Genomic DNA, 69,067 nt, shown 5'->3' on the forward strand with positions numbered 1-69,067 from the left:
TGGGTATTACGAAGAACTCTCTTTAAACTATTATTCTATCAAAGTCTGTCAGGGAAAGATAGCATATCTGAGATGTTGGCATTCTGAAGACACTATGCCTTACCTCTTGGGCTTTTACCACCAGTCATTGCACTTCGAATCAAGTTGGTCACAGATTCTCTCCCCACTATCATGAGCACCAATGCACCTCTCGGCTATCAAATCCATTTCTTCTGTTCTAATCTGAAAAGATAATCAAATAAAAAGGTCTCAAAGGAAAATTTTGGGATGAAATTCATCTTGACCAGCTATGGCTCTATATCAATTCATTGAATAACATGGAAAATGCAAACATAAAATCCAAAAAGAACAAAATATATACCTTGACTTCAAGACTCAAGTCTAAACATGCTCTCGTAGACAACTTAATAGATCAATAAACATGGTCTCTATCAGAAAATCCCTTTCCCCATAGTCATTTCAATATCAGCAGAGTTCTTCTTCATCGCGTGCTCAGGCTTTCCATTTTCAAGCCCAACAGACTCATGCCAGCATCCTCCCTCGAAACTTGCACAAAAACAGAGATAATAGAGCTTGAGCAAATGTAGATATACTGAAAATATTTCAAAATTCAAAATGAGAAACAAAATAAGCAGGTGAAATGTCTGGCCCACACACCACAAATTTATCAAAAACAAGAGCAAAACAAATTTATTTCCAATGGCCAGACACCCCACAAGTTATCTCTGGGATTCACTCGTCCAGACATGTCTGATTGTCTGGGGAAGAATCACTCAACAGAACAGGTGAAAGTAGATCAAAGATAGACAATTAAAGAAGCTGGATGTAGTAATCGCAACAACACGACTACATGTTAATTTATAGGCAACTGAGAGAAGATGAAAACGCGATTCAAAAGGGCAGATATGGCAAGATTTCGAAAATACCAAATCCCACAGCCTGGAAAGTAAAATATGAATCTGGTTTTCTGAGCAAAGATACGAAATCAAGCAACTGAAGTTGGGATATACCACAGCGAAAGAGGAAACCTAGCAGAACAGTTTCTCATACACGGATGAACAGTATCCAGCGAAGAGATTTTCCACAATCTTCGCTTCTGCTCGACGTACTCACCCACACAGAGCATGCTTCCTCCTTCTCCTTCCACGATCTTCGGTTACCCTTCTGCATCCTCGCCTAACCCAGATTAGCTAGTCGGAAAAAAAAAAGGTAGGGAGTAGGGTGATAAAATATTGGGGTGAAACTGGGGAGAAGTGGGCCAATGATTAAAAAAACTAATTTCTCTCTTATGAATTGTGTTTTCCAAACTTCCCATTAAGTAGATGTAGATGTAGATGTAGATGTAGATGTAGATGTAGATGTAGATTATGAGCTTTCCATAACTTTTTTTTGCCTAGTTCACCCAATTGTGTGCCTGGTAAATTTTTGAAAATGGTAGTAATTCGTCTACATGTAATTTCAAAACTGGAAATTATTGTAGTATATACTCTAATAGTTTGATGAAATTCATTTGACATATCTATACAATTGTAGTCATACACATATAGTTATAACTTCAATACCTAAAGTAATTATTGCAAAAGAAAGAAAGAAATTTTCATGGTACTGTAGGGAGGAGAGGAGATCATAAAGGAACGCAGATGGAAAAATCAAACCAAAAAAAGAACACTACGATAAACACTCAACAACCTCAGAGCCGAGAAGTTGGACAAACAATTTGTGCTAAATTTGAGGGAGAGTTTCAAGGAGGATATTGGATCAGCGTTAAGAATGAAGATTCTTCCCGCCCTCCTTTGAGGGGGATACTCTTTAAGGAAGAAGCTTCTAACATGAATAATGAGTCGCCGATATCTGCCAATATGATGGGTATGGCAGCCACTGGTTCACTAGGTAAAGTTGTATTTGTTGAGCTTAAACATGTTAGAAACAAGGTTACTCGTAATTAGAAATTAAAAGTTTGCATGGTTACAAAGACGAAAAGTAATGAGTTATTATGCGTTGAGAAGCTTTATTCTTCTTTAAGGGGTACCGTGTCTTGCTATATAACCACTAAGTATTTATCATTAGCTTTAAATGTTTTTAGTATTTTGATTGAGTAGTTTTGTAACAAAGGAATTCTATGTCTTTTTTTAGTCTTTGGCTTTTATTTTTCTAACAAGACCTTATTTTGTATCGGGTTATGGTAACCCTGGTGCTTCTTTAAGAAGCTTTATTCTTCTTTAAAAGGTATTGTGTCTTACTGTATAACCACTAAGTATTTATCATTAGCTTTATGTTTTTTTTAGTATTTTGATATGTATTGAAATGAGTTATATGTCTTTTTATAGTCTGGCTTTTATTTTTCTAACAAAACCTTATACTATACCAGGTTATGGTAATCCGAGTGCTTCTTCAGGAATGAATAATGTGCCTTATGTGGCCACTACTGCTCAAGGGATGAACCATGCTTCCTTAGAAAAATGGAAAAACATCCATGAAGAAATTAATTTGAAAAGACGATCACCAGGAGCATTGATGACTCCACCTCATCTTGGAAGTGGGACAAGCATAGCTTTTGATTTTGACAAACTCTTTGAAGAAGTTATTGAGAAGATTAAAGTTGGCCCACATTTTGACAAGCTCGTTGATGGAGTTCTTAAGGCGATCAATTTAAAAAGACCATCACCAGGAGCATTGATGACTCCACCTCATCTTGGAAGTGGGACAAACATGGCTTTTGATTTTGACAAACTCTTTGAAGAAGTTATTGAGAAGATCAAGGTTGGCCCACATTTTGACAAGCTCGTTGGTGGAGTTCTTAAGGTGATCAATGCCCATCCAGATTTCGTGGCTGGTCGTGAAACAATGGGGAAGAGTTCCAGCAGTAACAGGCTGAACGAAAATGGGACAAGCATGGCTCCACCTCATCTAGGAAGTGGGACAAGCATAGCTTTTGATTTTGACAAACTATATGAAGAAGTTATTGATAAGATCAAAGTTGGCCCACATTTTGACGAGCTCGTTGATAGAGTTCTTAAGGCGATCAATGCTCGTCCATATTTCGTGGCTAGTCGTGAAACAATGGGGAAGAGTTCCAGCAGTAACGAGCTGAACAAAATTTTTATTGATTTAGAGAAGGTTGAGGGGCACACACCTAAGAAAACCTTACAGTTTTTTCCTCCACGACATTCTGAATCACCTTCCAAAAGGACTAAGATTATTCAGGTAAAACAAAATTTGACTTAAGCTCACTTATTTGTAATTTCTTAATCTGATTGCTTAAGCATACTGCGTTTGAGAAAGTGCGTTTGAGAAAGTTTATTTGAGTTCATTTTATAGTGTAAGCATATAAAAGTGTTTGACTAAATTTATGAAAATTGTTTATGGTATATATGTTTAGAACTCATTTTCATAAGTTGCTCATATTAGCTTATGAATAAACACTTATACTTACTTATGAGCAATCCTGAGTTTATTTTAATAATTTTTTAAATTAACTTATGAATAAACTTGTATGTGATAAACGCTTAATTAGTCTGTTTACCCAACCCCACAAATAGTCTACTTAATTTGTATACAAACTACGTGTACTTAATTGGGCTGCTATTTGAACTTTAATTCCTTAAATACCGTTGTTTTTGCTTATCAAAAGAAATATTGTAATTATTAAAAAGTAAGAGTGAGGCTATTTTGGAGTATTAGTATAAGTATATATGCCATGAATGATATGTTTTTGTGCCTAAATTGTGGCACATGTGATGATATATGTGTGGTAATGCATTGAGGTTTTGCAGGATCAAACCAATGAGGAACTGGAAAAGCAAGACAAATGAGATGAGAACTAAGCTTTATGATGGAGGAAAATATTTAATATGCCATTGCATGATTATTAAATTTGATTATGAGTTGTTGTTATTGTGCTACTATATTGGTGATGGTGTTGGTACATGTAAAGTGTGTTGGGTAATTTCAAGGACCCTAGTTGGATCACAAAGCTAGTAAAATTTTGCATTCCTTATCATGTATGGGAGAAAAACTAGATAGCTCTTGACATTTTATTTTAGACCTAAGAGATAACAACTTCAGGTTGGACTTTTAAATTATTACTTTCTTGAGAAAGTAATTGATATCCAAAATATGTTCATTGTTATTTATGGTGGCCGTATAAATATGGCAATGTGTGCTTTGCTTTGTGTTTGTTCTAATACCAACAAGGTACAACACAATTGGTAGATAGTTGAGTTCTTTAAGCATTTAGTCGATGGTTCGATCCTTATGTTGTGTGTATGAAGAATGAATTGTTATGAGAGTTATCCACTTATTAATCTTAGAGCCTCGAAGGAATTAGTGTTATAGCTTCCGGCTGCAAGATATGAAAATATATCAGTCAGAGAGACAGAAAATTGAGATATTATTGAAAGATAAAAGATATTAGGCTTAATTGCACTTTTGGTCCTCAACTTTGTCCTTCCTGCGAAAATCATCCCTCAACTATGAAATTAGCAAAAACCGTCCTAGAAGTTTACACCTCACCGTTGTCTTCCTGCGAAAATCGTCCCCCAAAAGGACGATTTTTGCTAATTTTGTAGTTGGTGGACGATTTTCACAAGAAAGACAAAGTTGGGGGACCAAAAGTGCAATTAAGTCAAAATATTAATATGATGTTGAGAAATACCTGAACTTAAAGATTTTAAGAAATATTTTCTACTCTTGTTTCAAAAGAAAAAAACAAATATTTTCTATTAATATAGTTCATCAATTACTTACAAAAGTAAGCATTAAATGATTTTTTAATGCAGTTTTTAATTTCATTTTCTTAACTATTTTTTGTAGGGAACTAGCTAGCATTTATTTTTGCATATGCTTTGTCTATATTCTCTCTTTCATAATATATATGGAAATTTTTTAAAAAATATTAAATGTTTCATTGATATTATAAAATTATTTATATTTAGAAAAAAACTCAAAAAATACAAAAAATGAGAGAGGAAGTATTGTGGAATGCAGTACCTTGGCCCGAAACATAAGGTATTTTATGTCATACAACAACACAATTTCCTCTGCTATGGCAAAATTTTGGGCAGCGCCTCCACCCCCTTTTGGGGTCCTCCCCCATTGGTTCCTCCTCCTCTATGGAGGTTTTCCTTTCTTCTTAGTTGATGTTTTCTTCCCACATTAGGTGAGTTTCTACCACATTAGGTAGTTTTTCTACCACAATAGGTGCTTTATTAACCAAATAAGTGGGTTTTTTTTTTGCACTCTCCTGGTTTTGCCTCTACCCAAATAATTGAGATAACACGTGAAAGAGACTAAAGACCATCCTTCAACTAATGCCTCTTGTGTTTTTCGTGTTTTATCTATTGTCTCTCCTTATGTTTTTTCAACTAAAGGGTTCTGTGCAAAAGACTGAGTGTATTGTGACGATGTATAAAAAGTACTAAATCTGGTATTATGAAGACACTAATTTTTTGCTCATTAATGCAAAACCTTTTTTGATCTAACTCTACTTAGATAATTTGAAATAGAAACTTCAGTAATGGTATGATGAATTCATGCCCAGGTTTTAGGAAATGGTCAAGTATACTCCAGGATCCCACATGCAGAAATATAGTAATACATGATTAAAACTTACACTGACATGTTTTTATTATAGTAGATTACAAATTTAAGCCTCTGATCCCATTGCATAAAAAGTAAAAAACTCACCAAAATCAATTCCCCATGGCATTTGAAGGTATTACCCAAGATGTCCTACATAAAAGCAGACGACTTGTATAGAATAATATAATATATATCGTACTATACAATCTTATGACTTCAATTCATTAACCGATCCAAATATCTTTACAGCCTTAAACATCTAATCATTATAAATTAAAAATAAAATAAGATTAAACAAAATAAAGCTTCACATCACTTCATGCCCATTGCACAAATCCATAATCATTTGATAAGTTATGAGACTCGTGACATTTTCCTAATCAATCAACATTTTTTCCCCATTTGTGGTCTGAATGGTGGCCTTGCTACTACTCTGTATGCTTAGCCCTTCACCGTGTTTCTTCATTTCCTGAGACCTGACAAACTCCTCAATTCGTGCTTTTAGTTCAACATCAGGAATCAGCATATCCGCAGTAAGATGAGAACGGTTGAATGGGTCAGACTGCAAACAAACAATTAGACAGAAAAGCATAAACCATGGAACCTCTTAAATGAACATCAGAAATGAGGAAGAAACGGTCAAAGGCATACAGCATCACTAAGAAGATGTCTCTGAATGACAGGACGATCAACCGTGATCCTTGAAGAAGGCAAGATAACTGGATCCTTCATCAAAGTGTACTACAATAGAAGAAGAAAAAAAGGTCATGTATGATTAGCTAATCCTGTATCCAAAACTTCTTATCATGAAAAATGGAGAGCTTAGCAAAAGCACACATGCATCAAGTCATCATCAAAAAAGAATTTTGTAAGTAAAAAATTAATAAGTGTGACTCTCCGACACCCCTCTGGGGATTGCTTTTCCAACAAAAAAATTATATGAAAACTAGAGCAAAATGTAGATCATATATGGGAGACTGGTGACTCTTGTGCAAACATAGACACAGATGGGCATACAAAAAGAAGTATGAAACGCACTTGAATCGGATCAAGGAATTCATCTGGTATTTCTCCCAGAGTAGCTTCGGCATCCATGGCTTCTGAAGCAGCAACTTTTGCTTTAGCACCTAGTTGAATAAACTCCTGTATGACTTTCGGATCCTCACCAATTCTACGTAGGACATCTGCACCAGCACTAAACAACTGCGACAGGTGTATGGTCAGATTGCATTTGCCTGCGGTAACTGGTAATACAGATTAAAAACTTGAGAACAACCTGAAGTATGTCAGAAGTCTCACGAAACTAACCTGGTCATTGTATGATCTACCATCTTTGGAGATTGCAGCTGGGAAGATAGCATTTGTGTCACCTCTAGCCAGGTGAATATATATGTGCACAATCTTCAAATCGATAAATTTTTTAGTAATTTATACAAAAAAAAAACAATTCAAAATAAGTTAGTGTCATGCAACCTGAATACCTTTCCCCTCCAAATCCCTCTTCCAAAACAAATCATCATAAATATTTAATATAAGATACATAATAAATAATAAAGAACAAAAAGGTTTTGGTAATATTTAAGACAAGAGCAAACAGCAATATATCATGAAGCAATTCAGAGTTGCCACCGTTGGTAAGAGTTCTCTGACGAACTAGAAGTTAATGCAGCCAGCATAGGGAAGAAGACCATGGTACACTAGAGATTTGAAGTGGAGCTTCAATAATTTTGGTTACATATATACAGACAAGCAAACAACCCCATCATGAAATGACTCAACCAAATTACTGTCGACAAAAAATTCTTCACTACAAATGAAGCATGCAATGCCACAAAAAAAGTGTAAGAAATTGACATGGCACACACAAAACTATAAAATACATGCGGTGGGGCAGTACTCTTTTAGTATTTTCCTTTAATTGACGGTAAGATAAAATCAAAACCTGTAAACTTGAAATTATGGCTTTAAGTAAAAATTTGTATTACCTATATATATTTCTCAATACTAAGCTTCATTAGTATGAAAATTTTCAATACCCCAAGAATATGACACAAACATAGCGAGAAAGAAAATAGAACAGTTATACGAGTTTTATAATTGATAATAAATTTTGGACTACTAATCGGGTATTAATAAAATAAAATATCTTCCGGATGGAACACAGCTATATGAATTTTATACTAAATAATAATTTTTGGGCTAATAATCGGATATTTATAAAATTAAATATCTTCAGGTTCCTCTGATCGACGATCAGGTATTTATAATAACTTTAGGACCAATCCTAATATAGGCGCAGAAAAGAGCATATTACCTTTCCTCTCATAGTTATTCACCATGAAAAAAATAATTAACTTCAGAAGTTCTGAAATATAGTTGATGCCAACCTGTTTTAGCAAATCCTTTGGACGGAATTCATATTTCTCAGGATCTTTCAGACTAAGCGATTTTCTTTGGGGACCCACCAATTGCAGCAGAAAGTAATTCAGCATACTAGCCACTCTTTCCACCTTGAAAAAGTGGACAAATAAGATTAAACTCAGGGAGAATAAAAAAACTTCAGAGGAACATTTAAGTTAGCCACTATAACTGTTTCATGAGAAGACAGGATGAATGACATGCTACGGTTGGAAGGAGAGAGATATTACCATCTCTGGAAGTAGGAATGGAACAGTAATCTGTTCTGAAGTAAATGCAAGCATACTAACATCTTCATTTGCCAACTTCATATCTATTCGAATAATCTACAAAATTATCATTGTATGTTTTATTAGATAAATGTAAACACAAATGCAGATACATAATTACATGAGACCAAAATGTCAGACAGACATTTTCTTGAGAATGGAATAACCGGGTCCTCTCCTGCCTCTCCTGAACTGGCCGTCTTTCCCACTCAGCTGTATTTGACATCTCAGCTTCCAATTCTTTTAGCTCAAGAATTTTGTTCAGACTTTCATCAAGAAGATATATACTATCATTAATCAGAAAGTTCAAGAAATTCAAATAGACACCCTTTTCCTCCTCTTTAGCGATCTGGGAAAAAATCAAGTTTAGCATAATTTAGATAAAGTTAAATATGGTGTGAGATATAAAAAAATAATAATAATTGAGTTCTTTTGATAAATTACCTGTCTCCAAGCATTACGATGACTAGGGACCTTCCATAGGTATTCAAGGAGTTCAGCAATATTATGACGGATGTTAAATTTGTCATAGAACTGTAATGAACAAGTGATCGAAAAGAAAATTAGTTAGGGGTTCCTGTAGTCAACAATGCAGAAAGAATAGTTATTTCAAAAGCACATGGAATGTAAAATGCATATCAATGTGTCTTTAGATAGAAAACATAATTGGGGCATTATACTGTGAGCTATAAAAATATTTAGGTGAAACAGTTTGAAATAAAATTCACCAGTTCTCCTGACATTGCTAATTGATAACATGTTTAGGGTCATAACAAAACAAAATTTAGCCATATTATGTTAGACGTTTAGCAAACAGTACCACTAACATGACTGACATAGACCATTAATCAAAAAGAGATATGATTTCAAACAAATCAAATATATTTCATATATTAACTAGAACTGTAGTCTTAAAAAAATAGCTGGTCATGCTCATGCCTCCAAGATAGTCCTTAAATGTAGACTAACCTGTGTGTGAGAACCGGTAAACTCAATGTCAACATAAAGTTTCAGAAGATTCCTCACAAGATACTCAAGAGACAGTTGGTGTCCTTCAAATAGAGTAGCTGTAGCAGATGAGCCACTGCAACAGGGAACAGGGGAGGAGGGTTACCAAAGTATGCTTAAAGACTTCAAAACAATATTTAGCGACTTAAAATTAACAATAACAAAACAGTCCAATTACCTTGTACGGGGCATCCAGCAATTCAAGACTTCAACCATCTTTGCTCTCAGATATGGGTTTTTGATAAAATCAGGGCTGGCCATGAACATAATTATAAAGTTCATAAACTCATCCTGCAGAACAATGATATTAGTGCATTTATCTTGCATCAGAAGAATTTGGAAGAGAAAGGATAGATCCACAAAAAAAGGGGAGAAAAAACTGAGGTTAAGTCTACCAGTACGACTCCCTCTAAGGCCCTAGGAATCCGGGAAGCAAATATTAAAAGTTCCATGGCATCTTCTACAAAATGCTCAGGCATGGTAGCAAATTCCATTGGGCATGTCTGTGGTAGAGGCATCTTGAATCCACCAACCAAGCCAACCAACCAAACGATCATCAAGCGGTAGAACGTAAGAGCATTCTGAATAAGCGTGTTATCCTACGAAAAAATAATATGACTCCAATAATGTAAATAATGAGAATAATGAAACTTTGAGTTAGCCAAAAAACTTAAACTAACTAGAACTATATAATTGATGAATATAAACATCGAACTTTAGTAAACATTTGACTCAGAGAACATATCAAAAATCGGAGGGGATGTGATTAAAATTATAAATAGGAAGATGTGAGATTAGAGAGGCATCTATTCACTTTGAAGATTTGGGGAACAGAGCAGTGGCTCAGTTGTAAGGGGAAACCCTACGAGGAGATTCAATAACAATAGATTCTGTCAGCTCCGATTTTTGGGTTCCTGAGAGATACCATGAAACCTTTTAGTGTAGAAGTCTGTAGTACAAGAGTACAGATGTGGTACACTCAGATCTGGAGTACATTGCATATATGATAGGATGTAAGGCTACTATTTCTACTGACACTATAAAGCTAATGAAGTTTATTCATTCCATAACCCTACAGTCCACCCTCCCCCCCACAAAAAAAGCATACAGGTATCACATAAAAACTAGGAAACACAGTAGCAACGTATTTCATTTTAATGCAGATTCCATAGAGAGGGTACCCTCAATATCTGAGCTTCATAACAAAGCTTTTCCTGCGAGTACAACTCCAGTTCCTTCTCAAGTCGAGATATATCCAATTCCAACTGAGGAGAGGGTGAGTGCCCCTGCATGCCTTTAAGTGTGGAAAGAGCATCTTCACTTCTAGAAATATCCTGAATATAAGAAACAGATAAATAAGACAACATTAAAAGTTAGGCCCCATAAATAAAAATAATAATATTAACAACCAGTAATTCTACCCAAACATACAGATGATTACCTGAACTAAGTGTTTGAAGTCAGAAAATGCTTTTAAAAGGCCTAGGTTGAGCACTCTTGCCGTCATAAAGAAGCATTCGCAAATAAATGAATATTTCGACTTTTGACCACGTGCAGAATTTTCTTTTGAAAGCCCACCAGCATTATTACTACCAGAACTACTGGCCTCTTGAGATTGTTGCAAGCGTTTTTTATCATCATTACATTGATCGATTCCCCCAGCCTTAGATGGGTTTTTACTATTAAGCCATTCAGTAATTTCTTCTGATGATGCATGAAGAGCAGTCAACCCACTAAAACAGGACCATAAGCAAAAGTTAACAATCAAGACATACATTAAACTTCCATGAGAAATTTAATATTTTCTATACAAAAAGCTCACCTTAGCTTTAAACGATTTGAGTAGTGTACATAATTCGGATCTATTTTATCCCTTTTTGTTAAATTAGCATCTAAAAAAGGTTCACAGAGACGAAGCATGACAGCACTGAGATTTACAAACATGCCAGAACTTGCACAAGTAATAGGGTCAACCTGTTCAAAAAAACCACCCGTTGTCTCATAAAACATAAAACTAGGAACAGGTAAAACTTAAAAAAAAATTGACGTGAATATAACTGAGTGATGAAAACATTTGAATATATAAAGTAAAATAAAAATCTATTGAATACAATTTATCTTATTTCACCATATGCTTCGAAAATTTTATTTAATGCAGATAAGAACGAAACTTACCTGTATATGAGCCCTGGATGCATTTATATTGATCACCTCTGCAAGATACTCAAGTACATTTTCTCGAGTATCTGAACTTTTGAGGAGGACGAGAAGTACTTCAGATAGGCCACCATACAAGTTATTCATGACATTTTTGATAGTGGAAAACGAGGATACTAAATCAGCTTGTCGCCGAGTTGATGAATCAGAAAAACACTGCTGTCTGGATTTAAAGGAGAGAAAAATAAAACATGTTGAAAAGGAACCCAATCAACATTAAACAATAAGAAAACCCATCTAAATAAATCCCACAACTATGGTTTTTGAAGTAAGCATATAAAACACAACAGGAAAATGAAAAAATATAGGATTGCAAGTAAAAAAGAAACAAAAATGGGACAAATGGATGCAAGTCTGTAGAACATAAAGCAATGAATAAGACATCCTCTCAGCAACCATCTGAGGTTGAAAAAGTGGAAGCAAGAACATCCTGCCTAACATAAAAGTGGTTGTTATTGCTCACAATGAGAAAGGAGAGGAGGTTAGTTAAGGTGTCGACAAAGCAAGCTGCTAAGCACAAGATAATCAACTAAGGCAGCTCAGAATGTTGATTGAATACAGCCAGTCAAATAGTCAATCTATATACTAAGGTAATTTTATTTTATTTTCAATACCATTTCTAGTTTTTTTCTTATTGCAGGAGTAGGGTAGTAGTAGTGCTTAACGTCAATCAGGTCCTAGACTCCTAGTCCAAGCTAAACATAATAAAAAGACAAAAGAGAACCCTGATCACATCTAAACATATATCTAATAAATTAGGCAGGTCCAAAGATAGAAATATCCTTGAGGTTCATTTCATTCCCATCAACAAAAAAAATATGCAGAAAGACCAACACTGAGACCAAAACCCATTTGTTTCATAGAACCAACAAAAGTTTGACATCGTTTCTCGAAACCAATCAAGTTCACTTAACTAATAATTAAATAGCTGAATCAAGTGTCACACTCCATACCATTATCTTCAGTTCCTCACCAATCCAGACAATGAGAAAAGCAAGAACAAAACATCACCATCAATTAAATTCCACACAAAATACATACACAAACATTAAAAATTGTGAAAATTTTTAAGCTCACCCAACATCAGGCAGGCTCCTGAAAAAGGTTTGATCAGGGAGAGCACTGACATGGAAGAATGGCCCCAAAATGCTGGTCATTTCGATGGCGCGACCATTCATGTAAACCCCTTTGGGAATCCACCATTGATGGCTCACAAGAGACTTTGCACCAGCAGGGAACCTGACTAAAAACAACAAAGCCCTCAGAGAATCCTGAAAGTTTCCAAGAGCAGAAACCTTCATCACACTCCCCCTCAACTCTTCATACAACCCTTTCAATATTCTGTCCAAACTATCAAAATCAGCATCCCTAAACAGCTCCTCCAAAAACCCCGGTGGGCTCTTCACTCCACCACCACCTCCGCCAAACCCTCCGATTCCCCCACCACCAACCTCCGCGAGGACCAGCGGCAGCAGCGGCGAGTGTCCAGCGTCGTTAGCAGTGCTCCGGCTCGGGAAGAGCTCAGGGTTCGCGAGATGAATCCTGCAGTAGGAGACAGAGAGCTTCTTCGCCTGCCTGACAACAACCTCCATTTCCGCCCTGAGTTCCTTGTCCTTCATGCCGGCGATCTTCTTAGCCTCGTCGTAGGCGCGCTGGTAGCAGCCGAAGAGGTAGTGGAACGGCGATTCGTCGGCGTCGCCGGAGAGGCGATCGATGAGGATCCTCTCCATGGTGTCGCGCGAGAGGCGAAGGTCCTTCCCCTCGCTGAGAAACTCCGCCGCGGTTTGCTCCATGTAGACGATTCTGGAGTCGGTGGTGGCGGTGGCGTCGGGTTCGGTGATGGTGACGAGGAAGATTTTGCGGATGATGATGTCCTCCACTTCCTGTGGGGTGCGTTGGGGTTTTGCTGCAGCCATGGGAGGGTGATTGGATTGACGATGAAGATGGAGATGAGATGAGTTTTCGTGTTTTGTGGAGTTTGAATTTTCCCGAGAAACAAACGGAAAATGGATCGTGTTGTTAAATGAGGGTGAAAGAGATGAAGGATTGGGTGTTGAACATGGCTTCTTCTGTGGGAAACCAAACTCTCTCTCAGTTTCAATTGGATTCGGAGGAAGGGATTAGAGCTCAATTTAATACGACTTATGGAAAGTTCAAAACGACTTAGCTTTAGTGTTGGCTAAGGTATCACATACTAGTATCTAAGCCCGTGCTTTGCACGGTAAATGTTTTATTAAAAAAATTAATAATATATTTATAAATTAATATATATTATTGTATGATTTTGAAATATAAATATAAATTAAATAATTATCATCTGAATTAAAGAAATCTTATCTACTGTAAAAAAAAATATATATATATCTACAAATTTTGTGAATATAAACAATGAAATATATCAATTAAGAAGATAGCGTATCAAGTGAGAACAATGTTTATTGTGACGGGTGAGAGCATCAAATCGTGAGTGTACAATTATAAATGGATAGTTGAGATTTAATGTCATTTAATGATCATGTGTTTTTTTTAAAAAATTATGTGACTTTATGTTTTAATCTTCATCATTCATGCTAGATTTAATGGTCACGATTTAATACTCTTATTTCTCAAAATAAACATTGCTCTTACTTGATACGCTCCTTATCAATTATATTGATTTTTTTTTGTTCGAAAATATACATTGCACTCTCTAAGAATTGATCTCTGGACCCCCACGCCAAACTCATATGTTTCATAGCTCTTACCACTTGTGCTATCTTTTGGGGACTATCAATCATAGTGATTAATATAAATATTAATGTGTTAAATCACTCTACAGCATATTTTCACTATTAAATTTCATGTAAAATGTTTCTCCCCGTAAGAGTTTTTACTTTTTAATAAATAAATGTGTATGTATGTTAATTTATTTCAATCCCCATGACACAAATTTTAGTATCAAAGTTTCATATTTTTATATGAGTTTAATAGATATGCACTGACAGTGTAAAATAGTTTTACACAGACATCCAATTGAATTTCGCCAAATCAGAAAATATCTTATTTTTTTAATTAAAATTAAAGTCAAATCTAATTATCTCTCCTATGTGGCATGCTTTGATTGGATGACTGTGTAAAACTATTTTACACTGTCAGTGCATATCCATTAAACTCTTTTTATATAGGCTAAAAAGCATTTTTGGCCCCTGATGTTTCAAGTTTGTGCAAATTCTGCCCCTATCTATTTTTGTCGATGTTTCTACCCCTCATGTTTTCAAACAGTGCACCGTCTACCCCTCGTCAGGGGTAGACGGTGCACTGTTTGAAACATGAGGGGTAGACGATGCATTGTTTGAAAACATGAGGGGTAGAAACATCGACAAAAATATAGTAGGGGCAGAATTTGCACAAACTTGAAACATCAGGGGCCAAAAGTGCTTTTTAACCTTTTATATATATTTACTTCTAAACTTACGAAAAAAAACTAAAATTATATTTGTTATTTTTAACTTGAAAATATTTTAATGTGAATGTTCTTCCTTATGAGAGCCATATTTTCACAATCAAGTTGTAATGCTTGTGCATATCTACTCTTAAAATTATTTAAAAAGTCCGAAAAAAGTACAAATATTATATTAAAACATATTTTCTATTAGTTTCAACTTAAAAGTATTTTTATATAATATATTCCTCCCTGTAGAACCTTTTTACTATGTAATAAATAAAAATAGACAAAATATGTTGACTTATTCAAATGCTTGTGTAACAAATTTTTAATATCAAAATTTCACATATATATATATATAGAAATTCTAAAATTATATAGAAATTTATTTTTTGTTATTCTTAACTTGAAAATATTATAATGTAAATATTCTTCCCCGTGAGAGCCCTAATAAAACATATTTTCTATTAGTTCAAGTTGAACGCCCTTTCATGAAAAAAAGAATTCCTATCAAAAGTCAAAACAATTGGGAATTGGGGAGAACATAAATTAGTACATTGAACTAATGGAATGGTGCACAACCTAGCGCTTGCCATGTACCTACCGCATACCATTTTATTGACTCACTTAGCCAGCCATATACCATTTTTTACATATTTCAAGTCCTAACAAAAGAAAAGAAAAACAGCAGAAATATACAGCTTTATTATTGCTAAGATCCGATGGTGTAATTAAACATGAACATTGAAAATAAAGTTTGAGGTGTTCAAGTCATTATTTAAATCCAAGCTGGCACAGCGTAGCGCTTTTTCTTTTCTGTGCTTTAACATTTTATTCAATCATGAACAAAATTAAAAGGTACATCATTCAAAAGAATATCATCCGCCATAGGGCATCCTTCTAACCAAACTTTATCTACAAATTGAAAAATAATTTTAGACAACAGTGGTATTGCATTGTCTCTTGACATGCACTAATTGACACCAATGAAGGGATTGAGCAAAGTGTTTGCAATCTTTTAGAACCATATTAAGATAAGAACTGATGTCTTTATCATTCTTCAAAGAATTATAGAATATGATTTTGGAAGGCTTTCTTACTCTTCTCAACCAAGTGGCCAAGGAAATTGCAGCAATTTGTTAAACAGGCAATTTATCAGAATGGGATAGTAGCTGTGTGACCCAATCAAAGAAAGAAACTGTTAGGGAAATGATCAAGACTGAGAAAGGAGAAGCAAACCAGATTGGATAAACCAGAGAGCGTCAATTGAACATGATAAACCATTCAATTGGTCCAGCAGAATACATGTGTGCAACAAATAAATGGAAACTATTTATAAAACCTAGTATTTTATCTGGAAAATACCCTAGAAAACCACAAGATTATTTCATCGTTCTAAACATCACATTTAATATTCCTCTTAATAATGTTCATCAAGTAAACCATCTAAACATATAAGATGTATTATTTCTCCAGCTTAATTTAGTTATGGAAAATATAGAAAATTAAGATGAACACATAATTCTGGATCCAAGGAAGGCAAATCATTCAAAAAGTTGTTCCTGAAATAAGTGGAAAAAAGGGTGTAAGAAGGCAGTAAGTGTATCTTCCTCTTGTAGCTTCAACATAAAAGATGAAAAAAGGGAAGTTATTAAAAAAAATTGAAAAGCAATTAGCATGTTTATTGACTGATTAAAAACAGGATAGATAGCTCTCATCCATGGGGCTTCAATAATGGACTTCTCCTTTCACACATTTTAAAAATCAGAGAGAATGACTCTCCATCCTAATTTTCTCTATTTAGCTACAACTAACTAATCTCTTCTAAAACTAACTAACCCACCTTGCTAATTCCAACTACCTACCTCAACTCATCTTCATTATCCTAACAGTATCGGCCAACACACATGAATCTCTTCTTACAAATGCATGGTAACTCAGGATTTGAGCATTTAACAGCCTAAATTTCCATATGAACATCATAAAACAGCACCTGCAAATTCAGATAAAGATTCCCACCTGCATACTGCAAAGGACATTTCCAATCTGATTTCGAAAAATTGTACTTTCAGGTTCAGCAGTTGGCTGGATGATTATTTGATTCTTGCTTCTTCACTATTTAGTTTCTACAAAGGCAAGATGTTTTGGCATTAGAATAGAATCCAAAGAAAGAATATATGATCAGATAAAATTGCACATTTGTGAATAAAATTGCATAGCTTACTCATCGAATAAACTATTTTTAAAATTTTGATCCTGAACCATGTTGCGGTGCCTATGAAAAGCCATGCCACGACCCAGAAGCTTCTTGCTACTGAAGTTAAAGTGTCTGGTTAAAACCTCAGACATAAAATGCCTTCTAGGGGCTGCCTCAGAATCCATGTTACTATCTAATGTTAAAAAAACATACATGAGTATCATTTTTAATACTCATCATCAGAACAGATAGTGGTCTAGTGTTGAATTCTTCTTCTTCATTCTTAGCCATCTGTGCCAATAAAATAAAGTGTTAATTGGGTAAAATATTAAATCATAGTATAAACACATCTAAATACTAAGGAAAACCAATTCCATATGCAGAATGAGAAAAGATGGATAATACTAAAATTCCACCAAGAAAGGAAATGTTCAATGATCACATTCCCAGAAATCCAATTGGTATTTTTTTTTTCCCAAAATTTGAAATCCAATCGAGGTAAAAAGACATTGAAGAGGATAGGGACCCTACTAGGGGAATAGCGAGAGATTTTAGGAAATGACAGTGCAGAGAAAACAAACAATTTTCAGCAAATCCAAAATAAAGGCAGCCAGGGTGGAGAAGATGGCATTAGAATTTGTCCATAGCAGATAATCAAACAACAGACATACCATAAGCCAAATCAGTAAGCCACTTCCTTGCTAGAATTCATCTTTCACAATCTCCCTTTCTTTTCGATCATTTGAACAATAGTCTCATCGTAAAAGCACAATTGAGTGTGAAGGTCTCTGGTGAAAAAAAATGAACCGTGGACTGGCCGGATTTTCTTCGGAAGAGGCTTCAACCAAGAGACCGTTCAATTTGGAGTCGAGCGAGTTGAGGATGAGCTTTCCTCTCTTCAGGTTTTTTCTCCTCCTTTAGACATATCATCTTTGATCTCTCAGTCTTGAGATATACAGATCTTCAGGCTGCCCAAGCGAAGGCAAGATGATTAGCATTAGACAAAGCTAACTATAGTTATGAGTTACAGCAAGGGAATTTAGCTGATATGAATATGACCAGACTAAATAAAACTATGCTCAAGACCAGAAGTCCAAACATCTTGTGTCAGGGAAGGAAATAATAATACGAACCCCTCATTTCAACAAAACCCAGATTTAGGAAGCATGAACCGACCATATATGATGGAGCTCAAAGTTCCATGTTCGTGATCCATGAAAAGGCTAGAGATCCGTCCATATCACATGTAAGAGTTCATCGATCTGCAATGCTCTGTCAAAATGCTTTCAATCTGTGCATTTCGATCCGATGGAAAAGCCCTGCAAAATTTACAGGAAAAAAAAACCAAGGTTTTACTAAGAATGCCAAATTACATAATAAAGCATGACAAAACATCATGGTGAGGAATTAACAGGATCACACAGTCCCAACTTGCAATACCCTCTTCAAGTGAATTCTGGATTCTCCATATGTTAGCATCTTCACCTATCAAGCTCTGCAAACACAACCTTATATATCAGTCAAGTCGGCACTTTTTCCAACATCATGATTCTGAGAGACAAAATACCTCATACCTGGTGTTTTTCCAACATCTTTGTTAACTACCTAAATATAATAAAAATATAGATTTGATAATAAAAACATAACTGTCTTTCGAAGAGGATAAGATAGAAAAATATAGATCCATACCTCCAAACTCCAGGCCCCAGATAGAAATCAAAAGCTCTAAAAAAATTCACAAAGAACCCTGAAAGCTTCTGTCTCAGCACAAGGTGATACCTTTCCTTAATACCAATACCCTGAAAAATGAATGCAGAAACTAAACTCATTCACCATGGTTGCTAAAACCGCTGACAAAATCTGATTAGACATGCATATATAGAAAGACTCTTCACATATTACTTTACATGAAGATAACAGCAAAGACTCCAAAAATTGAAATAGCTAGATTCTTATATATTAAGACAAAACACAATACAAAACCAGAAACTATAATCTAAAATATCATTCCCACTCTCTCTCTCTTGTTCTGATATATGAAACAAAGGAGAAGAAGAAAAACAAAAACGATTGAAAGAAGAAAATGGTCAAAGATAAATGAGCAAAAGGGAGGAGGAGGAGAAGGAGAAGATCTTACCGATGGATTTTTCGGAAGCACCGGGGTTTGAAAGTTGCTGTGTGTGGCTTCGAGGGAGAGGACGCGCGAGATCTGGAGATTTGGGCGCGGTTGAAGATCTGCTGAGGGAGAGAGAGAGAGAGCGAGAGAGCGGCTGGGAGTGAGAGAGGGAGAGGGGGGGCCTAGAGGCGGCGGCTGGGCGTGGGAGGGAGCGGTGGCGGTCCAAGGAAGGTATGCACGGTCGTTGATGATCTAGCGCCACCGTTAGCAGAGAAAGAAGGTGAGATGAGTTTCCGGAGCAGGAAGAGGAAAATAATTTTGAGACAGATCCAGAATTTGAAAACAAATATGGAGAGAGAGATAAAAGTGATTCAATTTGAATTTCAAAAGTTTCCAATTCCCACAATTTGTCGAATTCGTGCTCCTTGACTTTACTGACAAACAGGGAGAAAACGGGGAAGGTTAAAGCAGTTCTGTGGTTCTTGCAAGGAGAAAACGGGGAAGGAAACAGAACACAGTCAAAACATATACATATCCACAGTGGGACAAAACATATAACTCCATTGAAATAAGGAAAACCGAAAGCAGGATGCTAATGTGACGCGTGGCAAATTGCTGTGGTAACGACACGTCGTTATTTTGTCGTTGGAAGAGGCTTGTGTTTTGTATCTAGTATAGACTAGTATAGATAGATTCAGTAGGTGCGGGATTAATTTTTCGTCTTACGATCAGCGCATTAGTAATGAAAGGTGATAAGGTGATCATTAGACTTTTCAAAATCCGCCAGCACTATCCCCATTTGATAGCTCAAGTGATAGGGGCTGAGGGATATATGAGTTGGGTAGGGCGTCCAAGTTTTATACTTAGAGTTAGTTTATCGCAATGTTTATTTTTATGGATTTAAAAAATGTTTTTAGAAACGACTTTTCAATAATTTTTTTATGAGATTTTTTTTATACCAAACATTAAAAATCTGTAATTTGAAAACTATAACAAAAAAGAAAAATATCTTTTAAAACTGTAAATAAGAACTGTGTTCAAAAATAATTTTTAAAAATAAGATGTGACAAACATATTTTTAAATTTTACAGTTTTTAAAAATGTAATCAAACCGACCTTACACTCTACATTTAATGTGACAAACAAGATTTTAAGTTTTTGCAGATTTTACTATGTATTTGAATTCAAATTAAAGTTTACCTATCTAGAGCATGATTCTCTAATACACGTTAAACTCAAACTAATTTTTTTAATCTTATTAAACATTCACTTCAACAAAATAGTACTAATACCACCCGAATGGGACTTTGGCTTTTCCAGACACACACAGAGCCAAACATAGCATGCTCGGAGTGGGGCCATCAGGGAGACCAATACGACATAGTTTAACCTAGGAATTGAATTCAATCTAATTGAATGGTAGCACCATCTCTCTCCTTTCACCACTCCACTCTTCTCGTTCCAGCTTCTCCAATTCTCCATTTTTCGGCGAAATCGGTACTTCCTTCTTCAAATCCAACTTGATTTCTCTCCATTTTCTTTAGGGTTTTTTTTGTAATAGTTTGGGATTACAATTTGCAATTTGCAATTGCTTTTCGTGTTAATTGATTAGTTCAATTTTGACGTTGATGGGTGTTTTTAGTTTGTTTGAAAGAAGCTAACTTTGAAATGCCCATTTGAATTTGTGGGTTCTACTTTGATATGATCTCTGGAAAAGGGAAAATCTGAATTCTGAAATCTGTGTTTTTTGTTTCCTCAAAATTCTGCTTCCTGTTCTTATTTCTCATGGATTTAGATCCTTGAATTGAATGTATTAAAAAAGGTTATATCTTTCTTCCCAATTCATGAACCTCCAAATCCCATGGCTTCTGAAGCAGCAACTTTTGCTTTAGCACCTAGTTGAATAAACTCCTGTATGACTTTCGGATCCACACCAATTCTACGTAGGACATCTGCACCAGCACTAAACAACTGCAACAGGTGTATGGTCAGATTGCATTTGCCTGCGGTAACTGGTAATACAGATTAAAAACTTTGAGAACAACCTGAAGCATGTCAGAAGTCTCACGAAACTAACCTGGTCATTGTATGATCTTCCATCTTTTGAGATTGCAGCTGGGAAGATAGCATTTGTGTCACCTCTGGCCAGGTGAATATATATGTGCACAATCTTCAAATCGATAAATTTAAGTTCAGTAATTTATACAAAAAAAAAAAGCAATTCAAAATATGTCAGTGTCATGCGACATGAATACCTCCCCCCTCCAAATCCCTCTTCCAAAACAAATCATCATAAATATTTAATATAAGATACATAATAAATAATAAAGAACAAAAAGGTTTTGGTAATATTCAAGACAAGAGCAAACAGCAATATATCATGAAGCAATTCAGAGTTGCCACCGTTGGTAAGAGTTTTCTGGCGAACTAGAAGTTAACGCATCCAGCATAGGGAAGAAGAATCTGGTACCCTAGAGATTTGAAGTGGAGCTTCAATAATTTAGGTTACATATATACAGACAAGCAAACAACCCCATCATGAAATGAATCAACCAAATTACTGTGGACAAAAATTTCTTCACTAGAAATGAAGCATGCCATGCCACAAACAAAGTATAAGAAATTGACATGGCACACACAAAACTATAAAATACATGGGGTGTAGCAGTACTTTTTTAGTATTTTCCTTTAATTGACGGTAAGATGAAATCAAAACCTGTAAAGTTAAAATTATGGCTTTAAGTAAAAATTCGTATTACCTATATATATTTCTCATTTCTCAAAACTAATAGCTTCATTAGTATGAGAATTTTCAATACCCCAAGAATATGACAAAAACATAGCAAGAAAGAAAATAGAACACAGTTATACGAGTTTTATAATTGATAATAATTTTTGGACTGCTAATCGGGTATTAATAGAATAAAATGTCTTCAGGATGGAACACAGCTATATGAATTTTATACTAAATAATAATTTTTGGGCTAATAATCAGATATTTATAAAATTAAATATCTTCAGGTTCCTCTGATCGATGATCAGGTATTTATAATAATTTTAGGACCAATCCTAATATAGGCGCAGAAAAGAGCATATTACCTTTCCTCTCATAGTTATAGTTATTCACCATGAAAAAAATAATTAACTTCAGAAGTTCTGAAATTCCTATATGAATTTTATACTAAATAATAATTTTTGGGCTAATAATCAGATATTTATAAAATTAAATATCTTCAGGTTCATCCTAATATAGGCGCAGAAAAGAGCATATTACCTTTCCTCTAATAGTTATTCACCATGAAAAAAATAATTAACTTCAGAAGTTCTGAAATATAGTTGATGCCAACCTGTTTTAGCAAATCCTTTGGACGGAATTCATATTTCTCAGGATCTTTCAGACTAAGCGATTTTCTTTGGGGACCCACCAATTGCAGCAGAAAGTAATTCAGCATACTAGCCACTCTTTCCACCTTGAAAAAGTGGACAAATAAGATTAAACTCATGGAGAATAAAAAAACTACAGAGGAACATTTAAGTTAGCCACTATAACTGTTTCATGTGAAGACAGGATGAATGACATGCTACGGTTGGAAGGAGAGAGATATTACCATCTCAGGAAGTAGGAATGGAACAGTAATCTGTTCTGAAGTAAATGCAAGCATACTAACTTCTTCATTTGCCAACTTCATATCTATTCGAATAATCTACAAAATTATCATTGTATGTTTTATTAGATAAATGTAAACAGAAATGCAGATACATAATTACATGAGACAAAAATGTCAGACAGACAATTTCTTGAGAATGGAATAACCGGGTCCTCTCCTGCCTCTCCTGAACTGGCCGTCTTTCCCACTCAGCTGTATTTGACATCTCAGCTTCCAATTCTTTTAGCTCAAGAATTTTGGTCAGACTTTCATCAAGAAGATATATACTATCATTAATCAGAAAGTTCAAGAAATTCAAATAGACACCCTTTTCCTCCTCTTTAGCGATCTGGAAAAAATCAAGTTTAGCATAATTTAGATAATGTTAAAAATTGTGAGATATAAAAAAATAATAATAATTGAGTGCTTTTGATAAACTACCTGTCTCCAAGCATTACGATGACTAGTTCAAGGAGTTCAGCAATATTATGGCGGAGGTTAAACTTGTCATAGAACTGTAATGAACAAGTGATCGAAAAGAAAATTAGTTAGGGGTTCCTGTAGTCAACAATGCAGAAAGAATAGTTATTTCAAAAGCACATGGAATGTAAAATGCATATCAATGTGTCTTTAGATAGAAAACATAATTGGGGCATTATACTGTGAGCTATAAAAATATTTAGGTGAAACAGTTTGAAATAAAATTCACCAGTTCTCCTGACATTGCTAATTGATAACATGTTTAGGGTCATAACAAAACAAAAATTTAGCCATATTATGTTAGACGTTTAGCAAACAGTACCACTAACATGACTGACATAGACCATTAATCAAGAAGAGATATGATTTCAAACAAATCAAATATATTTCATATATTAACTAGAAGTGTACAGTCTTTAAAAAATAGCTGGTCATGCTCATGCCTCCAAGAAAGTCCTAAAATGTAGACTAACCTGTGTGTGAGAACCGGTAAACTCAATGTCAACATAAAGTTTCAGAAGATTCCTCACAAGATACTCAAGAGACAGTTGGTGTCCTTCAAATAGAGTAGCTGTAGCAGATGTGCCACTGCAACAGGGAACAGGGAGGAGGGTTACCAAAGTATGCTTAAAGACTTCAAAACAATATTTAGCGACTTAAAATTAACAATAACAAAACAGTCCAATTACCTTGTACGGGGCATCCAGCAATTCAAGACTTCAACCATCTTAGCTCTCAGATATGGGTTTTTGATCAAATCAGGGCTGGCCATGAACATAATTATAAAGTTCATAAACTCATCCTGCAGAACAATAATATTAGTGCATTTATCTTGCATCAGAAGAATTTGGAAGAGAAAGGATAGATCCACAAAAAAAGGGCAGAAAAAACTGAGGTTAAGTCTACCAGTACGACTCCCTCCAAGGCCCTTGGAATCCGGGAAGCAAATATTAAAAGTTCCATGGCATCTTCTACAAAATGCTCAGGCATGGTAGCAAATTCCATTGGGCATGTCTGTGGTAGAGGCATCTTGAATCCACCAACCAAGCCAACCAACCAAACGATCATCAAGCGGTAGAACGTAAGTGCATTCTGAATAAGCGTGTTATCCTACGAAAAAATAATATGACTCCAATAATGTAAATAATGAGAATAATGAAACTTTGAGTTAGCCAAAAAACTTAAACTAACTAGAACTATATAATTGATGAATATAAACATCGAACTTTAGTAAACATTTGACTCAGAGAACATATCAAAAATAGGAGGGGATGTGATTAAAATTATAAATAGGAAGATGTGAGATTAGAGAGGCATCTATTCACTTTGAAGATTTGGGGAACAAAGCAGTGGCTCAGTTGTAAGGGGAAACCCTACGCGGAGATTCAATAACAATAGATTCTGTCAGCTCTGATTTTCGGGTTCCTGAGAGATACCATGAAACCTTTTAGTGTAGAAGTCTGTAGTACAAGAGTACATATGTGGTACACTCAGATCTGGAGTACATTGCATATATGATAGGATGTAAATGTAAAGCTACTATTTCTACTGACACTATAAAGCTAATGAAGTTTATTCATTCCATAACCCTACAGTCCACCCTCCCCCCACCCCCCAAAAAAAAAGCATACAGGTATCACATAAAAACTAGGAAACACAGTAGCAACGTATTTCATTTTAATGCAAATTCCATAGAGAGGGTACCCTCAATATCTGAGCTTCATAACAAAGCTTTTCCTGCGAGTACAACTCCAGTTCCTTCTCAAGTCGAGATATATCCAATTCCAACTGAGGAGAGGGTGAGTGCCCCTGCATGCCTTTAAGTGTGGAAAGAGCATCTTCACATCTAGAAATATCCTGGATATAAGAAACAGATAAATAAGACAACATTAAAAGTTAGGCCCCATAAATAAAAATAATAATATTAACAACCAGTAATTCTACCCAAACATACAGATGATTACCTGAACTAAGTGTTTGAAGTCAGAAAATGCTTTTAAAAGGCCTAGGTTGAGCACTCTTGCCGTCATAAAGAAGCATTCACCACATGCAGAATTTTCTTTTGAAAGCCCACCAGCATTATTACTACCAGAACTACTGGCCTCTTGAGATTGTTGCAAGCGTTTTTTATCATCATTACATTGATCGATTCCCCCAGCCTTAGATGGGTTTTTACTATTAAGCCATTCAGTAATTTCTTCTGATGATGCATGAAGAGCAGTCAACCCACTAAAACAGGACCATAAGCAAAAGTTAACAATCAAGACATACATTAAACTTCCATGAGAAATTTAATATTTTCTATACAAAAAGCTCACCTTAGCTTTAAACGATTTGAGTAGTGTACATAATTCGGATCTATTTTATCCCTTTTTGTTAAATTAGCATCTAAAAAAGGTTCACAGAGACGAAGCATGACAGCACTGAGATTTACAAACATGCCAGAACTTGCACAAGTAATAGGGTCAACCTGTTCAAAAAAACCACCCGTTGTCTCATAAAACATAAAACTAGGAACAGGTAAAACTTAAAAAAAAATTGACGTGAATATAACTGAGTGATGAAAACATTTGAATATATAAAGTAAAATAAAAATCTATTGAATACAATTTATCTTATTTCACCATATGCTTCGAAAATTTTATTTAATGCAGATAAGAACGAAACTTACCTGTATATGAGCCCTGGATGCATTTATATTGATCACCTCTGCAAGATACTCAAGTACATTTTCTCGAGTATCTGAACTTTTGAGGAGGACGAGAAGTACTTCAGATAGGCCACCATACAAGTTATTCATGACATTTTTGATAGTGGAAAACGAGGATACTAAATCAGCTTGTCGCCGAGTTGATGAATCAGAAAAACACTGCTGTCTGGATTTAAAGGAGAGAAAAATAAAACATGTTGAAAAGGAACCCAATCAACATTAAACAATAAGAAAACCCATCTAAATAAATCCCACAACTATGGTTTTTGAAGTAAGCATATAAAACACAACAGGAAAATGAAAAAATATAGGATTGCAAGTAAAAAAGAAACAAAAATGGGACAAATGGATGCAAGTCTGTAGAACATAAAGCAATGAATAAGACATCCTCTCAGCAACCATCTGAGGTTGAAAAAGTGGAAGCAAGAACATCCTGCCTAACATAAAAGTGGTTGTTATTGCTCACAATGAGAAAGGAGAGGAGGTTAGTTAAGGTGTCGACAAAGCAAGCTGCTAAGCACAAGATAATCAACTAAGGCAGCTCAGAATGTTGATTGAATACAGCCAGTCAAATAGTCAATCTATATACTAAGGTAATTTTATTTTATTTTCAATACCATTTCTAGTTTTTTTCTTATTGCAGGAGTAGGGTAGTAGTAGTGCTTAACGTCAATCAGGTCCTAGACTCCTAGTCCAAGCTAAACATAATAAAAAGACAAAAGAGAACCCTGATCACATCTAAACATATATCTAATAAATTAGGCAGGTCCAAAGATAGAAATATCCTTGAGGTTCATTTCATTCCCATCAACAAAAAAAATATGCAGAAAGACCAACACTGAGACCAAAACCCATTTGTTTCATAGAACCAACAAAAGTTTGACATCGTTTCTCGAAACCAATCAAGTTCACTTAACTAATAATTAAATAGCTGAATCAAGTGTCACACTCCATACCATTATCTTCAGTTCCTCACCAATCCAGACAATGAGAAAAGCAAGAACAAAACATCACCATCAATTAAATTCCACACAAAATACATACACAAACATTAAAAATTGTGAAAATTTTTAAGCTCACCCAACATCAGGCAGGCTCCTGAAAAAGGTTTGATCAGGGAGAGCACTGACATGGAAGAATGGCCCCAAAATGCTGGTCATTTCGATGGCGCGACCATTCATGTAAACCCCTTTGGGAATCCACCATTGATGGCTCACAAGAGACTTTGCACCAGCAGGGAACCTGACTAAAAACAACAAAGCCCTCAGAGAATCCTGAAAGTTTCCAAGAGCAGAAACCTTCATCACACTCCCCCTCAACTCTTCATACAACCCTTTCAATATTCTGTCCAAACTATCAAAATCAGCATCCCTAAACAGCTCCTCCAAAAACCCCGGTGGGCTCTTCACTCCACCACCACCTCCGCCAAACCCTCCGATTCCCCCACCACCAACCTCCGCGAGGACCAGCGGCAGCAGCGGCGAGTGTCCAGCGTCGTTAGCAGTGCTCCGGCTCGGGAAGAGCTCAGGGTTCGCGAGATGAATCCTGCAGTAGGAGACAGAGAGCTTCTTCGCCTGCCTGACAACAACCTCCATTTCCGCCCTGAGTTCCTTGTCCTTCATGCCGGCGATCTTCTTAGCCTCGTCGTAGGCGCGCTGGTAGCAGCCGAAGAGGTAGTGGAACGGCGATTCGTCGGCGTCGCCGGAGAGGCGATCGATGAGGATCCTCTCCATGGTGTCGCGCGAGAGACGGAGGCCCTTCCCCTCGCTGAGAATCTCCGCCGCGGTTTGCTCCATGTAGACGATTCTGGAGTCGGTGGTGGTGGCGGTGGTGGCGGTGGCATCGGGTTCGGTGATGGTGACGAGGAAGATTTTGCGGATGATGATGTTCTCCACTTCCTGTGGGGTGCGTTGGGGTTTTGCTGCATCCATGGGAGGGTTTCTTTTTTTAAATCGAAGAAAAGTAGAAGCGGTACTTCAATCCAATACAAATGAAAAGATGAGAAAAAAAAACTAAAGTCATAACAATACAAAACACCAACAAAGATCATTTTACTAGTGAGAAGCCCACCACCCACCACCCCAAGGAGACTGATTAAAAAAATCATGTCTCATTAAAACCTTACTAAGAAAAACCCCCTTAAAAAAACTTGGTGAAGGAAAAAGAGTACATGATTTCAATAATGAAAGGGAAGTTTCCAAGGGTACTAAACAAAATAACCGCACAATAATTAGCAAAAAAATCCAGCAAGCCAATCTAGTGTCTTCAAATAGTGCAGCAGGACAGCAAGATAAACCCCATTAAGATAAGCATACTTCCAGCATAGGCTACAGACCCCAACACCCATGTTAACAAAGACATCACGAATGCCATAAAGTTCCAAGAATGCCCTGCAAGTGCCATTCAATCCTAGACTAACAGCAAGTGAATGTCCAAAAGCAACCAATCTGAGGTATCCACAGCAAAATGTTACCACAAGAAATGAAAGTACTACATAAGGCCTATAGTAGGGTCACGAGCCAACCCTCCACGCATATCCCAAAACCCCCAGATATTTAGCAAGCTAATCAAAACAGAAGCTCAAAACCATGACTGGTAGTGTAAACCAAACTCAAAGTGTTCCAGACATAGCAGCCTTGCTGTAGCTTAGTATCCACCAATCTAAATGCTAAGAATACAATTAAGAGGTGAAAGGATCCAAGCAGCAAAAGAGTATGGAAAATCATTAGAATAGGCTTTAATCCACTGCCAAGAACGCCTCTTGATCAACTCCAAAACTTGCTCCACATCTGCATTCCCCTCTCTGAAAATCATCGCATTCCTTACTAGCCTATGGACCAAACTGTCGCCATCCAAATTGCCCGGGCAGCCTTTTTCTGTGAACTACTCCGACCAAGTTGAAATTCAGATAAGTGCTCGCGAACTGAACTAGGAGAAGAAGGAGATAAACATAGCCAAGAGAAGCATCGTTGCCAAACCTGCATTGCAAAAGAACAAGAAAACAGCAAATGGAAACTAGTTTCCACACGACATTGACACAGAATACAGGTTGCAGCATCTACAGAAGGGAGAACATGACGTTTCAATAAGTTTTCCCGGCTAGCAATCTGATCCAAGAGCAATAAATGTAAACGCCTTAATATTGGAAGGAGCAAAAGACCTCCAAATATCAGATATGACAGAATCAGTTACTAGTACTTCGGGTCCCTGCAAAAATAAATAGGCGGAATTAACTGAGTTCACACCATCAGGGGCTGCATCCCACGACCAACAATCCAAAGCATCCTCACACAGCTGAACACCTTCAACATCACGAAGAAGAGTTTGCTGCCAAGCTATTTCACGCCCCACTAATGGCCTTCTCCATTGTAATTTCCAACGCCAAGTTCCTTGGTCCCAATACCCACAATCACAGACCCTTGAGCATCTCAACTTTGAAAGATTGTACAGGGGATAAATTTTTTCCTTAAGACAGCCACCGCCTAGCCAATCCTCAAGCCAGAACTGAGTTGCGTTACCCCCCGAACCGTTTTATGCGATCCATCCTCAAACCAGTTCCAGCCATCCACAAGACACGCACTATGGATATCACGCCACCAAGCTGAGGTTTTAGCACAAGAATTATCATAATATTTAGCTTGAATGACTCTACACCACAACGAGGAGGGTTCCTTACGCCACCGCCACATCCATTTGCCAAGTAATGCTTTATTAAACAAAGCTAAATCCTTCACACCTAACCCCCCAGCATCATTTGGTAAGCAAACTGTCGACCATTTGACCCAAGCAATTTTTCGGTCCTCACCACCACCACCCCACAAAAAACTCCTCATGAGTCCTGTACATATTTTTTCCACACAACCAGGCAGTTTAAAAAACGACAAGAAGAGCAGAGGCAAGGCCGAAAGTACACTATTTATAAGGCACAAACGCCCACCAAAGGATACAGTTTTCTTCCTACAAACCGACAACCTGCTCTTGAACTTTTTAATAACTGGTTCCCAAGTTTCAAGACGATCAGGCCTACCCCAACCAGGATGCCCAAATATACAAAGGGGATCGTCATAGTCCGACAGTTTAAAATTGAGGCGAATCAGAGTACAGTAGAATTATTAAGAGCCACGACTGCAAGTTTACTCTTTAAAAAATTCACCTTGAGGCCCGAAACAAGCTCAAAACAGCGGAGGATAGCCTTAATCACAAGCACATTCTGCATTGACGCTTCCCCCAGAAAAATGGTGTCATCAGCAAACTGTAGAAGGGAAATCTCACACGTATTACCATCACCGACCTTATAACCGTTGAACAGTCCCAACTGAATAGAATTCATGAATAACCTGTTGAGACCCTCAACCACAATCAAGAAAAGAAAGGGTGCTATAGGCTCCTTGTCGCAACCCCTTTTCCATTTGGAATTCACTAGTTGGGCTGCCATTGACCAATACAGAAAGAGTGGCCGATTCCAAACAACTTTTGATCCATAGAACCCAACGAGGATGGAAATTCAACCGGTGCATCATATACAGTAAGAACCCCCAATCCACCGAGTCATACGCCTTCTCATAGTCTACTTTAAAGATGATTGTCGGACGCTTCCTGATTTTAGCCTCATGCACAATTTCATTGACCACAACCATGCTATCCAGCATATACCGACCCCCAATAAACGCAAACTGACGCTGATCAATAAGCTTTCCAATAACTGACTTCAACCGTGTCGCTAACAGCTTTGACATGACCTTATATATACAGCCCATCAAAAATATAGGTCTAAATTCATTAAGAGATTGTGGAGAATTTAGCTTGGGGATTAGAGTTATGAATGATGCGTTACAGCCCTTAGGCCACACCCCACGACGCCAGAACTCCTCCACCATACGAATAAAATCCAACTTGATAACACTCCAGAACTTCTGAATAAACTTAAAATTAAACCCATCAAGGCCTGGGCTTTTATCACCACCACAGCTCCAAACTGCATCCTTGATTTCATCTTCAGAAAATTGTGCTATTAAGGACGAGTTGTCAGACTCAGAGAGAGTGAGGAATTGAACTCCATCCAGCCTTGGCCGAGACCAGTGAGAGGCTTTAAATTTTTGTTCAAAAAATCGCTGGGCTTCCACTTTGATATTTTCTGGTTTCTCATCCCAAACGTCATCCACAATCAGCCCAACAATCGAGTTTGAATATCGCCTCCAGTTAATCGACGCATGAAAAAAATTAGAATTCTGATCACCTTCAGCCACCCACTTGGACCTGGCTTTCTGGCATAGAATTGACTCTTTTAGATGTAGGACCTGCCAAAATCCATTGTTAAGATCAGAGTATTCTTTTCTTTCATCCTCTAACAATCCCGCTGCCACTTGTTTAGAATCTAAGGAATTTATCTGTTGGACTAGTTCATCCCTTCTGGCATTCAGATTCTCAAACACAGTAGAATTCTAGTCCTTTAACTTTAATCTCAAGCCTTTCAGTTTCTCCTTCAAGGTTACTGCCCCCCAGCCACGAGCTTGAAAATTCTCCCAAAATTGTGAAACCACAGCAGAAAGACGAGGATCCTCCAACCAGCAGTTCAAAACTCTAAACGGTTTGGGCCCCCAATTGTCACACTGATGTCGCATAACTATAGGGCAATGGTCGGAGACATCATGGTCAAGAACAAGCTGTGAGCAGTTCGGCCATAATTCATTCCATTCCTTAAAGATCAGGAAACGATCAAGCCTGCTTTGAGCTTGGTTATTTGGCCTAAACCAAGTAAAAAATTTCCCAGCCAAAGGAATGTATGCCAAATTCAGGTCGTAAATAAAGGAATTAAACTCTACCATCTCACGGCGTTGAAAGTTTGAAACCCCACCTACACCCCGCCGTTCCTCCTCGCAACGAACAACAACGTTAAAATCGTCAACAATGCACCAAGGCAGTGTTTGACAATCTCCTTTCCACAGTCTCAAGGCGTTCAAAGAAACCAATTTATCTTCCAAAGAACCAGATGAATAGACGTTCACAATAACACAGTGTTGCTGCGAATTATTCCAGGAACCCACAAGACCCAAAAATCTCGGACCCTCCAAACTTTCATGGAGAACAAAGGTATTTAAGTTCCATATACACAATAGTCCACCTCCCTTATTTATCGCTGGGATAGCCTTCCAATCGAACTCCGAATCACCCCACAATTGAGTACAAATTCTTCTGTCTAAATTCTGGGATTTAGTCTCCTGTATGCAGACCAAATCAATTTGATTTTTGCAAATTACGTCCCTGATTGCTCGTCGTTTCGCACCATCTCCCAACCCTCGAATATTGTAAGTCAATAGCTTCATTAATTGTTACCAGTGAACCCATCCATGGGGCGAGCCCCCAACTCCTGAACCATCACGTTGTTGTAGCTCATCCATCCTGTGAACAATCTCTTCGTTGTTACAAGCAGCAAAAGCATTTCAGCCAGCGTTTTGGATTGGGTACAAAATTGGCCCACCTTCCGAGCCCAAGTCTCTACATTCCTCATTAAGGAGCATCTGCGTAATAGGTTCCCTTCCCTCCAGGCCCAAATTAGTTTTAATGGGTTCAATCTCAATCCCTTCATTAATTTGAACAGTACTCAACTGATTACTGGGCCCCACTAGAGAATAATTAGAATTTTCTTGGAGTGGTGGGGCCACTTGGGAGTCAGCAATAACAGAATTTGAACCCTCCACCTGAATATACTCCTTCGTTGACTCATCCCCCAAAATCTCCTCATCATTAAAGGGTGGCACCCAATCATGCATCTGGGGAAAAGTCATGTTATTAAGATCATTTACCATTCCGCTATCATCGTTACACTCCCCATGACAGTCGTTACACTCCTCCACATGAGCATTCAAAGCTTTGGTAGTGGGCATTGATGATTCTCCGGCCACCAGCATTTGGGTCTCCGGCAAGGACCCTCCGTCTGGCGTCGCAGAATGCTCATCACCACCGTCTGAAGTTGGATATTGCTCGAAACCACCCTCCTCATGTGACATCCAATCATGAATATCCCCATTATCAACATCATCTAGGCTATCCCGGTCGCTGTTGGAATTTGAATTTCGCACAGGTATATGTACCCCCATCTCCTCCATCACCCTTAGATGATAAACCACGCCTTGAACCTGCACTTTTCTAAAATGAGAGATCCTATGGGGGCAGTTTGTTCTAATCAATATTCGCCCATATTCCAAATTGGCCAAAGAGGATGTAGATTCATCAATAGTAATGATATCACCAACTGGTTTAACAACCTCAGAGAAGCATTCAGGATTCCACATATGAATCGGAAGACCTGTGCACTTAACCCACGTGACCCTATATTCTGGTGCAACCGTAGGTGACCAACGGTATAAAACATCAAACACTGCATAAGGGCCGTCCTCCGCCCCCTTTAAAGCTTCCTCTAGGTCAAAACCTTCTGGACCCGTTAGTAGCACCAGATCATCACCCAGATAGCGAACTTGGATGAGATTGAACCCATCGAGCATGGCCGAGTTCTGCAGGGAAGGGATTAAATCCAGATTTTTAATCACTCCCACAAGACTCTGAGATAGCTAGTCGCCATGGTCCTGAACCACCGGACCTTTCCACTCCTCAATTAATGGCCCAGAATGATCAAAGTATTGGTTATGATCATACATCATACCCCATCGCAATATTCCTTTGTCAGTATCCATCGCCATTGTTGAGTACTTCACTCCCTCACAAGGTCCACGCCCTGATCTCACAATATCTGCGTAAGATTTACGCAAGCCCTACTTCTGTGGTACCGGTTTAGTCACATTCTGCAACTTGTGTTCATCCCTCCTTTGGAATTTCCCAGCGACTTGACTATGGGAACGAAAGGTTCCAACCCCGTCGTTGTGCTTCGCAAAGCGGGGGAAGTTAACATGCATTTTCATGTTCCCAATTAGGATAGTGTCAAGTTCACGTTCTAGCTGCAGTGGATTCTTCACGCCAATAAACCGAACAAAGCTAAAGAGTTTTCCTTTCCTATCTCGCTTTGGTGCAATGAAAACATCCCAGACCCGATCATACCTTTGAAAGACCCCCCACAAATTTTGTTCTGGAAAATTGGTAAAGAAATAGTGTGTGATTTCCCCTCCATTTGGCTGGGAACTAATCCGCCTTCCAGACATTGCAGGCCTCCGTCCATCAAAGTGCCCTTTAACGCACCAGCCGGTCTGTCGGTTGACTTTCTCGTTCACCTTCTCTCTCCATCTCGCTCTTCCCTTCTCTCGCCATCTCTCTCTCTCTCCAGATTGGATTGACGATGAAGATGGAGATGAGATGAGTTTTCATGGTTGTGGAGTTTGAATTTTCTCGAGAAACAAACGGAAAATGAATTAGGAAAATGGATCTTGTTGTTAAGTGAGGGTGAAAGAGAAGGAGGATTGGGTGTTGAACATGGCTTCTTGTGTGGGGAAACCAAACTCTCTCTCAGTTTCAATTGGATTCGGAGGAAGGGATTAGAGCTCAATTTAATACGATTTCTTGAAAGTTCAAAACAACTTCTCTTTAGTGTTGGCTAAGGTATCTCACACTCGGTCGGCGCGAGATTAATTTCTTGTTTCACCGTCGGTGTATTAAGCGATTATGAGTTTATGATAAACTTTTTAAACCCTTTGATCATTAGGCCAACTCACTTGCTTAAAATGACTTGGTTGTTTTAACATAATATTAGGTGTGAGTGGATGGTGTCCTGGTCTAAGTTAGAAAAAAAATTTATTTATAAAATATTTACATTAACTTCACTCCAAAGAAATTAGTGAGAGTTTGAACTTGCAACTTGTTAGTTATGAGACTTTGTCATATTCCACTAGACCAACTTATTGGGACCTTGCTTCGAAAATGGTAGAATGATGAGAAAACATCTACCTTCAGACTACCATAGGCAAAACTGGTAGAATGATGAGAAAACACCTTCAGACTATCGAACAAGGTGCTCATGACATGTTGGGGAGGTCAATTAAGACTCACTTCTAGGTAGGAGCACAGATGGGAGAGGTCAATCAAGACTCACTCCTCCCATACCACAATCACCTAACACACTACTCTTCAACTACTATTTACATGCTCTACCATAGTCGCCATCCTATACAACTATACGCGCTATACGACACCGAGCAAGAGGTAATATTGATATAAAATGTCTTACAATTTTAGCAACTATATCAAATATACAATAGTTAACAACTTATTAAAATTGAAAACCTAAAATTGAAAAAGTAGTTTGTTTTTAAAAATGACTAACTTGGCTTTTAAAATTGAAAATGAGAATCATTTTTTAAAATAATTTTTGAAAAAAAGGTTTTGATTTTTTTTTTTTTCAGTTTTTAACTGAAAGCAGTTTTTAAGAAATGTAACCAAACCGACCCTAAAGCCTACATGTAAATGTGACAAACAAAATTTTAAATTTTTACTGTTTTTAGTATTTGTTTAGATCAACATAAAGAATCCACATTAAAGCGTTTACACGTCTAAATCATGTTTTTCCGATGAATCCACATTAAAACCAGTGACGGACCCACGTGTTAAGTGGGTGGGGCTTTTGACCCCACGTCCTTGAGCAAAATTCTTCCCAATACCCCTCTATTTTTAATATAAAATATTCAATTGCCCCCACCAAAAACTAAATGCCACCATAGCTACACTATTTTACTTCCAATGCCACTAAAAGTTAAATTTCTTCAACTTTTTTATTTGACTTCTTTGTACTTCTTGCATTTGACCTCACGTCCTTAACAAAGTTTTCTCTCACTTCTTTATACTTTTTCAACAAGTCAAATATCCAAAAGATAATAGATTATAACACATTTATCCAACTTTACTATTCTTTCTATTATAGAAAAAGAATTTCCTCTCCTACTCAAAACTCCTTAATTTTTAACACTCCCTTTTTTTTTTGTTGGGTGCGGCGGGATTTGGTGGTGCTGGGTGTGGAGTTTTGTTGGTTGAGAGTGGGAAAAGGAGAAGGAAAAGGTTGAAGGGGAATTTGTGGGTTTTGTGATGAATTTCTGGATTTTAAGATGATTATGAAGAGAAGGACTAAATTTGATGTAAAAATTCCACGTTTGCGCTTATATAGACCGATTATTAATAAATAAAAATGTAAAATAAACATTATGACACCCGGTGCACTATTTTAAATAAAAAAAAGTTATATTTGTTGGGGAAGAAAAAAAATTATTAGGAACCATTTTAGATTCAAGTATATAAGTGAGGGACCAAGAAATATATTATTTGTATTATTTGCCCCCACGACCTAAAAATCCTGGATCCGTCACTGATTAAGGCCCCGTTTGGAAAAACAACTTAATTAAGCGCTTATGGTCATAAGCGCTTATGACATAAGCGCTTATTCGTAAGCTATTTTTAAAATTTTATTGAAATAAATTAAAAATAAGCTGTATATAAGCATAAACTGTTTTTCATAAGCTATCCTGAGTAGCTTATGAAAATAAGCTGAAAATAGCTTATGGCAGGCCATAAGATGTTTGCATAAGCTCTCCCAAACACTGACATAAAAGCTTATGCTGTCAGATAAGCTCAAATAAGCTCTTCCAAACTGGACCTAAAACGTTTATCCGCCTAAATCATATTTTTCCGATCCACGTTAAACTCAAACTAATATTTTTTTTTTTATCTTATTAAACATTCTTAAACAAAATGCGACCCGAGTGTGGGCCATCAGGGAGACCAATACGACAACGTTTAACCTAGGAATTGAATTCAATCTTATTGAATGGTAGCACAATCTTTCTCCTTTTACCACTCCACTCTTCTCGTTCCAGCTTCTCCAATTCTCCATTTTTCCGCGAAATCGGTACTTTCTTCTTCAAATCCAACTTGATTTTTCTCCATTTTCTTCGATGTTTCATTTTGTTTAGGGTTTTTTTTTGTAATAATTTGGGATTACAATTTGCAATTTGCAATTGCTTTTCATGTTAATTGATTAGTTCGATTTTGACGTTGATGGGTGTTTTTAGTTTGTTTGAAAGAAGCTAACTTTGAAATACCCATTTGAATTTGTGGGTTCTACTTTGATATGATCTCTGGAAAAGGGAAAATCTGAATTCTGAAATCTGTGTTTTTTTTTTCTCAAAATTCTGCTTCCTGTTCTTATTTCTCATGGATTTAGATCCTTGAATTGAATGTATTAGAAAGTTTATATCTTTCTTCCCAATTCATGTACATGGATCCTCCAAATCCCATTGCTTGTAGTGTTTATCACTAAGTGTAAGTGGTGACTTGTGATGCTAATTAAGCTCTTTAGTTATGTTGTGCTAATATAGTCAGTTCATGTAGGTGTGGAAGTTATCAAACATGGTTTGTTTGATTTCTAATTGTTGAACTGTTTTTGGGCATGCTCTGTGACCATACCTCTATTTTTAACTTATGACAGCATCCACCCATGCCTGCTTTTGTATTCTTGATTTCTAACATTTTTTTTTTCTGACAAAACAGTGGTCAGGAGATTTTTCCTAGGACTAGATAGTAAAAATAATTTTGCAAAGCAGAACTTTCTAATGCTATGCTATCTATGATATTTTGTTTGCCAACTTCATTTCTTTAACAGATACTGAAAAAGATAGTCTTATAAACATAAAAAACATATTAAATCATGCATGATATGTATTCTAATATGGATTGCGTGAAGATGTTATTATACGTGTTTTTAGTTTTAGTTCTATGTGATTCTTTCCTATTGGTCATTACTCATTAAGGATCACGTTGTTATCTGGATGATGCTGTCTGATTGGTTATTTACATATTGTGATTCAGAATGTGGAACTTTGCATCAAACTGCATTGCTGGAAATGTGGAACTGAAAAATGATTCTTCAAAGCTAACTCATTCTGGTTCGGAATGTTCTGATGACGAGACTTCTGTTGTGGGCAGAGAGGAAGGACTGGAATGCCCGGTATGCTGGGAATCTTTCAATATTGTGGAAAATGTACCCTATGTTTTATGGTGTGGCCATACCCTTTGTAAAAATTGTATCCTCGGATTGCAATGGGCTGTTGTGAAGTTTCCGACGTTGCCAGTTCAACTTCCGCTTTTTATCTCCTGCCCATGGTGCAACCTTTTATCCTTTCGTTTAGTTTATCGGGGAAATCTTAAGTTCCCTCGCAAGAACTACTTCCTTCTTTGGATGGTTGAGAGCATGAATGGCGATAGAGTAAAATCACATTCAACTTTCTGTGGGGATAATCAACAAAACTGGCCAATCAAAGACAACTCAACCACAGGAAGCCAGGTATACAATGGTAGCCTTCGGAGGGGGCAAGTTCGCCAGCCAGAGACACATAATTCCATTCAGTATCATGGTCATACTGGCAACTACCTCAGTATGCAAAGATTGCATATTTCTCTGCGAAAGTCACTGATTTTCTTTGTCCAGTTAACAGCTAAGTTTCCATTGGTCATCATATTTCTTTTGATTATTTTGTATGCAATACCAGCCAGTGCAGTCATTTTGGCTCTGTATATACTCATTACAATTCTGTTTGCTCTCCCATCATTTCTCATCTTGTACTTCTCATATCCTAGTTTGGATTGGCTTGTCAGGGAAATCATCACCTGACATGGTGAACTAGTTTAGGCTCCAACTTTTCAAGTTATCTTCTCATATCCTAGTCCTTTGCAAGATGTGTCATTTCTCTTCCCCAATAGAGCCTCACATAATGACCGTATACAAGAATCTTGGCTAGTTGGATGGTGTGATGTCAATTTTTACATTAATAGCGTTGATGGTCAACCAGGGCTGTGGAATTGGGTAATGATAGTGCTCTTACCTTTTCTTGGTGGCAAATATTTGTTTGATCAATGTATGTTGCTTAATATGGACACATGGATGCTGCTCCTATTGATTTAGCTTATACTTTGATGTTTGTAAAATGTATAGCATATAGTAATTGAGTTATTTTTCTAGCTATGATGGAAGTACTATCTGATTAATTTGAAATTAGTTTCTGTTCTTCTGCTATATGTTCTGCTGCTTTTTCTAAGAAATGTATGTTTTACGCATGGCTGTATAGGAAATCAGACGCTCTGTTTGAGAAATGCATGTCTCATGCACATTTGTATATTCTCTGACATTCAGAAGCTATTTATATAAACTCCTGAGAATTGATTTTTATTTTAGAATCAATTGTTGAAAGATTTTCAAAGGTTCACTTACTAACTAGTGCCAATGAAAAAGCATAGATGTCGCAGTATCTTTCTGCTTAGCCAAGAAAAGAGAATAGAGGCTTGAAAGATACCATTGACGCATTTTGACACCTCTCTTATGTTTATTTAAAAGTCGAATGAAATTTAGTTTCCGTGTAATTGAGCAATGTTATTGCCTCCTATAAATCTTCCTATATATTAGATGAAGAAATAATTAAATGCTTTTTACCCTTTCAAGATACCTGATGCAATAGTTTTTTTTTTCCTTTCCTCCTTTTAAACCATTGCTCGGTCTAAAAGAGTATTTAACTATTTATGTTAAATAAGGGATGAATCAGGCCTAACGAAATAAAAACATTGACACATTGAGCTAGCTTGGACATGAGCTTGCTTGTGTCGAGTTGAAGAATTTGAAACACATGTGAACTTGAGACGTTACGTTTGGCACCTATTTTTCACTCACCACCACCAAAATTTGTTTTTGAAAAATAATTTCTTGAATGAAAGAGGCGTGAGAGTTAAAAAGAAAAGTGAATGTTGATAGAAATCCCAAAAACTTGACCAAAGTGACAATGAATTTTCCCACTTTATCTAGTATCTGATAAAATATATACACTGTTCTAGAACAGTAACAAGAAGGTTAATTATCAAATTAGTACATCAGTTTGTAAGTGAGTTTGATTTTAATCTTTCTAAGGAAAAAAGACGTTTAATAGCGGCCATTAAATGTACATTTTCTTGAGAAAAACTAAAATCAAACTCACTTATAAATTCATTGATTAATTTGATCATTAACATGTAAGAACACATTAGTTTTACCACTACAGTACACTGCTTCCACTACTAATCTGAGGCTCATATTATCCATGTTGGACAATCCAAGAACCAGAGTCCACGTGTCCAAAGCACAGCCAAGAATGTTTCTGTTTTGGACATTGCATCCATGCACCCACCACAAAACCAGAGCATTTGGTTTTCGGTGACAAACTGAGTTCTCAAAACATGGTGGCAGCCATTGCTGTTTCTTCTCCTAAGTCCACACTTTTGCAGAACACCATCTATTTGAGCGACCCAAGTTCAAATTTTGTTGGTGGGTCTTTGAAGGGTCTCTCCTTGCAGCTGAAACCAAGACAACAAAGAAGACACTTCACTGATTTGGTTGTGGCTTCAGCCAGCAGCACCGCTTCTCCAACCAGCAGCAATGCCAGTGGCAGATTCTACTTCAACTTCACTGGGTTTCCTTTCCCTCTAGGTCCTTTCCTCAACAGGCGCACTATTAGAACTGAGGTTTTTTACATTGCTCTTGCTTTATTTTATATATGTTTCTGTTGCTTATTTTAATCAGTGATAACATGTTTGTTCCACAGGTTAAATTCTCTATAATTACTTCTGGTTACAAGTTATAATAGCATGTTTCTATCAGTACAGGAATGATTATCAATTTGGAAGAATTTCCAAACATGTACTAAGTCTTAGCTCAGGAGTAAAAGTGGCTTGAATTATTTACAAAATGTGAAACCAAACATCCACTTAATTGATTTAGTTGGGGTTTGTATTCATTGAATTGCTTTTACATAACCATAACATGGTGCTTATGTGATATTTATGTGTTCCTTTTCCTCCAACCTGTTCATTTTTTCTGAATTCTCTTGGAAGTCCTTAATGTTAGATAGAACGCAATGCATTTTTTTTTATTGAATGAAGAAATTTCTGATTTTTTTGCCTTTCATTATTGTGTTTGTGATACTTGATATGCAGATCATTGTGGCCTCTACTTTAACTGGATTATGAGTGCCTTGTTGAAGTAAATTTTTGTTTTGTTTTGCTTTTGCATACTGCTTATAATGTGTAATGGCATGTAGGTATTTCATAGTATATGGAAATCCTATTATAATGCTGGGAACAATTCACTATAGATTTTATGTAGAATTTTTCACTTTCTGATTCTGAGGCTCTTATATCTCCTTTTGTTTTGAATCATGTTGTATGTAGGCTGTGAAGGGCTGTATATGGCTATTCGAACAAGAGCAAGCATTAGGCTTCAGCAGCGTTTCAACGAACACTAGGATGACAGTTATCAAACTCAAATCTGGTGGTTTATGGGTTCATGCACCTATAGCTCCAACTGACGAGTGTATTCAGGTTCTGCTTTAAATACAATTTTTTCTTAGTTTGTGATAGAAACTGGATATAAACGAACAAGGTTGCTGAGTAATTGGAGAGACTCAGCCACTCTCCCTAAGTTCCAAACCCTAAATGATCCAAAAAGATAACAATGATCACCCTAAACTCTCTATTTACAACATGCCTCACTAACTAACCCTCCCACTAATTAATCAACTCCCACTAACTGAGCGTGTCTAACAGCTTGGAATAACAAAGTAATGTGACTTAACAAAATACCTTAATTGGATATAAGCGAGAGGGTTTTGAAAATACCAGGTAGCTTTATCATAATTTTCTAACTCAAAAGAAAGAATTTATAATTCCACTCTAGTAATGCTGCAAGGAAATTTCTATGAAGGATATTTTTGTGACCATAGGAATATGAATCCGTAATTCCGTATTGATACGGTGATTTTATGATGCTTTCTTAACATGTAAATTGTTTGTTTATTGCAGCTTATTAAGGAGCTGGGGGCTCCTGTTGAATGTATAGTCCTACCTACTTTTGCTTATGAGCACAAAATATTTGTTGGTCCATTTTCTAGAAAGTTTCCCCTTGCTCAGGTGTGGGTGGCACCAAGGCAATGGAGTTGGCCATTGAATTTACCTTTGGAATTCTTTGGTATTTTTCGCGCTAAAACTTTGAAAGACGAGGATTCGTCCACTCCTTGGGCTGGTGAGATAGAACAAAAGGTTCTGAGCTCACCTGAAGTTGGTAATGATCATCTGTTGTTTTTGCGTATTTTCAAACATGATCTTCATGAATCAAAAATGTAAAATCTCATTTGTGTGAGAAATGTCTCAGGAATCGGTCCCTATGTGGAAGTAGCTTTCTACCACAAGCCTTCAAGAACACTATTGGTGACCGATGCTGTTATTTTTGTCCCAAGACAGCCACCTGAGTGTATAAGCAAAGAATCCCTGTTAGCATCTGCAAAAAATGGTCTCGCTGTAAAACTTCTAAGTAAAGGAAGGGAGGTACCTGATGACCCAGTTATCGACGACAAAAGGAACCGGCAAAAAGGTTGGCTCTTTTCTTTTTTCTTTTCTTTCTCTCCAACTTGCTTTAAGCAGATTACTTTTCAGTTGAGTTCAAACCAAATTAACCGTGACGGCCATTTTATGCAGGATGGGAAAGAATGGTTCTACAAATCTTGTTTCTTGGTCCATCCAATCTTTTAGAACCTAATGCTAGCTTTGCACAGATGTCCCAGAAGTTGATTGTTTCACCTATTGTGAAGACGCTGGTCTTCAGCAAAGTTCCTGAAAAGGTAATAAATCTTCTTTGTGCTGTATCATTTGTTTCTTATTAATAAAATTTTAGTCTGCTTTTACCAGATAGAGTTGTTAATTGACAATGTGGTCACTAGTTAGTGCGTAAATATATTCCAACTAACCATTCATGTGTACTGATCTGAATGTTCCAAAAGTAAGACAACTTCTTTGCAAATTCTTGAAATCAGAAAACAGAGTAAAATAAGTTGATGTTTTTTTTAATTATTAATTAAATCATATTAACTGGAAATGAAAACAAAAGAGCAAACTCTACCATTCACAGCGCGTAAATCAACTCGTGTGGAGTTGTTATAGCTTAAGTAGAGGTCTCGGGTTCGAGTCCCTGCGAATGCAACTGTGTTAAATACTTGGTAGAGAGAACAAGTATTAGTGGAGGATACCTGTGGATGAAATTTGCACTTGTTTATGTTCTGTGTTCAGTACTCGGGTTGTCTCCCATAGTGGTCCTACTCTGCTTGAACATGATTTGTCTTAGTGGAGGATACCTATGGTTTAAACAAACAAAAAAACTTAACCATTCACATCTTGCTTTGTTATTATCATCCAGGTGAGAGAATGGGTTGATAGCATTTCGCGAGATTGGAGGTTCAAGAGAATTATCCCTGCTCACTTTGCTGCTCCAGTAAATGCAAGTAGGTCTGATTTCCGGGCTGCTTTTGCATTTTTGGATGAGTTTTTGGTCGACCCTAATCCAACTTGGCCTTCTCTTTCCCTTCTGTTCTCATCAATCATGGGAAAGGCAGCCAGTTATTTCCCCCCGGATGACATGAGGACCTTATCATCCCTTGACCAGTTTTTAGTTTCAGTTGGAGCAGTGAAGAGAACTGTTTCAGGAAGGAAGCGATGAGAGAGAGTTGCATAACAACTTGGCGTGCAACTACATGTCAAGTTTGCAAATGTAAAGTACCTATAGTTTTGTTACATTAGGAGGTTGATCTTAAGGAAGGTGTAAATGTTCCACAGACCACAATGGAATGGTCATACACATGTTGTTAACATATATATGTCGTGAAATCAGAGAAGTTGTTTTGCATGAAAAGAACTTCAGACACAAGGGGGAATATGCATAGTTATAGTATTATACATTTTCTGCATTTCATATTAAGCAGAGGCAGAGATACTTGAAAAATACCATGATTTGCTAAATTGTCAAGTGATTACCAAGTTGCCCCTAGTCCATGTGTGACTTCTGAACAAATTGATTGAGGGTGTGCTAATATTGCATGGAAGAGCTCTCGAGTTCGATCCCCGCACAATACACCCATGGAGGAAAGGAGAGTTTGAATTGTGACTAAATCTCAAATCCGTAATAGTTGACATCCAAAGAGTGATCGGATAACGAGTGGTTTTAAAAAAAAGTTGCAGGAAATTACAGTTGATACTGACAATGCTGCAGTCCCAAACCACTGGCCACATTAGCCTCCCGTGATCTGCTTATTCAATCACAAATCTGTCTCTTTTGTCTTAATGACATGAGAAGGACAAATCCCTTAAACTTTGGGAAATCCATCCTTCCTTCATCTTTACGCATGATACCACACAAGAGTCCCCTCATTGGCTAAAAACAATTGTTGCGTGAAGAAGACCATTCAGTTAAGTCCTCACTCCTCAGTCCTCACCTATACTGAGAGTAAACAAAATTTGAAAGATTACAAAGGAGGAGAGAAATCAGAAGCACATAAAGCATAAAAGAGAGTTAGCTACACTACAACCGAGTAACATCAATTCTCTAACTTTTGATAAACTATCAATGTCAACATCAAACTTATAATACCATGCAGCAACATTTTTATACCCCAGAGAAGCTACTTCATCCACCAAGTCAATCATGGATAAACTATCAATGTCAACATTCATCCAATTCTAAGGCTCTGATGTAGGAACGGTTTAGCTAATTAAAGTAGTTCCATGCATTCCCTAGATTCGCGCTCTATTATTGTCACCCTTTTACTCTTGCTTTTATGGAGAGTTGGTTCTTAGGCTGCAGAGTTGCTTTGTGTGTTGGGCTGGCTACCCTTTGTTCCCTTTGTTGTACTTCCTCCAAGGGTTTGGGCTTTTAGCCCGTTTTATCTAATGAAATGACCAAAAAAAAGTGAAGTTTACTATTTAAAATTTTAAACTATTAGGAAGCTTATCAATTAGAAAATGTAGGTTAAAATTGTCAACATATAGTTGGTCTTCTACTCTTCTTCTTCTTTTTTGGTAGGAAGTTTGTTTGAATAGAAAAATGTTGAAAAGGGAACATTTAATATAAATTTAAGTGGACTAGAGTCACAACCTACTCGTCCAAAAAAATAAAGTAACCTCTTTCTTCCCACTTCTTTGTGACATATTTAGACCTTGTATATTTGGTTTACTGTTAGTCTTTTAGAAATCATGGAAGTAAAAATAGAACATATCTGAAATGTGCCATTTTTCTATTTTCATATTTTTTTTTAACGGTAAACCAAACTAGCTCTAAAGTCTAGCATGGTAGAATAGGTTTTCTTGACATATAAGAGCTACTCATCCGGATGCCCAAGAAACGTGGTGGCCTTTTTGCTCCATAATAAGTATGCCTGTTAGTCAAATGATGAAAATAATAGCTTGGTCAAATAGAATGATTTTAGATTAAAAATAACAATAGAAGGATTATCAGTGTGCAAAAGTTCAAGTTCAAATAGTTGTGTGCTGGTGTTTTTTTTTAACACAGGTATCCGATTCGGGGGATGTAATCTTATCAGAATCCATATTATGATGGATTAACTCTCATTTTATTCACAAAAACTCAAACCTTGAAGTTTTGTCTCTGAAAAATAAAACATATACAGCCTAAGGCCTAAGCCATCTGTTATTTGTATATAAAAACAAATAATTAAGACATTGCTCTCTTCAGAAAATGCAATCCCTTACTTTAACTTGTAGTAATTAAGAAGCATTTTTCAAAAAAATTAAGAAGCATTTTGATTTGGTCGACTTTATGAAGCATGATCCAGCTATTGAAGACATTAGATAAGAGTATAGTTATATAGACGGCCATGGACCGAATAAAGTTGTCATAGAATCCAGGTGAAATTAATCAATAGACTTTTAAAGTAGTAGGTATAGGCAGAAAAAATATCATTGCTTGTATTAATTTATTTGTTCTCCTAACTAAAATATACAGAATGATTCTACATTGTTCACTAATAAAAATGCACTAATTCAACACATTATCACATCCAACCTAACTTTTGCAACACCAAAAATAAAATACAGGATTGACCTTTCTTGTTGATGACCTCCTGGTTGGAGGGTCACCCTCCTTGACTAAGCTGAACCACCAACTCATATCCATCATGTCAGTTTTTATCTTAATTATATGATAATTAATATATTGGAAAATTGCCTTCCATGTTTTATATATATAACACATACACACATCTAATGGAGGCACGCAGGTTTAGGGGAATCCAAGGAGACTTCTTGTGCCTTTTCTCTTTTCATACTCATCTCTTTTTCTTGCTTCTGTCAGCCACAACTTTGTTGAATACTTAAAGGCATGCATGCTTCCCTACATTGGTGCATAATTGGATATGGTTTCTTTCCCCTTTTACAAAAATTAAAATAATCTAAATAAACTTTTTTTTCTACTCCAATAAACCAGTCTGGATCTTTGATAGCTAGCAATGTCCAAACTAAGTGTGTGTTTGAATACTAATTAATTAATCGCAACATAAACGGATTTTTATATATCAAGTTCTTCAAAAAAGTTCCTTCAATTTTTTTCTTATATTGAAGTAAACGTTTATATCTTTCTACACACCAATGCATATCCAAACATAATTTAACACTTTACTAGACCCTTTTCTTGGTGTAAATGCAGGAAAAAGTTAGCCACAGAAGATGGTTGAATGGGACCTAAGAGTCACTTCCCCTGAGGCTCCATGTTATATATGTATCATTGAGGTGGAGCAGGCAACAAACAATGGAGGGTAAAAGATTACTTTAATAGACAACGGTTCTAATGATTGCCATGAAGACCACTTTACTAGTTTGCCAATAGCCATTTATTTCGACGCTTTTGGAAATCAGCATTGACCCTTAATGTAATTTTGTAAAAATGTATTAGGAGTATATTAATTATGACATAAGCTTTTATTCATACTAGTTACGGCAATTTTTTTTTATAATCACGGGGGAGCTAAGGCATTTTCTTAGTCATATTGAAAGCAAACATGAATATAAAAATAAATTTTGATAAGAAAGTTTAATTGACTTGTATATAATGTTGTGATATTAATTCTGTTGTTACTGACAGACATGAAACTCAGGCAAATCTCTTAGATTGAGTATCCCATTTTTACCCAAACCTTAAGAGTTAAGATAATAGATATAAGTGTATTAATCGTCTCACTTATAAACTATTTAACACATTCTTTTTTATTCAATGTAAGACTTATTACACACACTTGATGTCACAATAATCTCTCTCAAGTGGAAGCGGATCTTCAAATGCTTGCATCGTCGTTGGGTGGACTCTCCGACCACCTAAGGGACACACGCTTGATCACCATGTTGACAATAAGACTTTCGACAAGGAGTCGCCACCACAATGGTCAAGTATTTGGAGGCTTGCGCTTGAGATGAATTCACATTTAAAAAGAAATTGTTGTAATATCAAATATGCGTTAGTCTCATGTTAGAAGGAAAAGATGTTAAACAATTTATAAATGAATGAACTCGCAAACAAAGCCATAAGATTTTTTATAAATCCACTTATAGTTTACAATCAATTGTTTTAAACATGTAATTTGGTCTCACATTTAAATCATCCAAAAGAAACGATGATACAACTTTTGTTACGGATCATATAATTTCGTTCTAAATTTTTTTTAATACAACGGAAAAGAACAAAAGAAAGCGAAAAACTAAAGGGCTCCTAGAGGCTAGAGAGTCTTGAAGCAATAGCACTTGCAGCTCCTGAGATGGGCTATTTACCACCTTGAGGCCTGCAATTCTTTCCCGGTATTCTTGTTTCGCCATCCAATTTGCAACAGCATTGCCTTCCCGAGGGATCCAAGCAATCTACCCACCAACCTCTGTCAAGCAGACTACGAATATCTTGAAGAAGAGCAGCTTGATTTGACTATAATAATAGAATAGAAAAAACAAGTAGTAATTGATTTTAGTTCGATATATTGGATTCCAGCAGAAATTAGTTCACTTTCATGGATGCACGATATGTGTACTTTCATTGATCTGAAAAGTCAAGGCACTAACTCTAATGAAGAAAGTTTTATAATAGCAAAATTAATGTCTACATTTTTCTTTTCATTTGGATTGGTGGAGAAAACAATTTACTTAATTTCCCTTTATTGCAGACGGGGCTGCATTTGAATTAAATTTTGCAATAAACACCTTTGGATAACTTATATAATTAGCTAGATTGTTCAGAAGGAATCAAATTGCTTCGAAGTTGTCAAAGACTAAAACAAACTGGCTCTGAGCATATTAGCATCATGCTACTGGCTCTGAGCATATTAGCATCATGCTCTATTGTCTATTCACTCAATTGGATGCCTGTGCTGTTAACAAGAAATATTCCATCTCAACGTGATTTTTTATATGTGATTTGTATAATAGTTATTTTTGGGCGAAACTTCAGATAAGTGTATTTGGAAAAGTGTAATACTTAGAGATGAGTGACATGTTCTGGGAAATTTTGCTTTCCAAGTTCCAACTCTTTTAAAAGCTTTCTAATATAAAAAAAATAGATCTCCTTAATTGCCATGAGTATATAGTAGAATTCTTCTTCACATTACATAGATATCGTCGCAATTGTAGTAATGGTTTTTTTTCACTTGTAGTAATGGTTTTTTTTTTGACATTCAACTTCTCATATACTGTATTAAACTGGGGTAAAAGTAGGTACATCAACAACTAAAAGCGGAGTGGCTTCAGCCGGGTAGTCCTCTATCCACACATGACGGAGTGAACTAAAGGCCAATTTTGCCAAAAAATCCGCAACGGCATTACCCTGCCTTGTAGTAATGGTTAATTAGAAGATATATTGAGTTAGCAATCTTTTTTTTGCCGTAATTTTTTTTTTGGGGGACAAATCACAAATCTCCATATATTTTAAGTTAATATAAGCTGTAGTTTTTTGGTAAATTTGGAAGATAAATTACACCCTTCAGATATTGATCCCTAGACTTTTTTCACACAACTCACATGTTCTCTAACTCTTACCACTTGAACTATCATTTGAGACTGATTTAATTAATTACATGGGAAAGTTTCTATTAAATGAAGACTAAAAAGATTATTACATTTTTTTGGGTTACATGGGAAGTAATTTGAAGCAACTTCGAAGTTTGGTTACATAAAAATACTTCAATGGAAAAAATAAGTAGGTTAAAACCTTTCTAGAGAGTCTGCACCAAAAGTCTAAAATTATGTCGGAAAAAAAAAAGCTTCCTAGAAAGTCAATGAGCTAGTAAGAAATTGTAGTTCGTCTCATGAGAAATGTGGTTCAAATTAAGACCAAATATTCATAAAGTTTCTTGACTCGTTATATGTTGAAACTTGAAAGTAAAAAACATTGTCCACAATATAATCTTATCTACCCAGTACCCACCACAATATAACTTAGTTTGGATTTCTTGGGTTATATTTCCTTATGCCAATAGTTCTGGACATCATTGTTACTAGCAACAACCTTTTGAACCTCAAGGCAACGTGTTTACCGTTTCTATGAAATTTCTATGAAATAAGGTGGCTGTTAGGGTGCAAGTGCACTCTAGGTCTTGCACCATGAAATAAAGTTGCAACAATTATTAATTTGAATTATTTTTGAGTTCGACCAGAAAAAAAAGTTATTTTTGAAGTTATTTTTGTGTCAAAGTATAATAAATATTTAAATAGATAACACATTTTTTCTCACGTTATAATTTTTTTTTGATAAACTCACGTTATAATTAAATTAAATTATACTTCCTAAAAAATTAAATTAAATTAAAATAAATATGAAATAAATCACCATTATATGAAGATAAGAACTATGAATAAATTAGTTTTACATAATATTTTAAATCCATAGCACAGTTTCACATTATAATTAAATTAATAAAATAAATAAATGTAATTGAGTGGTCGTATAAATCTTTTTACATTATCATTACGTGCTAATGCTAATTAAATTCTAAACTAATTAACAAGCATATTTTGATATTGAATTTAATTAAAAAATGTTATCGACAATTTATTTGTATCATGTCAATTAAATACTGTATGAATCTTAAAAAATGGGAATAATTATCCATGACCTTATAATTGTCTGTTAAGGAAATGATTGGGAGATGAAATTGTATCTTATCTTGAATGGTCCGATTGGGAAATGAGAACACATCATGTGAAAACCTCTTTTTCTTTGGTTCACATCGTGGGAAACCCCTTTCCCCACACAAGGTGGAGCCGGGGATTTTCAGAAACGTTATGCTGAGACTTTGGGAATCCAGGAACTGCACGGAGATCAGAAACGTTGGTCTGAATCTGTTCTCTTTCCGATTCGCCTCGGCTAAGGACAAAGAATTGGTTCTTCGTTCTGGTCCTTGGATTTTTAACAGGCATCTGCTTGCCTTGAACTCTTTTGACTTGGCTGTTAATCCGGCTAGCATTCCTGTAACGAGAGTCCCAATCTGGGTTCAAGCTCACGGGCTACCTTACACTCTGAGGACCGAAAGAATGGCCCGATCACTAGGGGAAAAATTTGGAGGGTTTTTGGAGTGGGACAAGTATGAGGCGCGGCGGTATGGCGTCAGTCTTCGGATTAGAGTGTGGCTGGATATCACTGCTCCATTGAGGAGGGGGCAGATGGTGGCAGTTCAAGGTGGAGCACCGGTTCGGGTCTCTTTCAAGTACGAAAAAATTGTGAACTTCTGCTTCCGTTGTGGAATGGTGGACCATGTGCTTGCCGATTGTGTTCTGCCTGACGATGGCTCTCCTAATCGTTATGGCCTCTGGATCCGTGGAGAGACAGAGAAAAGGCGTGGTGCACGACGGGATGGGGGAAAATTGAGACTGGAGGAAGAAGAGCTACAGGAAGAGTATGAGGAGGATGCTGAGGAAAACCATGCTGAGGAGGACGCACAAGAAACCAGAGAATCAGGGAATGATACGGGGAAGAAGAGTGTCGAGGAGGAACTGGTCACGAAGCCTACCTCAGCTGATGACAAGCACGAGCCCAATGCAAAGCTAACGGGAACAAAAAAACCTGAGGAGGAGGTGGACAACAACAGGAGGCCTGGGAAAGCCAAGGCAGGGACTGACTTCATTTTTGGCAGCCAGCGTGTGCATGGGAACAATAGCCCATGGAAGCGGCAACCAAGAAGTGGTGCAAGAGGGGTCCAAATCCGAGAGGGAGGGGGTGCTCATCATGAGGATGATCACAGGAAAAGGTCAAGCGTGTCTTCTTCCTTGCCTGGCCCAAATAGCACTGGTTTTTCACCACCTTTGAAGAAGAAACACACTGATTCTGGATTGGGATTGGCGGGGTCTGCTAAGCAGCCCCGCCCACCTCAATGAAGATCCTAGCTTGGAACTGCCGGGGGCTTGGGAACCAGCCGGCAGTTATGGCCCTGAAGCGGCTTGTCCGCTCTAAAGATCCCGACGTGGTGTTTGCTATGGAAACTAGGTGGTATACAACTGAGGCGTCAAATCAGAGAGGTATGGGAGGTTTGTCAAATATCTTTCCGGTCCAATGTGCGGGGCACGGACGTTCAAGGGCAGGTGGCCTATGCTTATGGTGGAGACAAGATATTCAGGTGGAGATTTTATCAGCTTCCCTTAACCATATTCTTTGCAATATTTTGCACCCTGAGGACCTATGCCCGATGACTGTGGTTTTTGTGTATGGCTTTCCGGAGGACCGACTTAAGGATGAGACATGGAGACTGGTGAGTAGACTGGTAACTGATTCATCACAGCCCAGTTTGCTAGTGGGTGATTTTAATGATATTTTATCCCCAAGGGACAAACTTGGTGGCGACCCCCCCGACCTGAGACATCTTCAGATGGTCACCCAAGTGTGCACAAATTTAAATTTGCATGAGGTTGATTTTACAGGGTATCGGTACACGTGGTCGAACAAGCGGGTGGCCCCTAGAACAATTCAGGAGCGGCTGGATTATGCTCTTATAAATGATGCTTGGGACGAGCTGTGGCCGTCGACGGTGGTTTCTCATCTACCAAGGTATCATTCTGATCATAATCCTATTTTATTAACTTGTGGGTCGCGCAGGGCTCGGAAGGAGATGAGGAGGGAACATAGGTTCCGCTTTGAGGAGATGTGGCTGAGTGAAGGGGAGGAGTGCGCAGAGATTGTTACCGAGACATGGTGCCGTGATACAACAAATGTGTTGGCAAAAATTTCGGAGCTCAGCGGAGTCCTTGATGACTGGGGGCGCCAGAAATTTGGCGACCTACCAAGGAAGATCTCAGATACTCAAGGGCTGCTCCAGGAGCTGCAACGGCAGACCCAGGATGAGCATGTGATCAAAGCTACTCATGAGGCAGAACAAGAACTAGACAGGTTATTGACACAGGAAGAGTTATGGTGGAGCCAGCGGTCTCGTGCCACTTGGCTACAAAATGGGGATAAAAATACTAGGTTTTTCCACCAAAAAGCCTCTCAGCGCAGGAAAGGAAATATGATTGAGCTGATTAAAGATGACCGAGGGCGTGAGTTTGAAGATGATAGAGATATCTCACATGTCCTTATGGACTATTTTATGCAACTTTTTGCATCTTCCAACCCTTCCGGGATTGATGAGGCCACTGATATGGTCACGGGGAGGATAACGCAGTCACATCTCGAGGTGTTGTCCGAACCTTTTTCGAGGGAAGAGATAGAGGGGGCACTATTCCATATGCATCCGACGAAGGCACCAGGTGCTGATGGCCTCCCGGCGCTGTTTTATCAAAAATTCTGGGGTGTAATTGGAGATGATGTGGTGAGCTTCTGCTTGCAGATTCTCAATGGTCAAGCTTCGCCAGGTATCATTAATCATACTTTAATTGTACTAATCCCTAAGATTAAGAAGGTTGAGCATGCTACTCACTTTAGACCTATCAGTCTGTGTAACGTTATTTTCAAAATAGTGACAAAGACAATTGCCAATAGGTTGAAATTAATTTTGCCTGATTTAATCTGTGAAGCTCAGAGTGCTTTTGTGCCTAATAGGCTCATTACAGATAATGCCCTTGTGGCACATGAGTGTTTTCACTACATGAAGAAGAAAATTACTGGCCGAAATGGCATTATGGCTCTGAAGTTAGACATGTCGAAAGCTTATGACCGAATTGAATGGTCCTTCCTGCGGTCTGTTATGGAAAAAATGGGGTTTCCTACCTCTTGGGTGAGTTTGATTATGAGTTGTGTCTCAACTGTATCTTTTTCCATTATGCTTAATGGTAATTCCCAACCTGCTTTTGCACCAGCTCGTGGCCTCCGGCAGGGGGATCCACTATCACCATATTTGTTCATTCTTTGTGGAGAAGTCTTTTCAGCTTTAATTGAGAAATCTATTTTATCTGCAAGTCTGACTGGTATCCGGGTCGCGCGAGCGGCACCCGTAATCTCTCATTTACTTTTTGCAGACGATAGCATTTTGTTTGCCAAAGCTGATGTGATTGAAGCCAGAACCCTTCAAGCTATTTTAGCCATGTACGAGCGAGCTTCCGGACAAGTTATCAACCTTGATAAGTCCATGCTCTCAGTAAGCCGCAATGTGCCGAATACTAGATTTGATGAGCTTAAACAGCTTCTGAATGTTAAGGCAGTCGAGAGTTATGACAAATATCTGGGGTTGCCAACTGTCATTGGTAAGTCTAAGACACAAATTTTCAATTTTGTTAGAGAACGTGTGTGGAAGAAATTAAAAGGGTGGAAAGAAAAAGCTCTTTCACGGGCAGGGAGGGAAACTTTAATTAAATCAGTTGCACAGGCAATTCCATCATATGTTATGTCTTGTTTCATTTTACCAGATGGTATTTGTGCAGAGCTTGATAGCATGATCTCTAGGTTCTTTTGGAGTGGTGATGTTGGCCGACGTGGCATGCACTGGACTAGTTGGAAAAATTTGTGTAAAAACAAAGTAGATGGTGGATTGAGCTTTAGAGACTTCAAGTCTTTTAACTTGTCCTTAGTGGCCAAGAATTGGTGGCGTATCTATACTAACCCGGATACATTATTGGCAAAAGTTTTCAAGTTGGTGTATTTTCCGAGAGGGTCGATGTGGGGAGCCCGGAAGGGTTATCGCCCTAGCTACGCTTGGACTAGTATCCTCAAAACTAGTTGGATCTTTGAGAGAGGTGGCTTGTGGCGCGTTGGAGATGGTTCAAAAGTCCAGGCTTGGACAGATAAATGGCTGCCGAATGGAGTCCCACTCACCTTTCGCCTTGATGTGGCAGAAGCTCTTGGTGTTGTTCGGGTTTCAGATTTGATCATGGATGGTCCAAAGCGTTGGAACCGAGAGTGGATTGAGGAAATTTTCCACCCTGCGACCGCTTCGCATATCCTTGCCATACCTTTGGATTTGCATGGTGGTGAAGATGTTATATCTTGGCCTTACACTTCTGATGGCCATTACACATCAAAGTCAGGGTATAGTTATATTTGTGGCTTACTAGCCTTGGAGGTGGCTTCATCATCTTCCTCGACGAGTTCGACCTTGCCGCCAAGCTTATGGCGGAAATTCTGGGCTACCGATGCACTTCCTAGATGCAAGGAGACAACTTGGAGAGCTATACGAGGTTTCCTTCCGGTTCGTGAGCAACTATTCCGGCGACATGTAGACACAGATCGGGCTGCAGTCTTTGCGGGCATGATAGCGAGTCTACGGAGCATATTTTCATGCGGTGTCCGGCGGCTTTGGCGATCTGGTATGCTTCTCCCCTCTCCCTTAGAGTTGAGAGTGTGCCTTCTTTCCAAGCGCTGTGGATGTCGCTCCTGCAGGAGCAGCAACCCGAGGTGGTAGCGTTGGCTCAGACGTTGATATATCAGATTTGGGAGGTGAGGAACAGGGTTGTGTTTCGTCATGGCAGGATGGTGGTTTCAGAGGTTCTTGACCGCGTCAAGGGGATGGTAACAACATGTCCTACCAGGGTCCGTGAGGGGGCACCGACGAGTATGGCTGTGTGGCGGAGACCTCCAGAGCGAGTTGTCAAGCTGAATTTTGATGCTGCTTTTAGGGACGGCAAGGTGGCTGGCTTGGGTATGATAGCACGTAACCATCAGGGGGACATCATGGCAGCAGCTACCTCCTATCCGGTGCCCATTTTTTCATCTTTTTTGGCGGAGGCGTGTGGATTGAGGTGGACGATGCAGTTGGCGACTGAGCTTGGCTTTAGGCGAGTTTGTTTAGAGACAGATTGTCTCCAGTTATTCCAGTGGTGGCAGAAGGAGGCCGTGGGTCGATCCTATTTAGATAATATTATTAGAGATTGTCGTTCTTATGTTTCGTTTTTTGATTTATTTTCATTGTCTTTTGTTAGACGTTCTGGTAACGCAGTAGCAGACTTTTTGGCCAGGAATGCTTCTACCTATGCGGATTGTGTATGGGTGGAAGAAGCCCCTGATGCCGTTATTGGCTTGATAAACTTGGATGTAATTGCTTCAAGGCCGTCTGGCCCTTAATAATATTCATGTTTAGTTTCAAAAAAACATAAAAAAATTGTAAAATATTACTCCAAATAACGGTTCACAGAAAAAAAAATTCTTCATTCATTTAAAATTTTAAAAGAGTATTAATTTTTGTTTTCCATGTAATATTCATGTGAGAACAATAACTAAGATGAGATAAAATTATACATCAAATGATAAAATAGGAAAATAAATAATGTATTTTAAAAAGTTAACGGTATTAATTACGTTTCTTAATGTCTTTTTTTACACAAATGAGTTAATTTTGAATTGATGGTCAAATTCCAATCAATAATTGGTGGTATATTTAATGTCCAATACCAAATCTATTAATTCTAATTAATGTTACCTTAAAAGTTTTTTTTGTTACAAAGGAAAAAGAAAACAATGATAGCACCCTTTAGAAAACGTTTTTCTTCACATCACCCTCAAAATTAAATTCTCTCATTTATTATTTTTCCAAGACCAAATTTCAGCAATCTATTTCACTACCATTCTCAATTTCTCACCAACCATCCCTTAACAGGTTCCTTAATAAGGTATATCTCATTAATGTTCACTATTAATTTTCTCTTGACCAAAAAATATTTACTAATTTTCTGATTATTACATATCCATAATAATTATTTATCTTACTAAATATAAAAAATACAAAATATTCAACCCTTCTCTCTCTCTCTCTCTCTCTCTTTCTCTCTCCCTTGGATTCTGTTACAAACCAACGCAGTGAAGAGCCAGAATCAACACTTGCTTGCACGTTCTCTTGCAGTGCCCCTTCCCCTTCTCCTTCTCCTTCTCCATCTTCTCGTCTCTCTCGATCACCATTTTCTCGCACATTCTTCCTTTTCCCTCCGCCTTCTGGTTCAGAATCACCCTTTCTTTTCCCACCTGAAAAACAAGGTATGCTGCTATTCTATTTGTTTTCGATCAAAATCACAATCTGGGTTCTGATTATTTTCCCTCAAATGCAAATGGGTTTGTTGCAAAATTTGATTTTGGTGGATTGAGATGGGTTTATAGAATCTCCTCTGGTTCATTTTTCTGTTGTATTGAATTGGTTTCATTTGGGGTGCTGCTGTCAATTTTTCTGGGATTTTTTTTTCTCTGCTGTTTCTTTTGTATACTGGATTGGATCATTCCTAAATGATTGTCTATGGTGGTGCATGCAACAAAAAGGTTTTCTTGGTTATTAAGTTTTGCAATGAGTTTTGTGATGGGGCTTTTGCTGAATAACCAATATGAAATGATGTTTTGTTTTGGGATGAATATTCTGCAACAACTTGTTTTTGATTTCTCTCATGATTGATGATTCTCACCTCTCAGATGGAATTTGTTGCTTTTCTTAATGATTGATTTCTTCAGGTGATTGGTTTGGTGCTTAATATGCTTGATGAGTGTCTTTTTCTATAACAGGGTCAGTTAAAGGCAAAAATTACTGTTTCACAATTATGACAGATAAACTTGCAGTGCAATTATTTTCAAGACATGATAATGTCGTTTGTTGAACTATGCTTGTGAAACTCAGTGGTTTACCAATTGGGACCTCTTGATTTTTCTTTTGGATGTTTGATGATTTCCTTTGCTTGTTTTCTTATTTGTAGCTTTATGGTTGGTTCCTGTTGTGTTAATTGTTTCATGTATTTTTTTTTTATAATAACATAGAGAGAGTGTATTGGTCTGGATTGAATGGAGAAGAATCAAATTCCAAACATGTGTATCATTTTGTGCAATCAATTTTTTTGTGCATTTCCATTAAGAGACACTGATTTTGAGTCTCAAATCAGAAGAGATCAGAAAATCATTTATTTTACTGAGCATTCTGAAAACAATTTCCCTTAATTGAGAGTAGTCTTTAAAATGTTTTCTTTCTTTGTTGAAACTTTCATAGATGGTGATTTGTGCATATAATAAATTTTTATTCCTTTCCATCTAAATTGTAGATACTAATGGGTTGTTCTAATTTCTGTACTTTTTTTGAATATGCTTTTGCATTCCATTTGTGATTAGAAGCAGTCATACTTAACTCCTGTCTTTTTATCATTTAAAATTAGCTTTGTTTTTTGAGTTTCAGGATTGTTGTCCTTAATCTTGTTCTGCTCATCCGCATATCTCATCTCTCATCTAATAAGAATGCATTCTGCTGGAAAAGCTAGTTCTGGAAATAGTGATGAAAAAACTGTTCCTAATTATCTCAGAGCTTCCACTGGCTCCTGTCATGATTTTTGTAAATATGGGAGGAAGCATGCATTTGGATTGAAGGAAAGACGTTCTGTACCTAGTAGAGATACAAGAAAAAAGCTTCACCAAAGCTCAGAAGAGAGTATTGGTGGGATTGTGAAGTCAGTTGCCAGGCCAAGAGCATCGGTTGATTCCAAGATCTGTATTTCTGATACCTCTCCGCAGGAGCTGCCAACAAAATCAAATGACAGCCAAAAACATGTTGGTAATGAAATTCTGGTGAATAGGAACAAAACATCATCGGTCAAGGTCAAACCATCACTCCTACTGAAGTCCCGTAAATCTCCATCGATGAGACAAGAAATTTCATCATCATCTGTTAAGGAGGTGCAATCTTCATCAAAATCTATTTCCAGGAAGGTGAAAAGTCCATCAAAATCAACTCCGGAGAAGGTGGAGACTCCTTTGAAATCAACTCTCGAGAAGGTGGAAACTCCATCAAAATCAACTCTCAAGAAAGTGGTGACTCCGTCGAAATCAACTCCCAAGAAAGTGGAAACTCCATCAGAATCAACTCTCAAGAAGACGGGGACTCTGTCAAAGTCAGTTCCCAAGAAGATGGAAGCTTCATCAAAATCAGATTCCAAGAAGATGGAAAATTCATCAAAATCAACTTCCAAAGTCAAAACCTTACCAAAATCAACTTCCAAAATGGTGGGAGCTTCTTCACAGTTATCTTCTTTAAACGGTAAAGAAATGAACTTGTCTAGAAAGCGCGTCTCTTCTTTGAACCATGTCACTAGGAAGCAAATATCTTCCACAAATTCCTCAGAAGGATCTGGTAACCAGAAAAGTAGTGAGATCAAGATGGAAAAGCGGGTGGCCTCTTCCAAAGAAGCTTCAAGGAAACTGATTGCTCCTTCAAAAGCCTTATCATCTCCTAAACCTTCTCTTAGAAGAGTTGTAAGTATAAAGTCAAGAAAGCCCAATAGCCTAATAATCGTGTCTCATCTTAGGAGTCAGCAGACTTCCAAAAAAGTTGAACTTGGGGAACAAAACAAGGATGAGATAGAGGAAAAGACTTTGTATGTCATCCCAACAGAAAGTGGAAACAAAGCTTTGCAATCTGATCAAAATGCAAACTATGATGATGAATCGTGTCTCCCTCCATTGTCCTCACCTAAATTTTCATCATCTTCAATTTCTCAATCCTTATCCCAAGAAGACCAAGAGGAATCTGAATATACATCTAGTGAATTTGAGCAGGATTCTTCTTCAGAAAACAGTGAAATGGAATCCATGGAAAATGAGGGGAAGTTGGATGTTAAGAAGAAAGGCAAGGCCAAGAAGGGCGGGGTTGTGTGTTCTGAGGACAAGGACGACCAAATGATAAAATTAAAGTTCAGAAGGGGAACAGTGGTTGATAATCAACTTGAGAGAAGTACTCCAAGGAGGCTTAAGTTTCGGAGAGCAAAACTCTTGGGAGAGAAAGCAAGTGTTAGAGATGAAGCCAAAAGGAGAAGCTTTAAAAAAAGGGATGAACCCTGTTCTGATGACAATGGTGCTGCCAGCCAAGAAAAGATTGTTCTGAGACACCAAGATACACAGGACAAGAAAGATTCACAGGGATTGCTTAATAATGTAATTGAGGAAACAGCAAATAAACTTGTTGAAGCTCGGAAAAGCAAGGTTAAAGCATTGGTTGGTGCCTTTGAAACTGTAATCTCTCTTCAGGAGAAAAAGCCTTCTACTAACAATGCCAGTTGATGGAATCTGGATCCACATTTTCTTTCATTTCATTTGTTTTGTAAAGATATGGTACGAAAATAAACATAAGCTTTGCTGCTAGTAGAGGTGAAGCCAACAAACTTACATACTGCAGAAAGTAGAGGTAAATTTACCTTGAATTGTTTGTAGAAGCTCTGCATGTATAGTTGAAAGCAGGATTTTGTCTTCAGAACTTATCTTGGTTCATATAGACTTTTTTGATTTACTACTTTTCATTCTGTTTTGGAAATTCATACCTATTGTGATTGACTGTATTTCTTGATCAAAGTATAAAACAGTATTACTTCCTGTATGTTCCTATGAAAGTAAGAGTTTTACATACGGTGCGTGTGTTGTAGGGAAAATATATGTCTTCAATCTAGGTAGTTCTTATTTGGTTAACTATTTAACATGCGAGAGAGGATGATCAGGGAAGCTTAACTGTGGAGAGTTTGAAACATATTTACGAGAAATTACTCTCTCCTCTTTGGCAACTATTCTTAGTGGATGATTGCCTTTTCTTTTTCATGCGTTTGCTTCCATAATCCATAAACAAAAATAATTAAGAAAAACTAGCATAGTGTCTGAACTTCCTAATGCTGTTTAAATCCTATATAGAGAAAATCTAGTTATGATTAGAGACTACTGGAACTTGGGGTTGAGGACATGTATAAGAAAGTCTTGGAGTAAAAGCTTCTATTATTATGTTCCCCAAAAAGAAGTTGCTACTATTGTCTTTATGCACGTTGGCATCTGATAATTGAGGTTGCCGCGGAGAAAGTGATAACCCCAAACTCACGGAAAGGTGTCCCATTTGCTGGCCAGTGTCTCCGCTGCAGCAAACTGCAAGGGATTATGAAGCTATCCTCTATTAGGCCTGTGTCTACGGTGCAAACTGCAAAGAAACATGTCTGTTATAATTCTGACTTCTGAGGCAGCTGGTATATTGTAGAATAGATTCAAGCTCCAAGCCTCCGACCTTGTCTTCATACTGGGATTGGAGGACGTTTCTCAAACATGACAATGATGAGACTAGCACCATACCAGGCACAACCTTAGGCAACCTCTATCTTCTTTTATGCGTGTGAGAAGAATCGAGAGATCACCATGTTAATGGAATTTTCTCATTGGAGGAGCCTTAAGCTACATACGTGTGTTCAGAAACTCGGTAGGTTTCCATTTTAGGAGCAGAAGAGATTATGGGAGAAGCTGCTAAGAGTAGCTTTTATAGTGTGAGAAGTGATTCTGGTGATCCAAACATGTTATAAATCTATATGCTCTGAGACCTTGGCATAGTGCTACAGCCCACCTTTAGTGAGTGATTGCTTCTTGAAAATTGAAGTAAAAAAAATTCTCCCAGCAATAAGTGTTTTATGGACTTGTATCCTGGCTGTAATGTTTTACCAACGTACAGTACAAACCATGGTCACCAACAAAGAGAAAAAGATTGTTGTCACCCCAGTTAGAAGAGCACCTCTAACAATCTTAAGTGAGGAAACAACTTGTTTCACTTCCACGCAGGGTGATAGCAATCACCTCTTGAAAATAAGATCGGCAACTGCTGAAATCATCTATAATACCAGACATAGTTGCTTAATGATTGTAGTCATATGATTTAGGAAGGACTTCTTGCAAAATAATGGTTTTGTTTTGACATAATTATCTTCCATGAGAGACAATCATGTTTGAACCGGTAATATCCACATCTCTGTGGGGTTATCTCTCCAAGCGGGAGTTTTTTTTTTTCATACAGAATTACAGATGTTGTTGGTCTACTCTTGTGTTTAATTTTCTCTCACTTTTTATAATATTTGCTTCAGAGTCAGGCCTATTAGTATATGTTTTGATTAACTTCTCTTTCTTCAAAATCAATTTTGAAATCCAGAAGCTTCTCCTCAGAAATGATTTTTGCTTGATAATCAATTGTAGAAAGGCAGGTACTACAGCGGAATCATTGTTAGGGGTGGAAACTTCTCCTTCTGCATATTTCTGTCAATTCTTGCTACCTCAAATTATTTATCTTGGTTGCATGACATTCCAAAGGAAAAATATGAACTTTAAGCGCAGGTTGGGCTGCAAATGCAACAGTGTTAACAGATTTACTTAATCTATGGTTGCTTTGCTATAAAGTGTTACCAATATTGAATGCATTTTTCCACTGTCATTCAGGCTAACAGATTTGGAAATTTGCAATATTTTAGAGATTGAAAGCTGCTTCTAAGTCACGCTAAGTAAAAAAAGGGTTGATGGGATCTCAACACTTGCTTCAATAGTGACTAATAGAGTTCCAAAAAACCCAAAGGGATAGTGAAGACTGAGGGACCCCTCATCATGTCTAGGAATGGAATAACCAACACATTTATTCCAAAAGAGAAGGAGCGCTTTCAATGTATGTAGGAGGGGCCCGGATAATGTGCAACCCTGCAAACTGGAGGAAAAGTTCACTACCACTTTAGCTATTTCCTTTATTCCTTCCTCCCACTTATTGGTATTGTCCATACTTAGTGTATGTTTGGATTTTTGTTAAACTCAATGTCAATCCACGTTTGTGTCGGTCTGATAAAATCTTGCTTCTCCATCGTTTCCATTGGCATTGTTAAAATATTATTAGTTTGTAACGTTTCTTACATTTTACTCCTTTACCACCACAATTCCTCTAAATGTTTGCTTCTCTTTCTGATTCCTTCTTATCCTCTCTGGTTGTGAAACTATCAATCCTTTCCACCTTATGTTGTCAGTTTGTTCCAGCTCAGATTCTCTTGGCAGCTTCTGAATATTTTCTTTGCTAGTTGGTTGGATTTTACTTAATTCACCAATCCATATAATTTTTGGAGATGTTTCACTTCTCCATTACGTAAGCACATTGTAATATGTAGATATTAATGTTGCAGTTGTTATCAGAAGCTCCTGATTATCTCCTCTGTTCTCTTTTAATGATAAGATAAAAGATCCCTTTGATTGAGGGAGAGAGATTTGTGACCTCTTCCAATAATTTTTCTTCTTGCAACTCCCAACTTCCTACACTAATGGTGTGTTTGATTCAAAGGAGGGGGCGAATTTTAATCAAGGGAGAACGGGAAGAGAAGTGAGAGATTTTAAATCTTATCATGTTTGGTGAAGAGGAGGGGAGAGGAGAAGAAATGAGCCAAATAACTTATTTCTTATTTAGTTTAGGAATGAAGGGTCTCGATTTGAAAACATGTTTAGTTTTCTTACCCTCACTTCTTCCTTTTAGAAATTAAACATAAAGAATTACATTTTTTACCAATGGTATATTTTTCTTCTAATCTCCCGACTTTTAAAAGGAACATAAAATTGTTTTATGAGAGGTTTTGACATGGTCCCCTTGGTTTAAACTTCAAGTTAACAAATCATTTTTATTGATTTTTTATTGAAAATATACCCCAAATATTGAACTAATAAAATTTGAAATAGTTGCTAAAAGAGAAAAGCATTCAAAAATAAACAAATCAAATTTAAGTTTCATGCCTTGAATAAACAAATTGTGAAGACAAATCCATGCCGCCATGACTTGAATTGTTTATGCTCATAATTCTAACTAATTTCAACTATATCAACTTGATTTGTTGAGTATCTAAAAAGGTTGGGGGTGATGAGTCAGAAGCTCAGTCTTCTAGATCAGAAATCCGGCTCCTATATATCCATGAAAGGATCAAAATCCTCATGTCTGATAATTTCACATGATATTATTATGTTTTTTTTTTGAAACTCATGATATTATTATGTTGAAATTATGTAGTAATCACTTTCTTTATAAGTATTAACTAGTTAAGATCATTCAAATATCTATAAAAAATAAATAAATACAATCTATCTATATATATTAGAAAAGAACAACTTCTAGCATGACGTGTCGCTCTCACAGGCCAAGTTAGTGACGTGTCGCTCCCAGATTAATTCTCACATAATATTTTACATGTAAGCTCTTTCTCCTTGGCCCCACTTGCCACATGTGCCCTGATTTTTACTAACCTTATTTCTCCTTAATAAAAAAATACATTTTTAAATTTTAGATTTGATTAGGATTTAGGTTTTTTATTTCTTGATTTTAGCTTAATTTATTTTTGATTTATTTTTAGAGTATTAATTAATTTTAATGGTATTTTTATTGAATTTTCGGATTTTTAATTAATTCCGGATTTTATGAGTTTTTATTGTGATTTGCTAGATTTTGATAGTTTTTATCTATTTTTATTTAGTACATTTTTAAATTTTAGATTTGATTAGGGTTTATGTTGTTTATTTTTGTATTTTATCTTAATTTATATTATTATTCATTTTTAGAGTATTAATTATTTTTTATGGTATTTTTATTGAATTTTCGGATTTTTAATTAATTTCGGATTTTATGAGTTTTTATTGTGATTTGCTAGATTTTGATAGTTTTTATCTATATTTATTTAGAACATTTTTAAATTTTATCAATATTATATTAGAAAAGAAGAACTCCCATCAGGCTGATTTAGTGACGTGTCGTTCACACGTTAATTCTTGGTTACGTGTCATTCTCACGTTAATTCTCATAAAAAAAATTTCACGTGTCATTCTCAGGTTAATTCTCATAAAAAGTACATTTTTAAATTTTAGATTTGATTAGGATTTAGGTTGTTTATTTCTTGATTTTATCTTAATTTATTTTTGATTTAATTTTAGAGTATTAATTAATTTTTATGGTATTTTTATTGAATTTTCGGATTTTTAATTAATTCAAGATTTTATGAGTTTTTATTGTGATTTGCTAGATTTTTGTATTTTTTATCTATATTTATTTGGTACCTTTTTAAATTTTAGATTTGATTAGGATTTCTTAAAGGTAATTTTAAATCTGAATTTTTTTTCATAAAATGTTGAAAATTTAAAAGATTTGCCCTAATTATCTAAGATTTACCTAGATTAAATAAAAAACTAAAAATTCAATAAAAATACCTTAAAAATTAATTAATAAAAACTACCAAATCATAATAAAAACTCATAAAATCCTTAATTAAATAAAAATTCAATAATTCAATAAAAATAACATAAAATTTAATTAATACTCTAAAAATAAACTTTTTCTTCACCTAAAATTTATTTATAAGAAAACTAGAAATCTATGAATGTGAGAAAATCAGTGAAGAGAAAGCAAATGATATAATATACTTGTGTGTACCTTAAACAATTTTGTCAATGTGCCATGGAACAAGAAACTAGAAGGAACCAAAAGACTGATGGCAGTTGCCACAGCCCAAGTGGGGGTTTCGGACAAGGATCTTCCATTGTCATTTTTTTCCTCCATGTTCCTCAGATGCTGCTGTTATGTTCAAAATTATGTGTTTTGGTGGGTCTTATAATGGCTCTAATCTCATGAGACAAGAAGAAATAATGTTACTGTACGCATGGTCGGTTCAATGCAGAACATAGTTTTGAGTTTTGACCCTTAATATGAAGATGTATTTGGTGGTGGCAAAATGTTGACAGTGTTGTTAGAAAATTGATGAGCACATGCAAGTGCTGTCACGAATCAGGTGAAGAATTATAATGGTCCCATTACAAGTAAATTCTCATAAAAAATACATTTTTAAATTTTAGATTTGATAAGGATTTAGGTTGTTTATTTCTTGATTTTATCTAATTTATTTTTGATTTATTTTTAGAGTATCAATTAATATTTATGGTATTTATTTGCTAGATTTTGATAGTTTTTATCCACATTTATTTAGTACCTTTTTAAATTTTAGATTTGATTAGGATTTTTTAAAGGTAATTTTAAATCTGAATTTTTTTTTCATAAAATATTAAAAATTTAAAATATATGCCCTAATTATCTAAGATTTACCTAGATTAAATAAAAAACTAAAAATTCAATAAAAATACCTTAAAAATTAATTAATAAAAACTACCAAATCACAATGAAAACTCATAAAATATTTAATTAAATAAAAATTCGAAAATTCAATAAAAATAACATAAAATTTAATTAATACTCTAAAAATAAATTTTTTCTTCACCTAAAATTTATTTCCATAACAAATCTTGAAACCGATTTTTTAAAGTTAATTTTAAATATGAGAAACTTTTTCATAAAATAATAAAATCTTAAAAGATTTGCCTTATTTATCTAAGGTTTACCTAAATTACTTCTTACTAATACTGCATGAGCCATCTCCTCCCCTACATGTCTCTACTGTGAACCGGTTGGCATGGAGGAAAAATGAGGAAGATAACTCGAGTATGCAACTTGCTTTATGTGGTGTTGATAATTGTGTAAGTTGATAATTGTGTAAGTTTTTGGCATAAATGTTTATGCTTCACTTCCTAAAGGTTATTTTTTGTTGCTGAATTTGATTGACTTAATTAGTGAGCACTATATTTGGTATTGTTGATTCAATTCCTAAAAGCTATGGCCTTTAATTTTCTCTTAATTTGTTCTTTGTTCCCTATTTTGTGATTGTTTTGTTTAATTTCATATATGCTTTAGCATTTGTTGGTGGTTTCTGTGATGCTTCCATATCTCTTAAATAAACTAATGTCGTGATGCTTCCTCTTATGCAACATTTATTCTGAATGTACTTAATCGGCCAATTGATAGCAGACTTACATGCTTTTATCCCTCCCATTGCAAGTTTATTTAATTTCATCATTGTCTTCCAGTTTTGGCCGCCAAAACTTCATCTACAATGTCAGCATCATGAAGGCAGAGAAACTCTTTCAGAAGAAGGGATGTCCAACAAATTTGACCCAGGATCCCAGTTAAGGAAATGGGATTTAGGTAAGATACTTATTCATATGTTTGCTTTCAATTCCAGATTTTGCTATTTTTCTTATTAATTAATTTTTTTTGTTGTCAATTGTAAATCGCTTTTAGACATAGCTATAGTCTCTTTTATTTTGCTTTATTCCATAACTGCATCCTTATTCCTGTCACATGCATGGGTATTAGTTGTACCCATAGCTGCATCATTATAACTCATAAGTTATATTTAGTTTGGTTTCATAACTGATACTTGAACTTTTTCTTAGTGGGAAGCAAGCCTTAACACAATTAATGAGCTTAATGGAAAGGGAATGTGGGTAAGGAGAATGAATCATATAGCTACTAATTTGTGTTGATTTTGGATCTTAGAATTATGAATCTGATGCAAATAACTAAATATGGGCATGTATAAGTAAATCCTTCTCCTATTTTGACACGTGTTACACTGAAAATTTTAAATAATGTCATGTATCAGACTCTGCGAACAATGAGCCAAGGCCAAATAGCATGCAAAGGTAACATCTTCTTTTTCTTTACCTTTTGCCTCAGGAACAATCTATTTCACAATATTTCTGTGATTTTATGAATCTGCCTTTCACTTAGTGTTAAGTCTTTGCAGCTTCTTTCCTCATATTTGTCAAATTATAAAACCATATTTGCTCCCACTATCATTATTGGTGGCGGCTCTTGCATCTGGGGCAGCAATTGCTCAAACACTGAGTTTGTTAATCCCTTTGGAGTTACTATCTGTTTCCTTGCTATTGATTTTCTTTTGTCATTGTTTATACTTGGTTATACCCTGATTGGATTTGTTTTCTGTGATTATCCTTATGTGAACCCTTTTTAACAATTTCTTTTAAGACATCTTTTAAGTTTTATGAATTTTCATCCATCAAATGCCTGTAGTAGTAAATGTTACTTGACTAATTAAATATCATATTGCAGGAATGCAAAGTAGCATCCTTGCCTTAGCTCTTGATGGTAATAAGTTCTTTGAAGAACCAATAGTTTGCATGCTTTCTGCAATTTTTGTAAATTCCTCATTCCGATTACACATCTATTTACAGCCATACTAATTCTAACTTTCTATGTGCATAAAAGGACGTCTATGTACAACTCTTAAATTTCATGTATCTATATGCTAACCATGGCTTGAATACGTGCACATGTTGACCTTTTTAAATTTTAGATTTGATTAGGATTTAAGTTTTTTATTCTTGATTTTCCTTGGGTATTTTATTTTATTTTGAGAGTATTAATTAGTTTTTATCGTATTTTTATTGAACTTTCGGATTTTTATTTAATTCAGGATTTTATGAATTTTTATTGTGATTTGCTAGATTTTGGTAGTTTTTATCTATCTTTAATTAGTACCTTTTTAAATTTTAGATTTGATTAGGATTTATGTTGTTTATTTCTTGATTTTATCTTGGATCTTTTATTTTATTTTAGATTTATTTTGAGGTTATTAATCAATTTTTATGGTGTCTTTATTGAATTTTCGGATTTTTATTTAATTCATGATTTTATGAGTTTTTATTGTGATTTGCTACATTTTGATAGTTTTTATCTATCTTTAATTATTACCTTTTTAAATTTTAGATTTGATTAGGATTTAGGTTGTTTATTTCTTGATTTTTTCTTAATTTATCTTATTTTTATTTAATGTTAATTTCAGGAAACGGGAGTTGATGTGGTGCTGAGGGTCCACAAAGCTACCATGGACACACAGAGATTTGATGTGTTTTTGATGAATTTGGCAGAGTTTCTTATTAGCTGCGGACTACGGTTGTTTCTATATTGTTTTCATTTACCACCTAAGAGAAGTGTGTTTACTTAAATTTTCAAACTCATGTAAGGATGTAACAAAAGGGAAAATTAATCAGGGACTGCTATGTTAGTTAGATGTTATTATAGTAGTTACTTAGTACTAGGACGAGATGAACTATAAATAGAAGGAAATTAAATTACAGGGACACATTATGTAACATTATATATCTCTCATTAAGTATATCATTTAGTATTTGAAAATATGGTATTGAACATGTCTTAAGCACAAGAAAAAGTTCTTCGTGCAATGCAAGAATAAAAAGTGATTGTTTGAACTGATAGGTCGAAAATCTAATTTCTATGAGTTGTAAATAAAAAATCAATGTAATGTCATTACTTTTTTTATAACTTTTCGAAAGTTTTAATAGGAAATAAATGTAAAGGCATGAGAATATGATGATTAAAATGTGTAGTGCAGAGATTAGAAAAAATTAATACATATATAGTGTATTTTTGTTTAAGTTAAACTATAGGGTTAAGAGTTCCCATGGGGAGGAACATTTTACATGAAAATTCATGTAAAATTAACAGAAAAATAATTTTTAATAAGATGTCATTATTTTACTATGTAACTTCATATTAAACATGTTCTACATAACAAGGGACAGATCCATAAATTTAATGTAGTGAGGGCAATATATACATATACATATAAATTCGTAAAAAAATTAACATATACTATTAGAAGTGATGACATTTTTTTACAAATGGACCATAATAAACCATAAACTTTTACTACTCAAGTGAAAGCGTTTAGCAATGTGGGACACAAGTGATGACATATAGCAATGTGGGACATAAGTGAAAACATTTTTTTATTAAAGATCTCATAAAAAACCACATACTTTTATTACTCAATTTTTTTTTAATGTTTTTCCTAAAAATAAGTGAGGGCACTTGCCCTCATACTATATAACTTGCATCCGTCCCTGTACATAACAATATTGTTTATTTTTATTTTATTTTGTTCAAATTACAAGGCAAAAAGCTCCTACGGGAAAGAACATTTTAGCGTAGAATTGCTTTAATGTCAAATATAATAAGAAAATAACATTTCATATATGATTTAAGTACATTGTTCATAGTTTTTCTAATGATTTTATGAGTAAATATACATAAAAATTATGTGAGAGTTCACGAGGTCTGTGGTATTTCATTTGT

General features: G+C 36.3%; 4 protein-coding genes and 1 pseudogene across 5 annotated transcripts; 3 read left to right on the plus strand and 2 right to left on the minus strand.

The window, feature by feature from the left end:
* Positions 1–5,728: 5,728 nt before the first annotated feature.
* Positions 5,729–13,632, minus strand: LOC130739415 (probable ubiquitin conjugation factor E4). Its single transcript, XM_057591690.1, has 16 exons — positions 12,570–13,632; positions 11,451–11,655; positions 11,098–11,249; positions 10,717–11,008; positions 10,457–10,609; positions 9,671–9,874; positions 9,454–9,566; positions 9,237–9,351; positions 8,712–8,801; positions 8,413–8,616; positions 8,229–8,324; positions 7,968–8,090; positions 6,889–6,981; positions 6,619–6,783; positions 6,232–6,321; positions 5,729–6,142 (listed from the first exon to the last, which is right to left on the minus strand). Exons 1-16 carry the CDS (start codon positions 13,406–13,408, stop codon positions 5,957–5,959), a joined length of 3,120 nt encoding a protein of 1,039 aa, XP_057447673.1. The 5' UTR covers positions 13,409–13,632; the 3' UTR covers positions 5,729–5,956.
* Positions 13,633–15,690: 2,058 nt separating this feature from the next.
* On the minus strand, positions 15,691–28,033 carry LOC130739416 (probable ubiquitin conjugation factor E4; annotated as a pseudogene). Its single transcript, XR_009019865.1, has 21 exons — positions 27,147–28,033; positions 26,028–26,232; positions 25,675–25,826; positions 25,321–25,585; positions 25,061–25,213; positions 24,263–24,466; positions 24,046–24,158; positions 23,830–23,944; positions 23,318–23,391; positions 23,022–23,225; positions 22,838–22,933; positions 22,577–22,699; positions 21,307–21,399; positions 19,251–21,200; positions 18,803–18,912; positions 18,554–18,608; positions 18,247–18,432; positions 17,785–18,081; positions 17,141–17,404; positions 16,936–17,042; positions 15,691–16,478 (listed from the first exon to the last, which is right to left on the minus strand). The product of XR_009019865.1 is annotated as a probable ubiquitin conjugation factor E4 (transcript).
* An 8,747-nt stretch (positions 28,034–36,780) lies between these two features.
* LOC130739417 (uncharacterized) lies at positions 36,781–39,069 on the plus strand. The gene is made up of 2 exons (XM_057591691.1): positions 36,781–36,906; positions 37,866–39,069. Exon 2 carries the CDS (start codon positions 37,867–37,869, stop codon positions 38,665–38,667), a length of 801 nt encoding a protein of 266 aa, XP_057447674.1. The 5' UTR covers positions 36,781–36,906; position 37,866; the 3' UTR covers positions 38,668–39,069.
* Positions 39,070–40,205: 1,136 nt separating this feature from the next.
* LOC130739418 (uncharacterized) lies at positions 40,206–43,890 on the plus strand. The gene is made up of 6 exons (XM_057591692.1): positions 40,206–40,541; positions 41,247–41,396; positions 41,877–42,135; positions 42,226–42,444; positions 42,549–42,691; positions 43,264–43,890. Exons 1-6 carry the CDS (start codon positions 40,257–40,259, stop codon positions 43,561–43,563), a joined length of 1,356 nt encoding a protein of 451 aa, XP_057447675.1. The 5' UTR covers positions 40,206–40,256; the 3' UTR covers positions 43,564–43,890.
* A 6,167-nt stretch (positions 43,891–50,057) lies between these two features.
* Positions 50,058–51,260, plus strand: LOC130737012 (uncharacterized). Its single transcript, XM_057588783.1, has one exon. It carries the CDS (start codon positions 50,058–50,060, stop codon positions 51,258–51,260), a length of 1,203 nt encoding a protein of 400 aa, XP_057444766.1.
* Positions 51,261–69,067: the final 17,807 nt, after the last annotated feature.

Source organism: Lotus japonicus, chromosome 2 (assembly GCF_012489685.1).
Source record: "Lotus japonicus ecotype B-129 chromosome 2, LjGifu_v1.2".
In the NCBI taxonomy this organism is placed as follows: Eukaryota; Viridiplantae; Streptophyta; class Magnoliopsida; order Fabales; family Fabaceae; genus Lotus; species Lotus japonicus.

Coding starts and splice junctions, on each gene's coding strand:
- LOC130737012 (XM_057588783.1), top strand. CDS start 50,058: ATGGTCCGATTGGGAAATGAGAACACATCATGTGAAAACCTCTTTTTC.
- LOC130739418 (XM_057591692.1), top strand. CDS start 40,257: ATGGTGGCAGCCATTGCTGTTTCTTCTCCTAAGTCCACACTTTTGCAG. Junction 41,397..41,876: donor CAACTGACGAGTGTATTCAG/GTTCTGCTTTAA, acceptor TGTTTATTGCAG/CTTATTAAGGAGCTGGGGGC. Junction 42,136..42,225: donor TCTGAGCTCACCTGAAGTTG/GTAATGATCATC, acceptor GAAATGTCTCAG/GAATCGGTCCCTATGTGGAA.
- LOC130739417 (XM_057591691.1), top strand. CDS start 37,867: ATGTGGAACTTTGCATCAAACTGCATTGCTGGAAATGTGGAACTGAAA.
- LOC130739415 (XM_057591690.1), bottom strand. CDS start 13,408: ATGGCTGCAGCAAAACCCCAACGCACCCCACAGGAAGTGGAGGACATC. Junction 9,875..10,456: donor ATGAAGCTCAGATATTGAGG/GTACCCTCTCTA, acceptor ATTTTTTCGTAG/GATAACACGCTTATTCAGAA. Junction 6,784..6,888: donor GTAGATCATACAATGACCAG/GTTAGTTTCGTG, acceptor CACCTGTCGCAG/TTGTTTAGTGCTGGTGCAGA.